The sequence below is a fragment of the Artemia franciscana genome, chromosome 18 (assembly GCF_032884065.1).
Source record: "Artemia franciscana chromosome 18, ASM3288406v1, whole genome shotgun sequence".
Taxonomy (NCBI): domain Eukaryota; kingdom Metazoa; phylum Arthropoda; class Branchiopoda; order Anostraca; family Artemiidae; genus Artemia; species Artemia franciscana.
The window spans coordinates 31,222,599-31,294,687 of NC_088880.1; the positions used below are offsets into that span (position 1 = coordinate 31,222,599).

The 72,089-nt window shown below is 36.4% G+C and overlaps 1 long non-coding RNA gene across 2 annotated transcripts; it reads right to left on the bottom strand.

The window, feature by feature from the left end:
- Window positions 1-2,325: 2,325 nt before the first annotated feature.
- Window positions 2,326-58,231, bottom strand: LOC136038455 (uncharacterized). 2 transcript variants are annotated; one of them, XR_010620211.1, is made up of 3 exons: window positions 57,920-58,231; window positions 29,532-29,703; window positions 2,326-2,725 (listed from the first exon to the last, which is right to left on the bottom strand). It is a non-coding gene; the product is annotated as an uncharacterized LOC136038455 (long non-coding RNA). The 2 variants fall into 2 exon arrangements; XR_010620210.1 differs by lacking the exon at window positions 57,920-58,231 and adding an exon at window positions 56,976-57,288.
- Window positions 58,232-72,089: the final 13,858 nt, after the last annotated feature.

The following is a 72,089-nucleotide window of genomic DNA, read 5'->3' on the forward strand; positions in this document are numbered from 1 at the left end:
TATCAGGTAGAGAGCCTTCCAGCTGTTCTCCAGAAGAAATCTGCTTTGCGGTCATATATGATTCCTTCTGTGCTGGCAGTCCTTTGATATCACTTTTGATAATCTTTGCTGCTGCTCTAATGAGCTTGATTTTCTCACTCTCTTCGTTATCGGTTTTGTCCAAGTAATAAAAATTCTGGAGTATTGCTGATGCTTTTTCTTTGAATGTCACCACGTCAGCCTTACCGTCAATAGTTGCAAATACTAGCTGGTCATAGAAATATTCCAGAAGCTCGCTCTTCAAGTACTTGTTACAGTACGGTTCAAGGTCTGTCCCATTCAAAATCTCTCCCATTTTAACAACAAGTTCACTGACTGTATACTGTTCTTCGTCATTTTCTTCGAAAAAAGTAGCCAGCTTCAAAAACGCCTGATATCTTTCATCGTGACCTGGCCTCCCCCTTTTTGGACGTTTTTTTATCTGGCTCAGTATCTTCGAGTATTCCAAAAAGTTCTTGCGTCGCAAATCTGGCTGGAAGGCTCTTATTTAATCGAAACATAGAAGAACAGGCTGCGTGATAAATGGCGTCAACTGCGTGCAGGTCTGACACTGCACATATTCGGCGGAAAACGTTATTTGACCAATCATCATCACGGCTTTTGCACACTGCCTTTATACTCTCTCTAAAGTCTTTAGTCCGAACCTTGTACCACTCGTGTCCTTTTCTGTGGGTAGTGTGGAGATTTATCCTTGTAGTGCAGAAAAAGCAACACTCTTGGAAGTTGAAACTTGGAGTCCGTGATCGGAGTACCACTTTTTCTGCTTCCGTCTTTCTTGCAAGGTTCGTCGTCTCTCATTCTCAATTTTCGACAGGTATATTTTGTTTGTGAAAGTCTTTCTGCAAGCAACATGGACTTGGTTCCCTGCCTCGACAGAGATGCTGGTACCGCTCGTTTTGCTAGCTTCATTGATCGCCGTAGCTCCTTTTTCTGCCAGTACCGACGATTCAGAGGTGTCTATTGAAAGTTCACAAAGGGGACATAAAACTGCGGTCTCAGCCATCTAAAAAAGAGAACTGGGAATAAGTGAGCTGTCGGTGAATGTTACAACGAAAACCCTCATTCTGAACCGAAAAATTCGTGCTCCTCTTCGAAAAATACCCCGTGATCGTGTGTCGCTTGATTTTTTTTTTTTTTTTTTTTTTTTACTTCATACAAAAACAAAAACAAAACATAAAAAGAATTCAATGACTAAACGTGATGTTTCTGTCTAATAAAAGAGCACAAAAACAATCGTTTCTTAAAAGGGAAACCATCAATAAATTACTTTTCTTTTCACGGTTCCTCATTCTCGGATTCTGGAAATATCTAAAAAATAGGCACAAAAAACGTGAAAAAAAAGGGAATTTCGCAACGGGATGGAGATTAGATTTTTGATATGTTGTAGAGCTCTCTTTTCTGAACACAATGATGCAAAAACAATTTCTGTACCAATTTTTCCTGGTTCGACCATTTTTTTCCGTATCTTTCCCCTACTATAAGAAAGGGAAAAGCCTACGCCTTTTACTTCTTTGGAATAGTAAGCGACGAAATTCATAGGAGTTACTGACGCAAGAACCTAGATAAAAAAAAAAAAAAAAATACAGGAAAACTCACGGGATAAGATATTGACACAAAAGTCCATATTTGTAGTTAGGAAAAATACTATATAACTTCCCTTTAATAGACACACGACAACTTGAATATTTGGTCTTTGTAAATGAACCTTTTCCGGTACTTTGGGACGGACCAGATTGCTTTGATTGTAAGTGACTATTATTGATGTTCGTCTGTCTATAAATCATTGTCATTGCAAATTAAAATTTGTGTTCCTAAAGCAAATATATATATATATATATATATATATATATATATATATATATATATATATATATATATATATATATATATATATATATATATATATATATATATATATATATATATATATATATATATATATACATACATATATATATATATATATATATATATATATATATATATATATATATATATATATATATATATATATATATATATATATATATATATTTATATATATATATATATATATATATATATATATATATATATATATATATAGCAAATATATATATATATATATATATATATATATATATATATATATATATATATATATATATATATATATATATATATATATATATATATATATATATATATATATATATATATATATATATATATATATATATAGCAAATATAGTTTGAACAAAGTTACACACTAGAAATTTCAGATAAAAATACAGAATTTATTCCCGAAACCATAGATGTATAAATTAAATCAAATTTAAACCCAAAAATTCAGAGGTTCATTAAAGTCACAAAAGTTCAACATAATTTTTGCATATACAATTTATAACGTTTGTAAATACAAAATAAATGCTAATTTCAAAAGTTCAATGGTTCATTAACGTCCCAAAAGATTATTTTCTCTGCAATCACAAAAAAGTTCATCGTCCGGGCTTGGAGACATGGCGGCCGGAGGGCAAACTTTAGCTGTATCCTCTTTTTTATCTTTGCATTTACATAATAAGCCGGTTTTATCTAATTGGCATGGATCAACAACCAAAGGATTGCACATAGGTTCTTTTATTCCAGCAGGGGGGAAGCATCGAAGGATATTTGTCACTTGTACTCCTGCCTGTTGTGTCACTGTAATCTGAAGAAAAAAAACATATTAATAACTTCTGTTAGATCTAGCTATAGAAGTAAAATGTCACTAAAGAAGCGAAAGAATCGACAAAAATTTATCGCGCAGAGAATGCAAATTGATTTTTTTAATTCAGTTTAAAACTGTCTAAAAGGTAGGGTTATTTCATCCCGAGAGTATACGAACACAGATAAAAATGAGAGAAGCAAAGCACATTTGGGATTACGTAATAAAAGTATCAAATGGATCTTCATTTTCAATTTATAAATAAAAAAAGTTGATAAGTTAAAGAAAATTAGTAAATAAAGTTCAGGTCATATAAACTCCATGTTTTTACTTTTATTTGTAATTTTTGGGAGAAAAAATATGTTTTCTACATTTTTGTTAATTTGAAATTGAGTTTAAAATGTTTTTTTAATGAATTAACAATTTTTGACATTTTAGTCTTTTTAAAACGAAGGCATCAGTGTTCTCCTCTAAGGCAAAAATTTATCCAATTTAAGATTGGAACGTAGGTCACCACGGCCACCGGGGCTTGTTGTCATTGCTGCAGTATCAAGTTTTTTACAACAGTAGGCTATTTGTTTTACACCTTTGTTGCGCCCAATCTTGTTTTATCCATACAAGAGGGGGCATCGAAAGTACATGAGCTTATAGACTGTGAGGTAGCCTAATTTCGCTAGATTAATTTCAGAGGTAGCCTAATAAAAGAGGGCTGACCACTTTATGTTACAAACTAGTAATAAAGTGAAAAAATACAAAACAGTTGGTTGAAACGAGTTTTAAAACCCATACAGCAGAATATGAAAAAAATATAGAACATAAAGTGTAGGCTCATACGAATTTCTTCGGCTAACTTAATGTCTATTCTGTATTCATTTGAAACCACATTTAAGAAATTAAATATTTTGCCTGTGAGGCTAGAAATAAGTTACTTAAGACAATGAATATGATTTTTTTTTAAAGGGAAAAACCTAGCGATATTTATTTAATTATTTATAACCCATCATACAATACAGAAGTATATAGAGACAGAGAATACAGATAAAACGACAAAAAAAAGAATATGAAAAAGAAAAAAAGAGACATCACAACTATCAGAACAATTGATAAAGAACATTTACAAAACACTGAACAACTTTTACATACATCCAACATTAGATATTACTGTATAAAAAGAGGATACCATGGATAAAACCCGTGTTTTTGATTGTGTTTTGAAATACGTTTTGATAGAGCTGTTGCTGGGTCGGTTATTTTATAGTTGCGGATTAATACTGAATTTCGGGTCCACCAGGATAAACGATGGTCAAATTTCGGTCTGGGGACTTGCTGAGGTCTTGAAGGGTAAAGAGAAGATCGATCATCCGAGGCAATAGCATCACTATTCGTTGCACTTAAGTTCTCAAGTCCAAGGCCAACCGACCCTAGGCGGGTCGCAATCCCAACGAACCCTAGGCCTGGGATCAGATTATCTAGAGGAGTCTAACTATTGAGTGTCTCTGGGGTGGGCGCCACCGACCTTTTGAGGTTAAGGCCACCCTTTGCGTGGAGGGTTTAGTTAGGAGATTCCTCCATATTCAATAGTACCAGATGGAACCAGATGGAAGGCCATGGCAAATATTCAGGAGACGTCCAAATCCTTGCAAGAGACCGGTCTAAATGGAGGGACCATGTAGCATCACTCTCGACACAGGAAGCATTTTGGCAGAAGCACTAAGTCAAGTAAGTTAAGTCAAAGGGGTAAATGAAGTAATTATCTTGCAAATTTGAAGCATACTGAGTGGAGTTTATGTTTATCTGTTTGTGAGAAAATATTTCAAAATGATGCTGTGTATAGAAAATGTAGTAGTGCTATTAAATTACATAGTTTAGCGAGGACTAGTCGGTTGAAACGTCTTTTATTTCGGACAACTGAAGCATAAGACACACCACATTCTTTTTTCAAGGCAGGGAATCAACAGAAGACGGGTTTGCTGTAGGGATGGGCCAATTGATAGACAAATATAAACAAGCTTTTCAACTGGCTGTCTTAAAGAACTTCCTAGTTGGATGGACGGTGTGGGACCCAAATTACCCCAATTAAATAGATGAATGTCAGTTTTCCCCGAGTTAAATTCCAGCCCCAATTTAGAATATTCACTCTCGAGTATGCTAAAGTTTTCTTCAATACGCTGTAATGACATGCTAGAGTTAAGGACATCATCTACATAACAGATAAGTTTCACGTTTGTAGCTGGATATAAGTTAGATATAAGTTACGATATAATTTAGTAAGTAAGACGGCACTAGACCCATAAGGTCCAAACTGGCGGTGCTGATCTCCGTTTAATGGCCCTTCAGCCAGGAAGTGTAACGGGGGGGCTAGGGGCCAACCATCCTATGCTTTCACATACCCTTCCTGCTTACCTTCCTCAGATTTCTCCATGTACCCATTTAGAGCTAGGTTAACTCCACTAGCATTTAGAGCTAGGTCAACAGGTAGGGAGTCACACCACTGACCCCCGTTCCAAACCAAATAACTGGTCATTTCTGAAATTAAACCCGTGACCCTTGGACAAAGAATTCTCACACCAGCGTGCAAACTACTTAGCAAGGACGGCCTTATAATGAGAAAATGCATTTTGATTGAGTATCTAGGACACCGTTGTTAGAAAGAGTAGGAGAAGTGATTGCACCTTGACGCGTACATTTATTAGCAGAAACAAAACTATTCAGATCATTTGGTGGGTTACTGGGCCAAGAAAGACTATTGTGTGGAGCACTTGAAAGATGAGAGGAATCAGAAACCGGTAAGTTAAATGGATGTGTAATTTTCATGCGTATCTTGATCCGGGAATAGAAATTTCTCAGGGTACGAATAATAGAGGAATGAACACCTTTTTTTGCCATATGATGGAGTATGGTTCCGTGTAACAATAAGTCAAATGCACGCCTAATTTTATGTTTTGCTAGAACGAGATACTCTTGGGTCAGTTTAGCCTCTAGTGGGACATTAGCAACAGCACTAAGGGCATCAATGCACCCTATTTTATTCTGAAAACCAAACGGGTATGGCGGAACACTACATTTTTCCTTTAATTCATCTATAAAGAGCAGCTCAAACAGTCTACAGAATTTAGTAGAGATTGTTATAGGCTTAAAGGTTGAACACTGAATGTTAGATTTGCCTTTCTTGGGGACAAGAGTGAGATCGCCGATGCAAAAAGATGACGGTAGCTTAAAGTGTCAAATATCATCTGCACGAGCAATCCTAGACTTGGCGTGAGCAAAGGGGCTCCATGGAAAACATGATATGCATTAATATTATCAATACCAGACGAAGATTTTCGTTTGAACTTGGAGACTGCTATTACTATGGCTTGCATTGTAACAACTTAGTGAGACTCCGAGTTTTTTTTTATTTTTTTACCAATCGGGAACTTGACTGTAGATGCATATTTTTCGAGTTGGAACCGCTGTTTTTTCGGCATATCTTAGAGCGAGGAATCTCAGCACAATAAAATCAAGAGTAATCTGCATCTCAGAATCATCACTAGGGCAAGATGTATGAAGAAGTTGGAAAGGAATGTGAAAATCTTAAAAAAAGAGTCAACAACTTCTTAATATAGGAGCAAATGTACTTCTTGATATACATCTTATTCCAGTCTATTTTTGAAAACTATTTAGGCTTGGGTTTATCTTATTGGTATATATTATAAATCTAGTTTAAAAGACGCTACTATGGGAAGGTGGTCTGATAATTGGTAATTCGATATTACGGTGACTACGGAAATCGGGTAATCTATCGAAGTAACTACATCGTCTAGATTTGATGTATGACAAGAAGTGTGAATATATGTGAAATTTTCAATTTTTGGCTGCACAATTAGTTCATCAGAAAAAATATCACAGAGAATAGAAGCACGAAGTGATGCTGCTGATTCAGAAAAATTAATATTAGAATTAAGGTCCCCGACAACAACAAGAGCGATATTAAGTTTTGGAATTTGTCTAGTATATGCATGCAAAATCTCACAGGCTTGTGCAAATAATGGTTCCGATTCATCATTTTTATAATTAGTGGATAAATACACATTTATCACTATTTATCACTATCACTACACAAGACCGAACCCTCATTGCTATAAAAACATCATTAGAACTAAACAAACTTGATTGGATAGTCGCTGAAACTAAAGTTGCCAGGCCTCCAGACGGAGGACCTTGGGAAGGAACACACTTTGCCGAAACGGAAAAAATACGGAAGTATGTACTCACATCCAATAAACTAGGCCTAGGACGTGCAATGAAATGTTCCTGAATACACATTAAATTATTATTCAGCAGCATACCTTCCATTACTTATATTTTATTTGCGAAATTATCATTTATGTTCTATGAAACAAATTTCACATCTCGGTACTGTTTTGTAGAGATTCCTGGTTGGTGCATTACAAATCCTTTTTTTTACTCTTTAGATTGAATGGACCCTTTACACTTTAACTGGTGTGACCAGAAATCTTACAAATTACATAGAGCATTGACTTAGAGCATTGATTCTCGCGGGATGAGATGTGTTTGACAGAACCGCATCTTGAATCAAGGGTGCCATTCTTACACTCCGCTGCTTTGTGACCGACTTGATGACAATTAAAACAATTTTTTGGAATGAAAATGAACGTGCAGGCAGTCTATCATAGCCTGTTTCGATAGATTCACTCAGGAATATCTGCAAATGAAGTTGCTGTTCGAAGTAAACTTTAAATGCCCTAGATCGAACACACTGAACTACTTTAGAGCAGTTAAGAACACGTGCCACGAGCTTGGACTCATCTATTTTGAAGGAATAATTTGAACGATTGCAATGAAAGATGGATATTTTACTGACGCTGTTATATTTTGCTGGGATTGTTTCAAACTTTCTGCGATAGAATTGTCAGCATTTTTGCTTTGTACAACAACCTTCCATTCGCTATCGAGAGCTTTATTTGTTCAAAATCTTTCGGAGTAGCCAGATATAGACTGTCTACAAATTACTTCCTCTGGTGAAGTTTGGTTGGGATAGTCAAGACTACAGCATAAGTGAGTGGTTTTACGTTACGCTGGAGTTGATTCGGAGGTGCGTGGGGGCTAGTAAAGCCAGACACTTGTTTTTGCCTGGATAAGCCCGTCAAGTTTTCGATTGAGTTCATTCACTTGCGAGACCACATAAGCAGCAGCCGCACTACCAATAACAGGTATAGCACTCGGCGAATAAATTACCCAATATTAGCATGACTCGTTTCTCTTTAGAAGCTATAGCAAACCATTTACGCAAATCTAAAACATTATCATCTTGCTTTTGATACTTGATTAATCTAGAATTGATCACAAGCTCACTGTGTGATACCTTTTTATTTTTTAAAAGATTGCTATGGGTGAAACAACTCACAGCCTTTCCGACATTTGTCTCGGCTCTTAATCCATCAAGCATTGACCTTTATACAAAATTTGGAACCGGGTTAAAAATAATCTTTTGTGAGCTAGACAGATTGGCACTTGGCTATCTAATTGCCAAAATTCAGTAAGCAAACAATATGTTTGTAAATGGTAAACAGCACCAGCCAGACAACTAAATGAACGCCATCTATAATAGCAGAAATTAGAAAGAATCTAATAATATCAACGCCGGGATAATTAGTTAGTTGTTTCAACAGACACCATAAACAAATGCAATTTTATGGGCGAATCTTAGTAAGAAAGGTCTAACCTAGCCCACTTAAGTATCCACAGATGCACTCTATCAGTCTATAAAACAAAATGAATGTAATCCAAATTAAACAATTTTCTCGCTGTTCATTATTCAGAAAAACTTACTAAACTGAAAATCCTAATTAAACCCCTATACAACAAAGGTGATAAGAGTGATCATGATGATACTTTTTCGACTGAGAGGTATTGCAGACAAATTTCTGAGAGAAAAGCTGTTCAGTTTTAGTAATGGCAGAGGATGTGTCGACCAAATTTCCACACGTATATTAAAAATTGTGAAGTGCCTGAGTCATCAAACTGCTTTAGTCCTTAGTTTTTCTGGTTCATAAGCAAGCGTTTGACTCAGATGATAGAAGAGCTTTAGTAACAATCTTATCCTTGTATCTTATTAAATAAAAAAACTAGGTTTTTAAACTGAATGTAAGGAGCGACATTAAAACTTAAAACGAACAGAAATTACTCCGTATATGAGATGGGTTGTCCCCTCCGCAATCCCTCGCTCTTTACACTAAAGCTTTTAATTGTTTTAAAAAGCAGAATTGTGGAAAAGAGTCAAACTTTAGCGTAAAGAGCGAGGGATTGCGGAGGGGATGATGATACGCTGAATGTGATGGTGTTATTTTTTTTAAGATTCTTTGACTTTTAGGGGGTGTTTCCCCCTATTTTCCAAAATAGCTCGTAACTTTTGATGACAAAGATTAGATTTGATGAAACTTATATATTTAGAATCAGCATGAAAATTTAATTCTTTTGATGTATCTTTTAGCATCAAAATTCCGTGTTTTAGAGTTCCGTTTATCATTGAGCCGGGTCGCTACTTACTACAGTTTGTTACCACGAACTGTTTGATACCAGACAAATATATTATACAGATTATTTATAACTCTATCGGGAGTTAAGTAGGCTTGTTTCCCATCCCCATTTATATGAATCATACTGATGGACTTTTTCCTGGATCACAGGAAGGGCAATGTGAGAAGATAGAATCAAGTGGGGTCGAAACGAATGGAGGTCGATGTTAAAAGTCGAATAGCCAAGATTCAAGGTGTTTTTCACATTAAAAAAAAAAAGTTTGAAAAAATAGGAAGATAAGTCTACGAACCATGATTGGAATTTTAAAAGCTAGAGTAATGACAGCGGTCAGATATTGGTTCTGAAGCACTGGTGTTCCAAAAACAAGAGGAAGATGTGCTAGATGTTTTCTAAAGATATTGGCCACGGATTGTTCAGGATACCTGGCTGACTGACCGTATTTTATGCAATGGGCTGTATAAAAGTATGGTTCAATTCCACTCTCTTGGACTATAATGAGAGAAAGGTTGAGATGACTATGGCACGTTCTGCGGGTCAAAGTTGACAGGTTCTCCAAGATTGTCACTTTCGGCCAACTGCCTAGGGTCGAAGCAAAATCAGTTCGTCCACGATATCGGTGAGATAATGTCAAAAAGCAAGATTTAAGCGAGATGGGAACTTCAGGAAGGCATTCATTAGATTAGGATAGAGGTGGACCCTGCGTACCTATTTCGGCCTCAGGCTTCTTCATTCTGCAATGAGTTGGTAGTAGTGGTGGAAGTAGTAGTTTACTTAACTCATCTAATTTGCTTAAAATTTCATGAAGTTATATGCAATGTTGTGTAGGTGCGGATTAGCTATAATAAATGAAAGTATGTAGATCATTTTATAGATAGGGGGGCATGTTAAATTAATCAAAACGAAATTTGCATATTAATTTTACTTTTCTTGACTACAAGGCTTTCTCAAAGTTTTAATTAGATGATTATGAGGAAAAGGGGATGGTAAGGTGGGCTAGTTGCTCTCTAATTGTTTGGTTACTTAAAAAGCCCACTAGAACTTTTAATTTAGATAACTTCGAAGACCACACTGCCTTTCCATGACGAAAGTAAAACAGTTCAAAATAGGGATGATACCTTTTTATTGACAGTGAATAGATATAAAATTATTTAACTGGATATTTCGAACACATACACAGTGTTCATCATCAGCAGTAAAACAGCTGATGTGTGCAGTAACACTGTCTGCAGTAACACAGAGTTCATCATCAGCAGTTTTACTGCTGATGATGAACACTGTGTATGTGTTCGAAATATCCAGTTAAATAATTTTATATCTATTCATTGTCAATAAAAAGGTATCATCCCTTTTTTGAACTGTTTTACTTTACCTTAGACCTTAGTTCCTCCAGAGCCATTGGTGGCGCATAGGGCGTCGACAAAGCCTTTCCATTCGTCTCGCATTGGTGCTGCAGCGATGACGTCTTCCCATTCAGGTATTAGTGAGGTACCGGCCGTCCTCAGATCTCGGTCATGTGTTCGTCTCAATGTATTTTTGGGGCGGCCTCTCTTTTTTCTACCGTCTGGCTTCCATTCATAGGTTGTTCGAGGAAGGCGGCTCTCTTCCATACGAAGAACATGTCCCAGGTATATCCACCGCCTTCTTTTCAGCAACTCAATGACTGGAGGTTGACCTGTTTTTCTGCGTATTTCTGCATTTGTAATTTTTTGTTGCCAACTTGTATTCAACATTCTTCTGAGGCTCATATTTTCAAATGCAAGGATCCTTTTTTCAAGCTGGGTGTTTATTTTCCAACATTCACTTGCGTAAAGGAGGATTGAGGGTACATTGCTATTGAAGAGTCGAAGCTTCAGTCGCATTGAATATTTATTACTTCTCCAAATAGGCTTCAATCTATTGAAGGCACCTGTAGCTTGTCCAATTCTACGTTTAATCTCGGTCGAGATCTCTCCATCACAATCAATCCAGCTACCCAGGTACTTGAACTCCTGGACTTGTTCTAGATCTTTGTTTTTGCAATGGAGAAAAAGTGGCGAGGTTGTGATGGCCATGCTCTTCGATTTGTCAATGTTTATCTTTAGCCCGACATTCTCTGCATTCTCGGTAATAGTGTCAAGCAGCTGCTGCAACCGTTCTTTAGACTCTTCGAGAAGAACAACGTCGTCCGCGAAGTCCAGATCAAACAGTTGTTTGTTGCTTACTTTTACCCCGTAGCCCGATGTGAATCTCAGGGCATAATCCATTATAATTATAAAGAGCATGGGGGAAAGTACACATCCTTGACGAACACCAGACATGATCTTGAAAAATCTGGTTGTACCGTTTTCGGTCTTTACGCAACATTCCGATTCTTCATAAAGCGCTATAATCATATCTACTATTTTCTCGGGAATTCCGTAGTATTTCAAGAGGTATTCAAGTTTTACTTTAGAACTTTTAATTTAATATACGAACGTTTTTATTAGTAAAAACATACATAACTTGCAAATTAACTCAAATAAAGAACATCCATGTCCGTATATTTTTATTATGTATATGAAGGGGTTCGCCCCCTCGTCAATACCTCGCTCTTTACACTAAATTTTGAATTTTGTTCCAATTCTTGAAAAATGACCCTTGAATCACAAAGGCCTCTTAATTAGAATAAATAGATCTTTTGAAATTACTAAAAGTACTTTAGCGTAAAAAAGCGATGTATTGAGGAGGAAATGAACCCCCTCATATACATAATAATATCTTTTCGTTTTAAGTTTTAATGTTGCTCCTTACTTTCAGTTGAAAAACTTATTTTTTATTTAATTTCTCATTGTTATTTTTTTAATAATGCTGGAAAATCCAGCGTCCCCTTCAAGGAAATTCTCTTCCCCTATGATAAATTTTTCCATAGAAACATCCTCCCATGTAACTCCCTCCCCTCGACCCCCCCACCACTGGAAAAAATCCCTCATGAAAACGTCAGTATACTTCCCAAAATCCAATACCATATGTAAACAATGGGCAAAGTTCATAACTTGCGGCCCTTTCTTCTAGGACTTCGGGTGATTAAGTCGTCCTCAAGTTATTAGATTTTTTGACTATGTTGAATAAAATTTCCGTCTCAAAATTTTGATCCGGTGACTTCTGGGAAAAATGAGCTTGGGAGGGGCCCTAGTTGCCTTCCAATTTTTTTTTTTGGTCACATAAAAAGGACACTAAAACTTTTAATGTCCGTTAGAATGAGCCATCTCAAGATATTTTAGGACAACTGTGACGATACGATCACCCCTGGTAAAAAAACAAATAAACTCGCATCCGTGATCTTTCTTCTGGAAAAAAATACAAAATTCAACGTTTTTGCAGATAGGAGCCTAAAACCTCTACAATAGGGTTCTCTGATACGCTGAATCAGATGGTGTGATTTTCGAAGGTGTTTCTGTTTCTTTTTGAAAATAAGACAAGTTTTCTCAGGTCCGTAACTTCTGATGGTTATGAATAAACTTGATGAAACTTATATATTTAAAATCAGCATAAAATTTAAATTCTTTTGATGTATATATCGGTATAAAAATTCCATTTTCTTAGAGTTTTGGATACTATTGAGCCGGGTTGCTGCTTACTATTGTTCATTACCACGAACTGTTGATTGGCTGTATGTTAACAATTAACAACATACATAAGTTATAGTTCTTGCCCCAGAAGATTGGGGATTTGCCGATCATCTAGGTGTATTTATTTGACTTTAAGGCTATTCTAAGCAAAATGACAATATCCCAAATTTGATCGTAAGCATTTGTGGGAAAAGGGTGTAAAAGAGGGAGGGCCAGTTACCCTTAGATTACTTATGTCTCTTAAAATGGCACCAAGAATTTCTTTTTCTGATCGAATGAGCCCTTCCCAAAGTTGAAACGACCAAACTCTCGCTAAAAATCTTATGTCTTAGCAATGGGCAGCTAGAATAACTCGTAGTCTTTGCCCCGAGGGCTGGGGGAGGGATATGAAACCCAGAATCAAGGTGACTTGACCTTAAGACTACCATGGCAAATATTTGGGAGTAAAAGGGAAAGGGAGGGAGGGATAATTATCCTCCGATCACTTTTTACTCTAAAAAAGAACTGGATCTTTCAATTTTAGATTGAATGAGATCCTTTCTAAGACATAATTACTGGACCTTTTAACGAAATGGATATCTCAAACTTTATATTGGATGTGGCTGATAAAATTATTAGGGATGAGGGTTAGATGCCCTTTGAATCATAAAAAGGGCACTAGAATTTTCAATTTCTCATCAGAAAGCTTCTTTCAAAGATTCTACAACAAATTCTTCTATACGAAGTGCTGATAAAACAAGAAAGAAAGATGCCCTCCTTGCTCATCACTTGACAGTGTGGTTCAAGTGACCGCGAAATTGTTCTTGAGTTTCAGTTATAGTTCTTAATGTAGTAGAATAATAAATCTATCTTTATTATATGAAGAGTATAGGCTTGAAAAAAGGATTGTCACACCCTGTTCACGCCGATAAGATATTATTAAAATTCTTTTATTGCCCTCCAAGGGTTAGGCCTTATTCCAAGAGGGTTGTACCCACTGCCTTCCAATATGCAACTAGTTGAACCAAGACCAAAATTTGGGAAAGTAGTGATTAGAAAAAAAAGATAATTAAGAGCATTTAGTTTTCAAAGTAAAGTTAGGGTAAGTAAAATTACTTGAATCCCCGCAAAGTGTGGGAAGCTCTTCTCCCTTTAGGTTTAATGAACATGTTCCATATCAATGATGAGCCCGTGCATTTTTGAAAAAAAATAATTAAGGAATTTGAATTATATTCTGCCATGTAATCAACAAAAAGTAACAGAGAATTAATGAGCCGGAAAAAAACTTTCGGTAATGAAGCAAAATTGTTCCAGTAATTCCAAATGGAAGAAAAAATGATAAAATTGGATTGGGAACGGGAATTAAAATGTCTAGTTAATATTTTGAGACTTTTACATGAATATTGAGCAACCAATCCCCGAACAAATCACCCCTAACCCTCCCCCGGTTATATATCCTCCTTGAAACTACACAAAATTTTGATATAGTTATTGGAGGAAATTTACTAAAGATAAAAAATTTCTGCCGAGAAAAACGATTCCTAATTCCTAGAGCAGGGCTTGTAATTATGAAAATTTTCAATTGTATTTAGACAAATTTCCAATTATCCCAAACTAGCAAATCATCTTTTGCCTTTGGAGGACCTGAAATTCAGAACAATATTTTTACACTGTCATCAATGGGGCTTCAAATAATCTAATCTTGGTTTTCAGACCTTTCTTCTTATTCTTCCAAACCTTTTTGAACTTCGAGGTAAAAAAATACCCTGCGCCTTTGCTATTCTACTGTTAAAATCTTTAATAATGATTCCTAAGTAAGTGGACCTATTCATTTGAAAGACAACGTCACCTTTCCAACTTCACTTATTAACAGCTCAAGTGACTTAGTCGACAATCTCCTTAACATTCCCCCAAATTCTAACCTCAAATTCTTAACCTTATTAGTAGTCTTTACAGAAGCACTAGTTGCGGTAGTAGTGGGAGTAGTACTGGTAGTAGAAGCAGCATTAGCAGCAGTAGTATCAGCATTAGTAGCGTACAAATATTGCCTGAATGGTTCATTAGTCATCCTCTTCCTTATTTCCTGTATCTCCCAACTAAATACCCTCAGTTATTCTTGAATTATTCCCTTTTGACAACCTGTACTCGCATAACGAATTTTATTAGTTTAACACCTTAACTAATAATGCTGCCAAGTAAGTAACGCAATCTATCTGATCTGCAACATCACCTCTTCATATTCACTTATTCCCACATGTAGTGACTCAGTTATCTCTTCCCCCAACATTTTCTTAAATGTTCTCCTCAATATCCTCAGTCTTAGTAGTAGTCACTGCAGAAGTAGTAGCTATAGCAGCAGTATCGTTTCAGAATTCAAAGTGAGAACATATAAAACCGGATATCTAATGAACATTATTAAATCATCTCCGACGAGTACACATCTCAGACAAAGGGTATTGTTTGCCCCAAGGCAGGGTTCTGCGTCAGTGAAATGTCAATTAGATTTTTACACTGTCCTGTTTTGAATTTGTTGAACGATCTATGAAAGTTGGAGTGAAATTCGACAAGATAGTGGAATCGTGTTGCGAATTTTTCAGTCACGATGATATTATTGTCCCCAAAAAGACATTGTATGAGGAGGTAGTACACGACGAGCGATGTATCAAGCATCTAAACGATGAATATAATGTCATGGATATTGGCACATTGCTGTACAAGTGTAGTAAGGCAAAGCAGCAGCTACTGAAGTTCCTTATTTATGAACCATGAGAATTCCCAGCGTCATCTGAATTAATTGAGGCTTGAATTACTTCTGCGGTTAACCAAATGTGACGAATGCAGGACAATTTTATGCGTTGTACATCTGATGTGGCTTCTCATCCCTGAGATGGGGTCCCTCAGGGATCCCTGAGATCCCTGAGATTTTTTATCTCATCCCTTCCCATTTTAATGAGAAGCCAGTGGCTGCACCCCCGTCCTATGCCGTAATAGTAAACAATCAACCGAAGTCCTTATCATCTCATAAAACACGTTAAAATGCAATCGAATCCGGGGTTGGCCTGGAGCAGTCCGGTGATACTGAGATCCACCAAGGAAAGTCTGAGCTTCGTGTCCTAGTTAACTGCTCAAATAAAGCTGAAGAAATTGCAAGTTCGTTGAAAAAAATCGACTCGGATATGTCAGTCAAGGTGAAGGCAAAAGAATTTGTGGGCCTTATTAAACTCGTTCCGGGGTATTCAAACCCTTGCTCAAAGATTTAGTAAAGAATTTTCAGAAAGCTGAATGCTGCGGGATAAGTTGAGGTTTTAAGCTATATTTTCCTGAATTACTCTACCAGGAACCCCGAAGCTTGGGTACGAAAGACTCCCAATCGAATTATATCGTGTTCTTCCGCGTAGATATTTTCAATGCCAATAAGCTGATGGTCACCTGGCAAAGAATTGTCCAAACTCTACGGTTTGCTCCCATTGTGTGGAGGAGGGGCATGATAGTCCGAAGGCTTCTCCCTGTCAAAAGAATATGAGATGTACCGTATGCAAATCAGATAGGCATCATTTTTACTCTGTCTATTGTCCAGAAAATAGAAAACAAAGCAATGGTTGTGGAACTTAAATGGTAAAGTTTAAGAGAAGCTACCACTGCTAGAAAAGATTTGAAGGAAATCGGATGTTTTGTGTCTACAAGAACATTTTTTATTTCAGGAGAAGCTTGGTCTTCTGAATATGTTGAATGGGTCGTTATTCAGTTCCCCAGCTAACCAACGAAAAGTGCGCGGCCGCCCTTCTGGAGGTATAGCTATTATCCGCAAACATCAGCCATAATTATGAAGAGTGCGGATTACTTTATTAGTATTCAGATGAGCGATCTCGTCGTGATTAAGATTTATTTGACTACAAATTCTGGAGATAAGTCTTCCGAAAGAAGGTTTCATACTGCAGTTCGACTTCTCGCTAAATGTGTCAAGCAGTCCCCTCGGAAGAAGTCTCGCTGTCTAATAATAGGGGACTTTAACTGTAATTTGGCGGATGAAAAGCGTTCTTACGCTCAACTCATCAAAAGTATGTTACCGGAATATTTTACCCTGTTGCGAAAAGACAAACTGTATTCGTACATTTCTACCAGTAATACTGTGACAAACTTGGATCACGTGCAATATTCCGCCAGCGCTAATTATGAAGTGACAGTTAGTTCGGAAGGTTTTTACAGCGACCACTTGCCCATTTCCGTAGCTGTTCCTATCCAGGGTCCCAATGTTCAACGTGATCATAAATAGTGAAACCGAAAATGTGGGAAAAACAGATCCCTCGCTGTTTCAGCGAGTTAGTGACGAGATTCTTGATAAAATAAGAGTACCATTTCACCTCCTCCAGGTAAATTCAAATAGTAGCGAGCCAGAGATCCGTCTTCAATTAATTATCTATTGTGACGAGATTATACATGCTGTGATATCTGGAGAGTCCATGGTCAAGAGTGTTAGAGTAAAAAGCGAAAAATTCGGTTGGTCTTCAAACCCTCTACTTCAAAAAGCGTGCTCTGACTCGAAATTCTGGCTGAGAATCTGGAACGAGTGTGGCAGGCCAAGATCCAGCGCTGTGAATTCGGTTCGTATATTTTCCAAGCGCAAATTCAACTGTGAACTAAGTCTGCACATGGCAGAGGTGAAAATTAATACTGCTAACAAAATCACTGAAAATACCAATTTGATATGGAAGCTACGTTCTAGTCCTTTTGGAGTTCCGAGATCTGGAATTATTCCTGTATCTGAGTGGGCTAGTCATTTTTCTGAGCAAGTAAAGTGCCCTAATAGTAACGCTCAAGTTGTCTTTGACAAAGAGATTGAAAGTATTATACAGACAAAGCTGAAAGCTGAAGTAAGAAAACTGAAGAAAAAATCATCATCTGGATACGATGGCCTTTACACCTGACATCTGGATTTGGGTAGTGTCTTGTTATTTGAGCATTTAGCTTTGTTATTTCAGATGATATTTTGTTCGGGGTTGTACCTGATAATCTTTGTATTGAGGTAATTATACCAATTTTAAAAAATGGTAAATCATGTTTTAGTTGTAATTCGTATTGTCCTATTACGGTGTCGAGCGTATGATCAAACATTTTTGAGCTATTGATTATTCATGATGTTCAAAGGATTTTTGTAAGATGTCCCTTTTCCAGTTTGGTTTTCAACGAGGGCTTGGGTGCTTCCAGGCACTGAGATCCCTTTGTGCGGTATTGATAGATTCTGTTTGGAAATGAGACATTTCGGTTGTTAGTGCGTATGATATTGCTAATGCATTGGGTTCATTGATTCATTCACAGGTGATATTGGACCTGATTAGGCGTGGGGTTAAAATTGATTTTGTCGGTTTGCTGTTTTATATGTATTGCCACCTAAAGGTAAGCCTGAAAATTGAGGTGTCAATCGTCCCAGTTGATATCCCTATGTATACAGGTATTAAACAGGTCTCAATTACGTCACCGATGGTGTATAATTGATAAATTAAACCAAAACTTACCAAGTTTGAAGTTTGGTTGTAATTCTACTTCAAAAAAGGACCACCAGCGTAGCTAAGAGTTCAACTGAGATTGACGTCCGCTCTTTCTTGGATTGACCAAAAATAATACCTGCATTTTAAAGTCCTTGTAGTATGCGATTTTTAAGTTCATGGTGAAGCACTGAGAGTTCAACGGGAAGGGAAGTCAGGAGGGCAGTTGAACTCTCAGCTACGCTGGTGCTCCTTTTTTAAAGTGGAATTACAGCCGAACTTCAAACATGGTAAGTTTTCGTTTAATTTATCAATTCTACTCCAAAGCTTAGCACCTTAGCTACGATTTCGAGTTCAACTGAGATTTTAAAGTCACCATGAACTATACCATCACTAACAATCAATAATAGCCAATTTGTAAAAAGAGGCTATTGTGTGAAAATTCAATTGTAGTAAGATGTTTAAAACACACAAAATAAACTGAATAAATTCCAAAGACAAATAGCTGTCGTCCACTTTCTATTGGTTTGTCGCAGAGCCTTGCTTTAAGGTGGGGATTGAAGTAGGACTAGTGCTAGGAGCACCACAAACAATGAGATTTTAACTGTAAGAAATAACAATTCTTATATCCATCTAGAAATAGATGACTCGGACTCAGCAATATGAAGCTGACAGTATGTATGAGAAAATGTGTCGTATTAATTTTGATATTGCGTCATTCTAATATATTGGACACAAGGACACAAGGAAAGGCCAAAAGTTTACCACTGATTTGTTGTTGTACGGTTTCGTTGTTTTTAACAGCACGTTAATTTGAAAAACAAAACTGAAACCGGGCCTAAATCTGAACCTTTTCATTAACTGATAAAATCAATAAAATTGCTAATTTGTGTGTTAGTATTTTTATTTGAAGATTATAAATATACTTAGCTGATAATCTAAAAAGATCGAATAAGCCTTTTACATCCCAAATACTAGAAAGCTTTAGAAGACAAGGCTGTCTATTAAAGGCACCTCTCACGAGCTTCTGTGATTTAATTACTACCAAATTGAAGACTTGGTAAAGTTGCCAATAAATCACTACTTGTAGCATTAATGTGCTATATCCAACACCAGAGTGAATAAGCTCCGTAAGGAAGGTCAAGGTCTCTAGCTTAAGCTACCTCTAAGGCTGGACCACATTTCTTCCACAAAAGTCGACCTTCTTTAATGTAGACCCTTTACTGGTGCCTTTTCGAATCCCGCCATTCATGCATGATAATATCGACTATGGAAGGAGAATATCCTTGGTAGTAAAGACCTTGCCGAAAATGACACAAACCACTAGGAGTACCGTTTTTGGCAATAGATGATGCAAGGTCAGTTTCTGTTACAAAGACAAAATAAAAATATCCTCTATTAGAAGTATGGGACTTTAACTAAAAGCCTAAATAGTAAGAGATATTAGACTTGTGTGGTCCAATTGGAAAGATCAAAATACCAGTTGCCTGATCTTTTTCTGCTTTCTGAAGGCTCTTCAGAAGCAAAATAAATGGGGGAGGGTGCATAGAAGAAATGTGTCTGAGGCTTCCAATTCAGTGCAATTACATTTACGAAAAACATTTTGGATCTGGTTCCCAAGAAATAAATGGTTCAATCTGAAAATTTAATTAGTTACAAACAAGTCAATGTCTATCGACTGGGATACAAAAGAGTTAATAATTTTAGATATTCAATTACCAGCTTTTTCATTATCAAATTTTCGTGATTCTTCATAAGTGATATTAGCCACTCCAGACATATGTTTTGCAGTTAACCACCCTTTACCCTGCAAAACCAGCTGCCAAACCTTATTTGCAAAATAATTATAAACTCAAATTTTGATCCTCTCTTTTTATTTATATAAGCTATTGCGGTTTTTTTGTCTGAACAAAGCCAGGCATGCATGCCTTTGCTATCCTGAATAAAGCTTTTTAATCCCAGATAAACAGCTTTTGTTTCTAAAACATTGATGTCAAATCTTTTTTTTTCTGAGGACAATTTAGGCCTACCTGTGGCCGTTTCATGGAATATTCATCCACAAATGTCCAGGCTAGCTCTGATGCATTACCCACAGCCTAGTGTTGTGCATTATCACACATACATTTTTGCTAACTGATCTAGGTTAAATTGCTTTAGAAGAATGATCGGAAATATCCAACTGCTATTGCAGTTCCAAGCTTACATCGGATGTTAAAGTTAGCTCGGCCGCAAAATTGCCCTGCGCATGTATTAGTGCTTGAGTGCTGAACGACTCCGCTTTCCGGTTAAAGACACAAATGTCTGCGATAGTTTGGACGGGGAGCCCCGTTCTGCCAGTAGCGATAACGGTATCCCCCCTCTTCTTGCAAATTTTGGTCTTCCAAATGATTCTTTCAAATCCACCACGGTTTTGGCTTTGGATGGTGTTTTGGGAACGTCCTTGCAAAAAAAAGAAACTCTGTCACTTTGAAACCAGGAGCACATAAAGCTGATGCTACCATGGGATCTGGGCTCATTTCGAATATTCATCGAATGAGGCCTTTTTAGACGGAGACCATAATCGGTGATGCCAAGCATGTGAACCTTATTTGTTAGGTTTTTGAGAACCCTTTCTTTGATATCGTGATTTTCAAGCTAAAGAATCGTATTTGCTGCATCTAAAACCCAAGACGTTGAGGGAGCAATAGGCCACTGCACTTGAAGTGCCCGTGATGAGAAAGTAGTCCAAATTTTTACGATTAACCTTGGGAATAACAATTTTATCGATATTCACAGGCCTAGTATGGCACTCGATTAAATACTTCAGCTTCCCTATTTCGAGAGGCCCCAGAGACAGCTCTGTGGCCTCTTCTTTTTTTTATCTTGAGACCTTCTTTGGCACCAGGGCCTTTTTAATTGTATCGTAATTTGACGTGCTTTATTTAAATCTTTTGCCTTTGTGCTTCTCCGGAGAAGCTTTCCATTGTCTGTCATTTCTTCGGTCATGGATTTCTTTTGGGGCATGCAGAGCCAGTTCTGGTGGTTCTAGAACCTATTATTGGGCTCCGAGAGCTAGATATTGCGTTCCTAGAACTAATTTCAGGGCTCTGAGAGCCATTTCAAGCACGACATTTAAACTTGGGGCTGCGAGAGGAATGATTTGTTCTTCGATCATTATCCACTGTTGGTAAGCTTGAAACCAGAACACCTTGAGCTTAGGCCGATTCTTGAATCGTAGTCGATTCTGGACTAAGAAGCTTTGAAACGACATCCCATACTTTTAGAATTTTTTGTTCCGGCAGGAAAATACGCATTGATTGCTAATCTAACATAAAACTAAAAATTCTGTTCGTTGACTTGAAGTAAGAACTACCTTTTCCAGTTGAGTGACAAACCCTCATTTCTGACAATGAATTCACTGTTTCATGAATATTGTTTTGACATCCTGAAAATAACCTTCCCAGAAAAGATTAATGATCCAAGTGAACAACAGACAAATACCCTTTATCAAAGTAGGGAGAAAACTGGTTTTGTGTGTTTTCGCCTGACAAATAATTTGGCATTAAAACCTAGCAATAATCTTCTTCAAATGAAGCCACTTCCAAACATCAAGATCAACAAGACTTGAATAATAAAAATTTACAAGGTCAACAGAGGTCAGGTTATATTTTTTGTCATTTAAAGAATTGCTGGCAAAAAGTTTCCATTTTAAAATGGCATTATTTTAACACTTTTATTTAACTCTTTAAGATTCAGAATAAACCGATAGCCCTTTTTCATTGGACCGTAAAAACGGGAGAAATACTAAGTATTTGCTTTATTCTGAACTCGGAACTTCAACAATAGCACCTTTATGCAATAAAATATCAAATTTATTCCTTATAGCGTGTAATTCTCCAAAAGTGAAACTTTTATTCTTGGTTTTCAAAACTTTCAATGGTGTTTTCTCAAATTCAACCTTATAACCTAAACGTACAATATTCAAAATATTCAAATCACTGGTTATTGACTACCTTTTTGAGAAAGCCTACTCATTCTCCTCATTTTAAAGTTATCAGCCGTATGTTATAATTGGCTAGTGAAATTTACAATAAAATCCTAAAAATTATTGGCAGGGTATGCTAAAAATTGCATACCAGCTATTTATGATCCTATTTCTAGAAAACTATTTCAGGGACCTGGTCCCAAACTCTGAATTTTGGGCCTTTTTTAAGGATCCTGGCCGTGTCTGAATGAGCGCGATATTGCCTTCTGCGCTACTCACGATCATAATCGTCCTCCATGAAATTGTCCAACAAGTCAATCTCAATCTTATCATAACACAGTAGAAGCAACTTAAATATTTATACTATGCATCACGAATACGCATTTGTTTGAGTGTTTATACCTTCAAAAACACTCACAGGGAATTTAAAAAAACATTATATTAATCAAACACATATTAATCAAACATTAAATATTAGTCGCGTCAATATTATTAAAATGACGGGTAAAATATGGAACAAAAGATTTGCGGTATCTCTCAGTACTATAGGCTGAGTAATTCAGTAACTGTGGACAATTCTTTTTTATTTGTCGGAGTCGAGTAACTGGTCCTTCAGTTGGGGGCTCTCAAGGTTGGGTAGTAGATGACAATGAGCTGGGGAATTCAAACAATTCAGTCCAAATCTATATGTTAAGCCATGTCTACGACTACCAAGTGAGTCCAAATTGAGTTGTTTCAGTGCATCCTCGTAAGTTGAGTAGTTTTCTCCAAGTATAACTTTCACAGCTCTTTTTGTATCGCCTCAAGTCTATCTGTTTGATCTTTTGTCAATCTCGGATGCCAAGCAGGTCATGCATACTCAAGAGAAGGTCTAACATAGCTGCAGTATACAGACTTTAAAACCTCAGTTGGCGTACCATATCTTTTTAGGTTGGAAAATGAATGTAAAAGCGAGGCGCCTTTTTTAGTCAGATAGTCAACGTGCGAATTCCATCTTAAACAATCGTCCAAAAGAATCCTTAGTTCACAATGCTGTATTAACTAAGAATAATCCTGAGCATAGAATTATTAAGTATTTTAACAGTTTTCTTTGTTGGCAGTATGGAATTATGAGAAGGGTGGTCGTTACCCTTTAGGAAGGAAAACGTCATATAAGAGCTCTTAGTTTCACTGACCGTCAGTTTTACCTTTCCTAATTCAGCTTTTAGATCATGATAAATTTTGATCAAATCAGACTGTTCAGTAGCCGGAGGGCTTAGTCGCAGTGATAAAACAGTTAAACCATCAGCAAATTTAAAACGCTCACGAATTGTTGTTAAAATACGGTAAAAAACAATAAGAATAGAAAGTGGGCCTAATTTAGTCCCTTGTGGGGAACCAAAAAAAAAAATTACAAATTCAGATGGCTCATGATCAGGAATTTGGACACACTGAGATCTTTCAAAAAGAAAACTAGCGAGCATTCGTACAACAAATGGACGGGCACCCATAGCCTTTGCTTCTTCCACAATTACATTATGATCAAGACTATCAGAAGCCTTAACTGCGTCTGCAAATGATGCATCAACATAGGCCCCATTATTTTCTAAGTGCTGAAGGATAATATCCAACAATGCAACCAAATAATGAACAGTACTATGCCCGGATCTAAATCCAAATTGTTGGGGGATCAATATTGTCATTTATATCCTCAAATAAACAATCAAAAATAAAACTTTCATATACTTTTGAGAGAGCTGGAGTTTTCGAAATCGGCCTCAGCTCGGTTATATCTTTAGGTGCCTTGCATTTGGGGATAGGCGTTACATACACCTGTTTAAAAATACATGGGAAAACACCATCAATAAAACACTGGTGAAAAATTGCCGTTAAAGGATTAGATAAAAGATCAGCATACTCAATAATCAATTTAATTGGTATCTCACTAGGATATCTAGATTTACGAGAATCAAGTGCCTTCAACTTTTTCGCAACTGACCAAATCTCTAGTATAGGGATATTTTAAACTGAATCATTCGGTGGTAATTATCTTAGTTGCGGATGAATTTTACAAATTGATGCAAAAAAGTCATTAATTTCACTAGGTAACAGGGGTTTACCATTGACATCTCTCACTTCAACTCTGGTTACTTTTTTGCAGATAATGTTCTGAACTAAGTCATGGAACCTCCTTGGGTTGGATTTATATATTTTTGCTTATTATTTTAGACCCATGCTGCTTACGTGAACATCTTATTTTATATACAATTAAATTTCTTACTCTTTTGAAATCTTTTACGGGTCCAGTTAAATGCAATTCGTTTCTCACTTTTATCAGATTCCAAATCTATGGTTTATCATTAGATTTCACACATATTTTTTTTTTTGTGGGAAAATTTCACAGTATTTTTCGGACAGTTCCTTACAGAATAAACTTGCCATTTTGTCACCGTCAGACAATGAGAGTATATCACGCCAGTCACGATCTGTGAGCCATTTCTTGTAGAGATTTACTAGTTCAGGTGTGAAAGGCCTGTACACCACACTATTTATTTGTCTATTTGGGATAAAATGATTGGGTGTCCAAGCAACACACAAGTAATCACTCAACCTAATGGGGGTAATGTCGCTGGAGTATTATAATATTCAGGACAGTTGCTAAAAATGAGATCCAACATACGGTTTCCTCATTGTGGGCACATTGACAACCTGCTTAAGTGATAGTGAATTACTTAGCCATTTGGCATCTAAGTCATTAAAGTCACCACACAATATGATACCAGCATTAGGATACAAGGATCGTACATTGTCAGTGCAATTCTGTAAGTAATTCACAAGGTCTTTACGATAGGGGCCATGGGGCGGATAGTAAAGAACACATATCACCAGTGATACCACTTCCTTGGGAAGCTTCTTAGGCCTGCACCACAACTATAATACTTCAAAACCATGCTTATTTTGTATATTACTGAAAGTGAGAACTCGATTTCTTATAGACGATCGACAAATAATACCATCATCACCACCACGTGTTACTGTAATATCATTGGGTGTCATTCTAAGCCCAATCCTTCAAATCCTTCAATCCTTCAGCATATCTTTCAAATGCCACAACATCTTCAGTCGTGGACCATGATTCACAGATACAAGCAATATCAACCAGTTCATTCTTCAAGCAAAGTTCAGCCTTTTCTAATTTGTTCATAAGTGACTGGACATTTGATAATAGTATTTTCGGAAATATGTAGGGATGAAAGAAGGGCTTTACACTGCGGTCTCGAATCTCCTTGCCAGCACATTGAATCGGTTCCAAGTTGGGATACTCGGAAGACATGGTTTGAGGGGTGGGTGAATCTTTATTTCTTTGAAATTCCAAACTGGTTGGTTGTTTGTACTGGATATATTGTCGGAAGGCTGGCAGATGTTGGTTCTTGCCAGTTTTTCCAAGGTTTCACGAGGAGTGGTTGGTGTGAGGGGGGAGGGATCTGCATTGGCTGATTTAAGACAGGTGGTTTGAGCTTCAAGCTCATAAGTGGGACTGTAAATTGTTGTCTTTGGCAACCATGTTTTAACAGAGGTGGAATTTTTCGCTCCCCATTTTTTGAACTTCACAATTCAGTATTGAAACGTGAGAGCGGACCAAGTGAGAGCAGACGTCTGTCTCAGTTGAACTCGAAAGCGTAGCTAAGGTGCTCCGCTTTGGAGTAAAATACTGATTTACTGTCTAACATACTGATTTTGTGTCATGTAAAAGTGACTAAGACGTCAGTATTATGTTATGCAGATGACTTGCTAAATTTGAATTGGTCAGTATCTAGTCTAGAGGAGAGCTTTAATGTGATTTCGAGTGAATTTAGAAAAAATCGGTTTTAATCTTAACACTGGAAAATCCCAAGTTCTTCTGTTTAATTTCCCGTCTGAGCTGGCTTCAACTTCAGTGAATCTTGGTGGAGCATCCGTTGCCCCATCCCAAGGGCTTATTTACCTAGGTCTCCTTATTGGAGATTCAATATCTTCAACAAGAAAGATATTGGTGGCTAGAACTGAAAAAAAAAATCCAGGCTGCTTATGCTTTTTTAGTGCTGTCGCAAACAAATACGACAAAAAAGCTCTTCGCGAAAACGTATAATGCTGTTGTTCTTCCCCAAGTTTTGTATTTAGCTCCGTTCACAGTCATTCTGAATGAAAGTGATAAGCAGGAAATTAGAAAGCTATTTTTTCGTTATGCAAAGTTTCTTCTGAGTGTTCCGATATGGTCATTTAACACAATTCTGGAACAAAATTACCGAGTTCTCGACCCGATCGTACAGCTGGAAAACTCATATGTAAAATTGTCGTCAAAAGAGGTTTGTCACCCTTGGAGTGGTTTACTATTTTGAAAAGTCTAGTTTATTGGATTTTTTTATTTTGTATATATTTTGTTCCTATTTTTGAATGTGTCTTTCTCTTTTTTTTTATACTCCATCGCCATGCCTTTGAGTTTTTGATGGATTATAAAATACATTCGTTCATTCATTCAATAGTAGTAGTTGTAGTAATAGCAATAGTAGTAGCATAGGCAGCGTGCAAATATGAACTTTTTGGTCAATTGATCGTCCCCTTCAAATTGTAGGTTTTACCGTTCACCCACGAGTTCAGAGGAATCGTTGGTTATTTGTCAATAATATGACACGGTATTCCAGCTTTCGACTAAAAGCGGTTAAGTCTATTAGGCATAGGTTTCACTTGTTCACCTGGGAATCCCTGGAATTTCAGTTCCAGATTTCGCAAAATAAGTACAGTGGACACTGTCCGTCACGCATCAATCAAAAACCAATCTATTTGTTTCAGCCCTTAGTTCTATGACTATCATTCAGTTCTATGACTATCAAATCATTTTTGAACAATTCTTATAACGGCTATGCCAGATTTGCATCTCACTCACCCGGACTATCTGTCTTGGCTTTCTCTACAATTGGCCAAGTCTTGATGCCCACAACTACTTGATTTTAATTCAAAACTTTATTTAGTACTTGATTTTAATTTATTTTCTTTAAGTCCTAAATTAATAAGCCTAGTCATTCTTGAGTTACACCCGGTTGAAACATGTATTCACATAGAGCATTTGATTTGATTTCAATACCCTCTTCAACATTCTTTGAAGGTTTCGCTTGAATACCATTGGTCTTTTTGGACACTAAGGATTAAAAATGCCCTCTTTCCCAATAACAAATACTATACGCAGACAAAAGGTGAATTGTATGATTTACAGCCCTGACCCCAAAGGATGCAGGGAGTTAACATCCCCAGTGAAATAATGACTTGATCTTTCAATTGTGTTCAAGAAAATGGCTTTGTCAAGATCTTTATTGGATCTGTTTGGGAAATTAACGGGGTTGGGAGAAAGGCAGATTAGAGGCAGATTAAGCCAAAAACGAAACAAAGAATAGAAAACAGGATTTTAACATTATTTGGGCCTATTAAGCTTAAAAGGGTGGTTCATCTGTGAGTTAAAGAAACTATAGTAGAAATTATCCGTTATTAGTCAACCCAAAAAACTTGGTCCTCCGTATTGTAATTCCAGTGGGCTCTCACTGTATGTATAGTTCATATAGTATAAACAATATCAGTTGCCCGATTGCAGGCAATTCCTGCCTATGAACATGGTCAGTTGTAAATCTTTGAATCATTTTTTTTTCTGGAACAGGGTAGGCTACTCTATGCCTACCTACTTTAGTTCTACCCTAGCCATGTATGATTGACCACTGATCGACATTTTCATTCACTTTCACCAAGTTGATTTTGATTCAAATCGGTGGCACCCCTCTACGACGGGGCTGATCTTCGTTTCATAATCTTTCAGCCTGGAAGTGCAATTTGGGGGGGGGGATACGAGGAAGGCTTATTAATCTCTGATCACTTTTGAAAATTAAGATGGACAAGGGAACTTCTAATTTCTAATCGAATAAGCTCCTACATAAGTTTCTACCACAACTTCCTCTATGGAAAATATCATGGTGAGAAAAATTTATGCGTACACTACGATAAACCCCCTATTTTGCGTCAAATGGGAGATTTCCTACCCAAGACATAAGACTTGACGGGTAGAAGATTATTTTAACAATATTAAGTCCAGAACCTCTACATGTGGACAAAGAGGGCCTTGAATCCTCCGTCCGTTTGAAAAAGCCAGGAATTATAAATCTGTTGTTATACAATGTGTGTTGTTATACAATTTTTTAGTCTTATATTCTGATAGGATTTGAAAAACCTTTGGTTTATGACCCAAATTTAAATCAAGGTAAAATTTTTCTGTTCTTACAGAAGATTTACAATAATTTTCCTATCAAAACTCTAGATTTCTCTTTAAAAAAGTGGAGAGTCACTAGCTATTTAGTTATTTAATCCTATCTAAGAAAAATTCCGAAATTGCAGCAGTCAAAAATAAAAACAGATTACTATCTGGATCTATCTGGACTATCTGGAAAACACACAGACATTGCAGGAATAAGGCTTTTGATCCATGTGCATTGCCCGTGTAACTAACAGTTGACCTGAGATATGTAAGAGAAATTACTTTACAGTAAAGCAGTTAGTCATAGATATAGCTTGTAGCTGATACTCAGGATAATCGTTTACAATTGCAGATACCTTATTTACTTCATTAGAAATGGTTAATTACTTCAACAGTAAATTGACATAAATTTATAAAGTATTTGCTTAATCTGATTTGATATAATGTAAAACCTTGCTATGAATATCAATGGACTATAGTAGTTCAGTCGTCTCTAAAACGTACCTTGCTTACAGCAAAAGCGTCTGGATTCAATTTTTGTCAGTGGCACTTTTTTAACGTAGATTTCTGTTCCATAAGTTAACAGACACTTACTGTAAGTGTTTGTTACTCTGACAAACTAATACAATTACCAACACACATAACTACCTTAATGCTTAGTTATGTTAGTTTTCAGAGCTACTGAGTCTTTTCTCATAAAACATCTTTCTCGGCAGTTGCTACAGCCTTGAATCTAGGTTAAGTTCGGTTACTTTCTTCATATTCTTGGTATTCTAGTTCTATTTATGTGTTTAATCAAAACCAGAATTTCGATTATGAAAACGGTACCAAGCGGCCAGTTGACTAATTTTTGTAAGTTTTTTGAAAATCGTGTTTAAAGGTGGAATTCCAAAACATATTATTCATTAGAATTTAGATTGGTAATTTTTTTTCTATCCATTATCCATCAATTACTGAAAAGATAAGAAATAGTCATGTTAACAAAACGATAACAGATACTTACAGTGGTAATGTCGGTTGTTACAGTAATAGTTGGTTTACTCAGGAAAAATCTTCCCTCTGCACCGGGTGGGGCCTTGATGCTAGGTTCGATTAGGTCATTCTCTTCGTAGTCCTTTTATTCACTCGCAGAATACGGAGCATGCGATGGAATATTGTCAAAGAGTTCAACTGGCCTAAAAAATTGTCTTTGAAAGGAAAATTCAAAAACTTTAAATTCACTTACAAAATCTGGAGCAGCGTGTTTTGATGTTTAAAATATTTATTGCTGAGAAGATAAAAATATATGTTAACAGCAAGCTACGTAAAATATATAGACAATAAAACAACCAAAGATGGTTAATTTCGAAAAACCATAAAAGTGCGTAGGAAAAAAAGAATGGCATAAGACGGTTTTGGATTGTTTTCTGAAGAGTCCAAGTAACATCAGCCAACATTAACAATCAGTCAGGAATTGTTTTTCTGCACAGTTTCTTGTTGTATTAGTGCAAAAGAATAAAAGTATCTAAAAACCTGGCCGTCTGTTCTTAATTTTAGTGCTGAAGATGACCAGAAAGGGAATACGAAGAGGATGATAGATTCTCTGTGTATACACGGTGTTTGTTGAATCACTACATATTAAAACCATTGAAGAGAAAAAAAAGAAAATAGTGTTATATGCACCCAAAGACAAATCTTTGTTGACCAGAGCCACCCTCCTCCTTTTTCAAGCAAAAGCAGTCAAAAGACTTAGATATTTGCCTTTCTATAAAGCATCAACGATTTATTAATAAACTATCAAATACTTTTCAAAACTAAAGTGAGGAGTGATATTAACCTTTAAAACACCTCCTCAAACCCCCACTGTTGTGACATAGTTCCACCTTCTCTCCCAATAGTTTAAAGTGATACTTCAAACCCTAAAGACATTGAACTGGAAAAAGAAGTATCTTCAAGCCGTATTGAAGCTTAATTATGAATAGCACGGGATTATACTCGTATATGCTTATTTTGTGTATTAATATCACTTCTATCTGCGTCTAAAGAAAATAACTTCTATTTAGTCACTTTTAGATAGTCTTTCAAATCACTCACGGATCTGAAAAAGATAAAAAAACAATCCCTGTTAAAGTATAAGGCACAGTTGAAACTTAAAGCGAATCAAAATTGCTGCTTCATGTTGCATGAAGCATAAATATGCAGCATATTTTTGAAAAACTGCTTCAATTAGACCGTCACGTCACGTATTTTTTTTTTTTACAGTTTTTAAATTCTAAAAATAAGTAGTTCACTAATAAAACAAAACTAGAATTGAAATAAAAAATCATCAAATTAAAGATAGGTTTGGTATTCTAGGTTGGTTGGTATAGGTTTGGAAAAAAATGTCATCCGACATTTTCACTTCTATAATAGCATCTAAATGCGTTTTTGGGCACCATATGGCACTATCTGATGGCACTATAACAACAAATTTGCAAAACCCAACTAGTTACTGAAATGGTTTTTCAAATGAGCCCTTAAAAAGCTTTCTATGATGTTTTTCTGCCACACTTACGGTGAGTATAAAAAAAAACGAAAAAAAGAACACACCAGTACTACTCATACAAAAAGATATTATCTTTTATTTTGAGGACTACAATCCTCTTCAGTAGGATTTTTTACAAAAGTAATTTTAGTAGTCTATCTTTCAAAAGGATTCCGCACCATTTTTCAGGAGGGCTTCAAGTTCTTTTTTCAAAACCCTAATAAATTCGTCTTTAAAAACCATTTCAAACAGTTCGTGGTAACGAACTGTAGTAAGGAGCGACTCGGCTCAATAGTCACCAAAACTCTAAAAAATAGAATTTTGATATCAATAACTACATCAAAAGAATCGCATTTTAATACTGATTTTAAATATATAAGTTTAATCAAGTTTAGTTTTACCCAATAAAAGTTACGACCCCGATAAAATTTGCCTTATTTTAGAAAATAGGGGAAAACAACCCCTAAAAGTCATAGAATTTTAACGAAAATCACACCATCAGATTCAGCGTATCAGAGAACCGTATTGTAGAAGTTTCAAGCTCCTATCTACAAAAATGTGGAATTTCGTATTTTTTTGCCAGAAGGCAGATCACGGATGCGTGTTTATTTGTTTGTTTGTTTGTTTGTTTTTTTCCCCAGGGGTGATCGTATCGACCCAGTGGTCCTAGAATCTTGTGAGAGGACTCATTCTAACGGAAATGAAAAGTTCTAGTGCCCTTTTTAAGTGAGCAAAAAAATTGGAGGGTACCTAGGCCCCCTCCCTCGCTAATTATTTTCCTAAAGTCACCGGATCAAAATTCTGAGATAGCCATTTTATTCCGCGTAGTCAAAAAAACCTTATAACTACGTTTTTGGGGACGATTTAATCCCCCACAGTCCCCGCGGGAGGGGCCTCAAGTTACAAACTTTGACCAGTGCTTACATATAGCAATGGTTATTTGGAAGTGTACAGACGTTTTCAGGGGGATTTTTAGGTCGGGGGGGGGGGGATTTGAGAAGAGAGATATATGTTGGGGGAACTTTCTTTGGAAGAATTTGGCATGGGGGAAGAAAGTTTTCATGAAGGGAGCCCCGGATTATTTTCCAGCATTATTTAAAAAAAACAATGAAAAAATAATTATGAAAAAGTTTTTCAACTGAAAGTAAGGAGAAGCATTAAAACTTAAAAGGAACAGAAATTATTACACATATGATGGGCTCACCTCCTCCTAATACCTCGCTCCTTACGCTAAAGTATTTTTAGTAATTTCAACTATTTATTCTACGGCTTTTGTGATTCAGGGGTCATTCTCAAGAAATTTGGACAAAATTTAATATTTAGTGTAAAGAGCAAGGTACTGACGAGGGGGTGAACTCCTTCATATACGTAATAAAAACATGAGAATACAGAAGTTCGTTACGTAAACTAATTTGTAAGTTACGTATATCTTTTACTAATAAAAACATTTGTAAAAAAATTAAAAGTATTAGTTGCCTTTCTAAGTAACCAAAAAATCGGAGGTCAACTAGGCCTCCCCCCCCGCTCCTTTTTTCTCAAAATCATTCGATCATAGCTATGAGAAAGCCATTTAGCAAAAAAAAAAAATATGCAAATTTCGTTTTAATTATTCATCTGCCGAGAGCCAAAATCAAAACATGCATTGATTCAAAAACATTCAGAAATTAAATAAAAAACAATTTTTTTAACGAAAAGTAAGGAGCGACATTAAAATTTAAAACGAAAAGAAATTTCTTTGTATATGACAGGGGGAGCTTCCTCATCAACTGTTCATCAACATCATTACTGTTTTAAAAAGTAGAGTTAAGAGAAAGAGTCAAACTTTAGCGAAAAGAGCGGGGCGTTGATGAGGAAGCATCCCCTTTCGCATACGAAGTAATCTCTGTTCGTTTTAAGTTTTAATGTTGCTCCTTACTTTCCGTTAAAAAATCTTGTTTTTTTTATTTAATTACTTTTAAGATTAATATAGATTACAGTCATCGTTCCCTTCCTAATATTAAGTAACAACTAATTTTCAGTAAGCACTTTTTCAATTTTGAAAATATTTTCAACTTTTGGTTGCTATGGGGCACTATTAGCTTCTCTCTGTGAAAAATTGAGCGAACTTGGCAAGGCAGTGTAGTCTAAGAAAATATTTGTTCCACTCTTAATTTCAGCCTCAGTTACGACCATAATATTATCTGAGCTAACAACACAATAATCCCCGCAATGCGGGCTACAAATCGTGTATACAAACAGTAATAAATAGATGGCCTTTATCCTTGATTGGTAGCTTGAGAAATGGCTAGGATCAATACAATTTCTTTAGAACTCAGACAACTAAGGTGATCGTATTCATTAAAAAAATAGTGGTGAATTAATTAAGATAAATTTGATACAATATTTAATTTGCAAATGAAAGAAATCGGTTGCAAAAGTGTTCCCGTCCCTTTTTTGTAAGTTAAGCAATTTTTTCAGACTCGTAGTTTTTATTGAGTAACTTTAAATATATCAGATCTCGCTTCTTTAAGATGAAAGGCAACACTAAGGGGCCTATAGTAAAGGCCATAAGGCTTCCTTGTATTTTTTTTTAAGAAGAACTTCATATGAAAAGGATGGTCGTATAACATTCGGAGGGGGTTCTTTCGATTGGAAATCGGAAGTTCTGATGCTCTTTTTAAAGTCACAATTAACAGAGGGCAACTAGCTCCCCACCACTGCCCTCTTTTCCCTTAATGCATCCAATCAAAATTTTGAGATAGCAATTTTGCTTCAAATAGTCAAAAAATCATATAACCATGCTTATAGGGTTCATGGGATCCTCCAGAGCCCAGAAAAAAAGGGTTTTAGGCTATGCCCCGAGGAGTCCTAAGCTTCTTATGAAAAGGATGGCCGTACAAACTTCGGATGAGACTTATTTGATTGGAAACGGAAATTTATAGTTCCCTTTTAAGAATAAAAATTCATCAGAGGGCAAACTGCACCCCACTGCCCTTTTCCCTCGAATGTATCCGTCTTCTGATATTAAGTTTAATAAGGACTTAAATTTTCCTGGAAAAACTTCTTTTCGGAAAATATTTTTTAATTAATTTCTTTTCGTTTTTGGTTCCCAGGTATTTACTTAACTATAGCCTATGTTTTAGAAAATAGATATTCATATTATTTTTATCATTCCAGAAAAGTACCTTTAGGAAATTTTTTTTTGAAAAAAACGTTTTTGGGAAAGTTTGTTTTTTTAATTAATTTCTGTTCCTTTTTGATTTCCACAGTTTTGCTAAATATAACGAATATAATCTCCAGTTTTTCTTGTCTCTAGCGTATAAATTAAAATATTCAACTAAATGCCAACAAAAATATGCCATCTAAATGCCGGAAAAACTATTCCTTATCCGCTAGAATTTTGGGCAGACTGCTTCTACACTTACCCTGAATTACGCAGTGGCTGGAAAAAAAGAAAATATTTGTTTAAACGGCCGCCTTTTTAAATAAAAACAGGCTGTTTCCGTTTTTCTGTAAAAGAAAAAGGAAAAAAAGAAACAGAGTTCCGTTTTTTCTCCGTTTCTCTTTTCATTTTTAATTATTGTTTTTTTTTCTTGTTTTTTTTACTGTTTGTTCAAAAAAGGAAACGTTGCCAACCCCAAATGTGCATGCTGTTTGTCAAAAAGGCGCATCCGCAATATCTCTAGGATGGCTGAGGGCAGCAAGCTGAAATTTTCAAGGTATGTTGAACTGTGTTTGAACCTTAAGGGAACACTTAAGGGGGGTTTTAAACTAAGTAAAAAGACACTCAATGCATCTCTGGTATCAACAGAGAATATATGCAATATCTTTTTAGCAGCAAAGGGTGAGAATATTCCATTATGAAATACTCTGTATATCTAGATTGTCAGAAAGGCGTGTTGAAAATTACCCAGGAGACAGCTGATGGCGTTTAGCTGAAAATTTCAGGGAATATTAAGGGGTATTGAAATAAATAAAAAGTCACTAATTAGAACTTTCAAATTTGAATTCAAGATTTTAATTTTTACGCTAGAGACATAAAAAAGTGGAGTAATATTCATTATATTTACCAAATCCAAAGCTTTGGCAATCAAAAAGGAGCAGAATTAAAAAAAAAAACTTTCCGAAAAATGTTTTTTTAAAGTAAACAAATGTAATTTTTTCATAAAGGTGCTTCTCTGAGAATAATGTAAGTAATGTGAATATCTGAATTTCTAAAATACAGGCTGTAGTTAAGTAAATATCTGGTAACGGAAAACGAAAAGAAATTAAATAAAAAATATTTCCCGAAAAGAAGTTTTTCACGAAATTTGAAGTCCTTATTAAACTTCAGATCAGCAGAAATGAATTCAAATAACAAATCAAACTCAGAACGACCAAAAATTACTATTACAGAATAAATTAGACACGAAACGAACGAAAATTAAATAAATAACCATCGCAAACAAATATACCGGTACTAACATTATTGAATAAATAAATCTTAAAACGAGTTAAACTTGAATCCAATTTGCAAATCAAGCTTAAAAAAAAACAACTAAAATTACTACAAAAAAGAGTTCAGCATAAGAGTTCGTCTTCCCTAAAGTGTATCTTGAGCAGTTTCGGAATGAACTAATGAAATTAAACTTAATAGTTGCTATTTTAATCGCTAAAAGCCCCTCAGCTCTACATTTTCATGGAAATTTTAGCTTTGTTTGGTATGTTGTACCAATTGCAATATAAAATATTTGTAATCTAACTCGTTTACAAACTGTATGAGTTCTTGAAAAGAACTAAGAAAATGAAACTGAAAATTCGATATATAGTTAAATTAATTTATAAAGGTTTAGCAGTTCAGTGTTTATTTCACTGTAATTTTATTAATATTTTCAATGTTGTATGTGCAAAATAAAGTAGTTTTAAGAAAATAATTTTTAGTAAAGCGCAAATGACACAATAGGCTTCATACCTTTTCAATTAGAGAAGGGAGCAGTAGTGAAACTCTTGTTTGCAGTAATTTTTGTTTGTGTTAAGCTTGATTTGCATATCCAATTCAATTTTTATTTGTTTTAAAATTTATTTAGTTATTCATAATAATAACAGTAGTATATTCGTTTACTATGATTTGTTAATTTAATTTCTCTTCGTGTTTCCGTTTCATTTATTCTCTAATAATAATTTGTGGTCGTTTTAAGTTTGAATTATTATAGAAGTTGATTTCGGCTGATCTTACGTTTATTTTTACCTATACTTTTCTTTTAAAAACCTCTTTTTGAAATTTTTTAAGTAGTTTCTGTTCATTTTTGATTACCAGATATTTAATTAACTAAGGTTTATTTAATGTGAGATTTGAAGTTACAAAGGAAATATTGTTCTGTAGTAAAAAGGCAGCTAAGCGGGACACTTTTTCTAGATTAGCCAAAAATAAAAAGTTATTCTAGATTGCCAAAGTAGTTTTCGAAGTAAAAGATTTTAGCGCTGCCTAAAATATTTTGTTTCTTTTAATACATATTTACATGTAACTATCTAAAATATTGGCGGTATATTTGCCTTTGGGTAATGCTAACTATGTGCTTTTGAAAGATTTTTTTGCCATTTACGACAAGTATCTACTAATATACCCGCATATATCTCTTACACAGCTTGGAGTAAAAAGTGGAGCAAGGTCAGTAGATACTAAGTCAGATCCTAATTAGTCCAGATCCTAAGTCAAAGTGTTGTTCAAGTTCTTATCTGAACTCTTTCCCTAATTCCCATGCCCTATAGTTTTCTATTTCATTTCATGTCTCTGTAGTCACTCCCATTATTCTTTCTGTACTCATTTAACCTCTGACCTGATTTTGAGGAGGATAAATTAACCATAAAGTTGAGACGAATTACAAATTTTAATACGAAACCCCTTTCATGTCGAAAATTCTTAATTCGAAAATTCGAACAAACAAAAGACACTCTGTGTATGAGTGTATCTTAAGAATTTATGCGCCTAATAAATTGGAATATTAGGTGTTGAAGGGGATGTTGAAAAAAAAAACAAAGGTGATATGTGCATATTCCTGCTATTGCCACTAAAACTACTGCTACTACACAAGCTAAGGGTATTGAGGTGAAGCTTTCAAGAAATATTTAGGCTGGTGTTGAAATAGATCAAAAGGTTGACAAAGCAATATCACAATAATGGCCTCCTCAACGCCTTACTCTTTACGCTAAAGATTAACTCTTTCTACTTTTTAATCTACTTTTCTACTTTTTTTAAAACAACAAAAAACTTCAGCGTAAAGAGCGGGGCTTTGAGGAGGGGACAGTCCCTTTCATATGGAGAATAATTTTTGTTTTTTTTAAGTTTGAATGTCAGTTCTTACTTTCAGTTTAAAAAAAAACTTGTTTTTTTTATGTCAATATAAAACGAAGAAAAATTAACTTTAAATAACATCTTCTGTAAAATGTGTTTTTCAGGGAAAAGTGAACATTTCTATTAAACCAAAAATGATCAAAAATAGAATCACATGATCTAGCAAGCGTAAAACTACCACAAATCAGCAATAATCAATAAACAAAACCAAAACGAACAGAAATTACAGTAAGTAATCGGTTCAACTCAAAACGAGCAGAAACATCAATAGGGCTCACAATCCCTATGCCTTTTCAAGTCCAGAACATAATTTGCATTTTGCTGAATTGTAATTGTTTTCATTTTTATAGCTTTAATAAACCAAAGTTATATGATTTTAAAGAATGAATATGACCATATGCATATTGAACCGACAATAAAAATTATTTTGAGTTTTTCCAGTAAAGCGCAAATTATGTTCTGGCCTTTCTAATTTTTCTGTGATTTTCTAAATGTTATTCTCTAAAATGTTACGTTCTCAGTCTTAGCCTTAATAGTAGCCTACTATTATCACAGTGGTTGCGGTGTTAACTGGAAATGTAGTTGAATGTTAGTGTTGCATTTTAAGTAATAGTAAGAGTATTAGCAGCAGTAGTAGACGGAGTTTAACATCGCCTGTAATTAAACAGCCAGTCCCAAGCCTGGAAAAAGGAGGAGGGTTCGGCGGTAGATTAGGAGCCTTCCTCTGGAAAAAGGATTTGCCATAGAGCCATCTAGTTTTGAGAGCCAACATGAAACTGAACATGCAACCTGCTGACGACTATGGACCGCCCCTGGACGCAATGACGACGAATTCGGACCGCCCTCAGATACGATTTTTGAAATTGAATTGTCCAATGAAACTTGGCTTTTGGAACGTGAGGACCATGGCCCAACTTTCAAAAACAGAACAAGTTGTTAAAGAGATGGACAGATATGGCCTCGTCATCCTTGCTCTGTTGGAAGTCCGTTTAAAAGGTGCAGACAGTCTAATCCTAGTAAAGGGATTCACAATCCTGCACAGTGGCACCGAAAAAAAGAGAGAAGCAGGTGTTGCCATAATGCTGTCCACATCTGCGTCCAGAGCTCTAATTAAACGGACACCCATAAATGAGAGGATCATCGAGGCACGGTTCAGAGGTTGACAAGCCAAACCAACAGTAGTTGCATGTTACACACCAACTAACGACGCGGATGATAGAACAAAAGAAGGTTTCTACAACACCCTACAAGCTGTCGCCAAAGATATCCCCAGCCATGATCTCGTTTGCTGTGATGGTGGCTTTAATGCTAAGGTGGGGAGCGACAAGTGCTACTGTCCTGAAGTTCTTGGCAGTCAAGGGCTTGGCAAATTCAACGAGAATGGATCACTGTTAGTTGACTTTGCTCTAACAAATGACTTCATCATTGGTGGAGCTCTTTTTCAACATAAAAACATCCACAAATACTCATGGAACTCACCGGATGGTCGAGCCCATAATCAGATTGACCATATCCTGATAAACAAAAAGTGGAAGTTGGAACTCCAGGATGTTAGGGCCCACATAGGAGCTAATGTCACCTCAGACTATGTCTTGATGATTACAAAACTGTCCCTCAAGCTGAAATCCACAGAAAAGTCAGAATCCAAAGAAAAGCCCACCTAAAATTCAGAATGATCTTTTCAAACGCAGCAGTTCGTGACACCTTTAGTATCCAGCTTACAAACAGGTTTGAGAGCTTGGCCCTAGATTTCAACAATGATGGCACTTTGGAGTCATTCTGGAACACACTAAAAGATGCCTATAACCAGACAGCACTAGAAATGCTTGGACACAAAAGAAAGACCCAAAGATGAATGTTTATCTGATAAGACATAGATCCTCATTGAAGAGCGTCGGAAAATAAAACAACGTCTTCTAAACGGTGGATATGACTGCGACAAAGTTTCGAGAAATCATTTATACCGACATCAAGACAAGCTAGTGAAGAAGAGCGCAAGGGGAGATAAACAGGACTTTCTAGAAGACAAGGCAGCTACGGCAGAAAAATCAGCCAAATGTGGCGATTCCAAAGCTGTGTACAAAGTTACCAATGAAATCATCGGGAAACGCCGTAACCTAAACGGACCAGTTAAAGATAAAATGGCAAAATGGTCACAGCCCCCAATGAAATCTCTGAAGTTTGGGTCGTTTATTTTGAGAAAGTCCTCTACAGACCTAGTCCTTCGAACACAGCAGACATCCTCACAAGACCTTTTCTGGACCTTCAAATCAATACAGAAGAATCATCGACCGAAGAAAAAGCTCAAGCCGCTCGCAAGATGAAGAATGGTATAGCACCAGAACACGAGAAGATATCAGCAGAAATGATCGAAACCTCTTTAGGTGCTTGCATAACGGTTTGAATCGCATTCTTTGCATGCATCTGGCAATCAGAGAAAGTCCCTGAAAAATGAGATAAAGCACACTCATCAAGCTTTTCAAGAAAGGAGATGCATCAAAGTGCAATAACTGGAGGGTAATCCGTCTCCTTTCTATCCTAGGGAAACTATTCTCACAGATAATCCTCCGCCGCATGCAAACAGCGCTAGATAAGCACTTGAGAGAAGAACAACATGGCTTCTACCCATCTCGCTCCTGGTCAGACCTTGTATGTGTCCTGCGCGTTGATTCAGGAATGTAACAAATGGAGGCAAAAAATGTACCTTGTCTTTGTGGATTTTGAAAAAGCCTTTGACTCAATTCACGGAGAGTCGGTGTGGTAAATCCTCCGACACTACGGCATCCAGATAAACTGGTATACCTGATCATTGCACTCTACAAAAACACGGAGTACTATATTCGGACCCATGACGGAAATACAATGTGTTTCAGTATCATTTTTGGGGTCAAACAGGGATATGTCCTCTATCCCCTGCTTTTTGTCCTTATTATCGATTATGTGATCCGAGATTGCACAGGGTTTGGGATCCAAATATGCTATAATAAACGAATAGCTGATCTTGATTTCGCCGACGACATCACCCTGATTGAGGCAAACAGGGAAAGGCTCCAGGAGCTTTTCGATGCCATACGAGAGAAAGCAAGTCTTTTGGGACTGAAGATTAGTTCTGACAAGACAAAAAGCATGGCGACGAGCAACTCACCACTTGGCATAAAGTGCAGAGACAATTCAGTAGAGCAGATAGTGGAATTTAGATACCTCGGAAGTACTGTCGAGCGAACTGGGCCAAGCGAAAAGGAGGTACAGTCTAGGATTGGACAACCTAGTGGAGTTTTTAATCAACTAAAGCAAGTTTGGCGATCGAAAAGTACTCCCTGAAACTGAAATTGAGGCTATTCAATAGTAACGTCTTCTCTACCCTCCTCTTTATCTGTGAATGCAGGAAACTGAATAAACAGCAAGAAAAGAGGATTCTCGCTTTTAAGAACAATTGTCTTCCCAGGACACTGAATATTAATTGGAGGGACCACATAGCTAACCAGACAGTTCGCTCTATCACGCATCAGCCCCTGGTAACAGATTTCATACACCAACGAAGATGGCGCCACTTGGGATATATTATCTGTATGGCGGAAGACAGACTCCCCAGAACGGTACTCGACTGGAAACCAGAGGGAACCCAAAGAAAAGGAAAGGCAAAAAATGCACTTCTTCCTACATACTAACGGAACCTGAAGTTTATCAGTTCGACACTCCAACCCCAATGGAAAGACGTATGGGCAGCAGCACATATGAAGAATGATTGGCGGCTCTTTCTGGATGTCCTGGATGCCTCTGGCGGCACAGGAGGAATTAAGGTCTAAGGTAAGTAGCAGCAGTATTAATAGCAGTAGTAGCATATATATCTTGCCTTTTGATCAGGTGAACATCCCTTTCATGATGCCCCAGAAGTTTCACCTTGGCAGGGTAACCTCCTTGTTTACGCCCATTTCATGTGAATACTCTAGGCCTAACAATTTCTTGTAATTGAAGGAGTAGTTCGAGTATCAGTAGTAGTACAGTATTAGTAGTTTAAGCAGTGATAGTAGTGTTAATAGTGACATGACTTATGTATGTCATATAATAATAATAATAATTTATTCCAGAAAAAGCCCATGGACCATAGGAAATTTACATAACAAAAACAAAAAACAAATTATCTAAAATAAATTAATACTATTTAAAGAAAACGCTCACGATGTGCCGCTGCAATCCTTACAAATCTTGCTATCCTTTTAATACTCAGGGAATCTGTCTCTTTCATTGTATCTACCATCCATATCTCATTAAGTTTTTCTTTACCATACATCTCTTGCTTCCGTTCATTCAATTCAACACATTCACACAAAAAATGTATCAAACTTTCATCCTGAGATCCACACATAGGACAAGCAATAGGTTATGCCTTCTCCCCTTTTCTCCCTTGATACTTTCTTTTCTCACCAATCAAAAATCCATTTCCCCTCCAATCCTAATAAGCCTTCAAATCCTTTCTACTTAACCCGACCTTCAAAAATACCTCCTCCCCCAACTACCCTTTATCTGTGGATAAAATTTTAACGACCCTGAACGATCCAGACTTGCCCACCATATCTGGATTTCTTGGTTCTTCAACCTCTTTTGTACCTCCCTTGTTATTACTTCCTCCATACCCATAATCCCCTTTCCTTCATTCAACCATTCCCCTAATCCACACTTATCAAAGGTAGCCTTAATCTCCGCTGGCCACCCTGCTTTAATTTTCTGTCTCAACGCCTCTAGTTGTGCTGCCTTTGCAACCGTAAATCTCTGCATACCCAGTATCCTAACCCAATATCTCACCATGGTCACTAGCCTCATAAATCGCAGCGATGCAAACCCGCAATCCCCCTGGATTACCAAATTACTAAACGAATCCCCTAGTCCTAACATCCTCTTATAAAATCTCATCATAACCATCTCAAGTTTCGGACCTTTCCGATAGCCCCAGACCTCTGCTCCATAATGCATCGCCGTCACTATCTTACTTGTCCAAATCCTCTTATGTACTCTGACATTTCTAGCCCGTCTAAGACTACTCTTCGTTATTTCACCGCTAATATACCTCCCTCTTGCGTTCGCTAGATCCAGATGCCCACTGAATTTCCCATTGCTAGTAAACTTTACCCCAAGATAAACAAATTCATTTTTCACTGGTATAGTTTCACCTTTAAAGGAAAAATTCACATGTTCACTTTTCATGGCTTTACGACCATCACCACTGTCTTTGATGTGTTCAAGATTAACTTCTTCTCTTCCAAACAAACCTCCGTAATCTCTAATAATAGTGGCAGTTTCTCCTTTGATTTAGCCAGGAATACGATGTCATCAGCAAATAGTAGTAAGCACAGTTTAAGCAAATCTATCGATATCATTGGTGCATTGCTCTTAACGAAAAACTCATGGGGATCATTTAAATAAAGGCTAAACAATTTCGGTGATAGCACACATCCCTGCTTTAGTCCCAATAAAGATAGCACTGGAGTTGAGCACTTTCCCGCCACTCTCACCACTAACTTCACGCACTCATACATTTCGCACAGCAACAATACAAAATAGTGAGGCAGTCCTAAAGATAACAGGTTTAACATCAACAGGTGCCTATCCACATTATCATATGCTCCTTTAGGTCTAAAAAAGCTGCAAATAACCTTCCCCCTTTTTCTTTCCTATACTTCTCTACCAAAATTCTCAAAGCAAAAATATGATCTATTGCACTATGGTTTTTTCTAAACCCTACCTGGAAAGGGGATAACAGTTCCTTTTCATCCAACCACTTCCCTAATCTTGATTCTATAACCTTTTAAAAAATCTTACTCATCACATTTCCCAAACTAATTATTCTATAATTATTATGGTCCTACCTATTACCTTTTTTAAAATTGGTATTACTACTGACAAATTCCCCTGATCAGGCCATTTCCTTTTTTCAGTCACAAAACTGAAAACTGCTGCTAAAACTGGTACTAGAACTGTTTTCCTTATTTTCCAAATCTTTGCTGGTATTCCATCCACCCCCGGCGCTGAAGATCCCTTCATTATTTGTAGGCTTGCCCATAGTTCCTCTACCTTGATCGGTCCTAAAAAGCCTTAAACCTCTTGTTTTAAGAGGAAACCATTCTGCTCCCATAACTCCTTTACTAAACTTCCTATACAGTCTCCATATTGCTCCCTTTTGCTAGTGTCCTACTCCAGGTATAATGTCCACGACTCAGCTGGAGGTATTTATTGGTCGTTGGCCTTGAATTCCCGCCTTACCTCTCTCCACAACTGTTTTGGGTCTTTTGACAAGTATTCCTCACTGATCTTTGTGCCCATAATCTCTTCTACTTGTTTTTTCTCTTTTTTATTAGCATCTTGTAGATCTTTCTCTCTGCTCGGTACTCCGATAGTTTTTTTTTTTATTTCCTGGTCATTTAGGGTTCCTTTCACTTTCCTGAGAAGTTGAATAAGGTTTACTTTCAACCTCCGATAATCCTCATCAAAGAATTTGTTTGTATTTCTCACCATCTCCTTCTTATTTGATACTCCACTGCATTTCTGATATACGTCCTCTGCTATTTCTTCCACGGCTTCTTTTAATTTCTCTTCTCCCAGTATATATATATGCATGATGCATATATGACCCATTTGTAAATTGATCTTCCCCTTTAAGTATTCTCTGAAAGTTCTAATTTGATACTTGATTCCGTTCTTGAGATACGCCCCTTTGACAATTTGAATGCACATAGTATGTTTCTATTTTGTTCAAACTGCCCCTTAGGATTCTGTCAAATTTTCAACTTCATATGCTTAGCCTTAATTGTGCTAGTATCATAGTAGTACTGGCGGTAGTAGGAACAGTAGTTGCAGTAATTGCGCATTATTATTGGTAGTAGTAACAATAGTAGCAGCAGTATTAATATCAGTATTAATATTTTGCCTTTTTGTCAACTGAATATTCCAATCGTGATAACCTGAAATTTCCTCTTGATTCGATAAATTATTCTTAGAATGTTGCTCATATGCCAGTATCAGCAATCTGTATGTGCATAATATCCTATGATTTAATTCAACGTTTCCTCGTATGTTTATTTCAATATCCCCAACCTTAGTAGAACCCGCAACAAAAGTAGTAGCGTTAGTGACAGTAGTGGTAGCAGGAGTGGCAGTGATGGTAGCAATAGATGCAGCAGCAGCAGTAGTAGTAATAGCGTGCCAATGTTTCCTTTTGGTCAATTGATCAACTCCCTAGTCAATTCTAGAAAATTTAGAAGTAATATATTCAGTCATTCCTGAGTTACGCCCTTTCAACAACCAATGTACAGATAATATGCTTGAATTTCGTTCAACATCCCCCCAATATTCCATTAAGATTCACCTTAATGCCCTTCGTATTTTGGGAATTAGTAGTCAAACATGCATATCTTTCCTCATTAACATGTGCTGTCTGTAAAAAATGAACAAAATGCCTAAATTAAAGCCCTTACTCTCGGGCCTCGAGGGGGAAGGGTGATATCCCCAAATACATAATTATTCAACCATTCAACAATGCTGAAAAAAAGATGTCTCAAAACTTTGTTTGGCTATTTGTTTTTGGGAAATAAATGGCTTGGGGGGGGGTCTGGTTGCTATCAAATCACTTTTGGCTCCTAAAAAGGGCACTATAACTTCAAATTTCAAACCATATGAGTTCTATCTGAAATTTATGCGATGAAAATTTTCATAAGAAACTCACATGCCCCCACGACATAACTTACAACCCTTTTCCAGAGCTAGGGGGCTTTGCCAACCCTATAGGCATTGTTATTTGTTCTTCGGACTATTTAATTTTAAAATGGATATATCATAATTTCATTCGAACTGTTTCATGAGAAAAAGGGTAGTTAGGGGGAGGGCATAGTTGACATCCATCATATTTGACTGTGATAGAGGAACTAGAACTTCCAATGTTCAACCAAATTTGACTCCTCTAAAGCTTATGCAGTCATCCCTTTAATAAATTTCGATCAGTTGCATTTTGAGACAATACGACGTGTGTGTGTGTTGGGGGGGGGGGTAGCTGTGCTCCAATTACTGTTACGCTTCAAAAAGGCACTAGAAATTCTGATTACCAGTCCAATGAGCCACCTCCGAAGTTTATACGACCACCTTTTTAATAAAATAAAATCTTATGTGCCCCGGGGCAAAACATACAACCCATTCCCTGAGGGCTGATGGGTAGGGGTCATCCTCAAAAGCATAATTTTTTGGAACTTTAACTACACTTCAAAAAAAATAGATATCTAAAAGTTTTATTTGGATGTGTTAGGGGAAATGATGGGCATTGGGAATTGGCTACCCTACAATAACCTTTGAATATTAAAAAGGGCTCCAGCTCTTTCAATTTATAATCGAACAAGTATTTTTTAAAGTTTCTACGACAACTGTTTTTATACGAAGTGCCGTGGACTAAAACAAACAAACAAACAAAAACAAATAAAAATAAATATTACATTGTGGTAACATTGTTCTTTATTTAGGCATTGTCATTACGCTGCCTATGATGGAATTGAAGGGGAGGGCGGGTAAAATTTAAGCTCGAAAATGTGAGTTACAGAAGAATCGAAGAGTATTTTGGCCCCAAACTTCGGAAGAGCCCCAGCCCAAGAGGCAATTTAGAGAGTTGCTTTTGAAAACTACTGCATCTTAACATCTAGAATATACTGGTTAAAATTTAACTAAGAGGAACTTAAAAATTTAAATTTATATAGGTTAAAAATGGAAGGAAAAGTCTCAGCTAAAGAAGAATTAAACAGCATGTTGGGTCCAATTTTCCAAAGATCCCATGCCTTAGAGAGGGTTATAGAGACTCTCCGTTTAAAAATAAGACCGATTCTTAAAATACTAAAAACAGTTGGGTAAAATTTGAAAAATAGAAAGATTAAAATAGTTGCTATAGGGTACGATATAAGCCAAAAAATGTGAGTTGAAAAACAGCGATTGAAGGTTATAATAGCTCCAAATCTCCGGAAAGATTTGGCCCAAGATGGAAATATAGAAACTTTCCCTTAAAAAAGACCAAATCTCAAAATACAAAAAATAATTGATTAAAATTCAATAAAATGGTAATAGAAAGCATTAAATATCTTTATATAGGGTAAAATGTAAGCTATAAAATATGAGTTAAAAAGAACTGAATGGTACGATGGCCCCAAACATCAGAACAGCCCAGGCTCAAGCGAGGGATATAGAGAGTTCCCCTTTAAAAACCATAAAATAATCTGTTAAAAGACCAAGCAAACAGAGACACCATGAAAAGCGGCCCTGGATGCAATTGTGTCGAACAAGTAAGGTTTAGAGTGAAGAGGGTGTTTATGACATGCCAAGATTGACACCCTGGAAAGCGACCCAGGATGCAATTTTGCCAAAAAAGTAAGATTGAAACTGAAAAGGGATCTTACGCCGTGTAGAGAGTAGCGCCTTGAAAAGTGGCCCAGAATGTATCTTGCCGAAAAAGTAAGGTTGAGAGTGAAAAAGGAGTTTACACCATGTAGAGAGTAGCCCCTTGATAAGCGGCCCAGAATGCAATCTTGCGGAGAAAGTAAGGTTGAGAGTGAAAAAGGAGTTTACACCGTGTAGAGAGTAGCACCTAGATAAGTGGCCCAGAATACAATCTTGCCGAAAAAGTAAGGTTGAGAGTGAAAAAGGAGTTTACACCATGTAGAGAGTAGCACCTTGATAAGTGGCCCAGAATGCAATCTTACCGAAAAAGTAAGATAGAGAGTGAAAAGGGATTCTACGCCATGTAGAGAGTAAGCCCCTTGATAAGTGGCCCAGAATGCAATCTTGCCGAAAAAGTAAGGTTGAGAGTGAAAAAGGAGTTTACACCATGTAGAGAGTAGCCCCTTGATAAGCGGCCCAGAATGCAATCTTGCGGAGAAAGTAAGGTTGAGATTGAAAAAGGAGTTTACACCGTGTAGAGAGTAGCACCTTGATAAGTGGCCCAGAATGCAATCTTGCCGAAAAAGTAAGGTTGAGAGTGAAAAAGGAGTTTACACCATGTAGAGAGTAGCCCCTTGATAAGCGGCCCAGAATGCAATCTTGCGGAGAAAGTAAGGTTGAGAGTGAAAAAGGAGTTTACACCGTGTAGAGAGTAGCACCTTGATAAGTGGCCCAGAATGCAATCTTGCCGAAAAAGTAAGGTTGAGAGTGAAAAAGGAGTTTACACCATGTAGAGAGTAGCACCTTGATAAGTGGCCCAGAATGCAATTTTACCGAAAAAGTAAGATAGAGAGTGAAAAGGGATTCTACACCATGTAGAGAGTAGCCCCATGGAAAGTAGCCCAGAATTCAATCTTGCCGAAAAAGTAAGGTTGAGAGTGAAAAAGGAGTTTACACCATGTAGAGAGTAGCCCCTTGATAAGCGGCCCAGAATGCAATCTTGCGGAGAAAGTAAGGTTGAGAGTGAAAAAGGAGTTTACACCGTGTAGAGAGTAGCACCTAGATAAGTGGCCCAGAATGCAATCTTGCCGAAAAAGTAAGGTTGAGAGTGAAAAAGGAGTTTACACCATGTAGAGAGTAGCACCTTGATAAGTGGCCCAGAATGCAATCTTACCGAAAAAGTAAGATAGAGAGTGAAAAGGGATTCTACGCCATGTAGAGAGTAGCCCCTTGATAAGTGGCCCAGAATGCAATCTTGCCGAAAAAGTAAGGTTGAGAGTGAAAAAGGAGTTTACACCATGTAGAGAGTAGCCCCTTGATAAGCGGCCCAGAATGAAATCTTGCGGAGAAAGTAAGGTTGAGAGTGAAAAAGGAGTTTACACCGTGTAGACAGTAGCACCTTGATAAGTGGCCCAGAATGCAATCTTGCCGAAAAAGTAAGGTTGAGTGTGAAAAAGGAGTTTACACCATGTAGAGAGTAGCCCCTTGATAAGCGGCCCAGAATGCAATCTTGCGGAGAAAGTAAGGTTGAGAGTGAAAAAGGAGTTTACACCGTGTAGAGAGTAGCACCTTGATAAGTGGCCCAGAATGCAATCTTGCCGAAAAAGTAAGATTGAGAGTGAAAAGGGATCTTACGCCATGTAGAGGGTAGCCCCTTGATAAGTGGCCCAGAATACAATCTTGCCGAAAAAGTAAGGTTGAGAGTGAAAAAGGAGTTTACACTATGTAGAGAGTAGGACCTTGATAAGTGGCCCAGAATGCAATCTTGCCGAAAAAGTAAGATTGAAACTGAAAAGGGATCTTACGCCGTGTAGAGTTTAGCGCCTTGAAAAGTGGCCCAGAATGTATCTTGCCGAAAAAGTAAGGTTGAGAGTGAAAAAGGAGTTTACACCATGTAGAGAGTAGCCCCATGATAAGCGGCCCAGAATGCAATCTTGCGGAGAAAGTAAGGTTGAGAGTGAAAAAGGAGTTTACACCGTGTAGAGAGTAGCACCTAGATAAGTGGCCCAGAATGCAATCTTGCCGAAAAAGTAAGGTTGAGAGTGAAAAAGGAGTTTACACCATGTAGAGAGTAGCACCTTGATAAGTGGCCCAGAATGCAATCTTACCGAAAAAGTAAGATAGAGAGTGAAAAGGGATTCTACGCCATGTAGAGAGTAGCCCCTTGATAAGTGGCCCAGAATGCAATCTTGCCGAAAAAGTAAGGTTGAGAGTGAAAAAGGAGTTTACACCATGTAGAGAGTAGCCCCTTGATAAGCGGCCCAGAATGCAATCTTGCGGAGAAAGTAAGGTTGAGAGTGAAAAAGGAGTTTACACCGTGTAGAGAGTAGCACCTTGATAAGTGGCCCAGAATGCAATCTTGCCGAAAAAGTAAGGTTGAGAGTGAAAAAGGAGTTTACACCATGTAGAGAGTAGCCCCTTGATAAGCGGCCCAGAATGCAATCTTGCGGAGAAAGTAAGGTTGAGAGTGAAAAAGGAGTTTACACCGTGTAGAGAGTAGCACCTTGATAAGTGGCCCAGAATGCAATCTTGCCGAAAAAGTAAGATTGAGAGTGAAAAGGGATCTTACGCCATGTAGAGAGTAGCCCCTTGATAAGTGGCCCAGAATACAATCTTGCCGAAAAAGTAAGGTTGAGAGTGAAAAAGGAGTTTACACCATGTAGAGAGTAGCACCTTGATAAGTGGCCCAGAATGCAATTTTACCGAAAAAGTAAGATAGAGAGTGAAAAGGGATTCTACACCATGTAGAGAGTAGCCCCATGGAAAGTAGCCCAGAATTCAATCTTGCCGAAAAAGTAAGGTTGAGAGTGAAAAAGGAGTTTACACCATGTAGAGAGTAGCCCCTTGATAAGCGGCCCAGAATGCAATCTTGCGGAGAAAGTAAGGTTGAGAGTGAAAAAGGAGTTTACACCGTGTAGAGAGTAGCACCTAGATAAGTGGCCCAGAATGCAATCTTGCCGAAAAAGTAAGGTTGAGAGTGAAAAAGGAGTTTACACCATGTAGAGAGTAGCACCTTGATAAGTGGCCCAGAATGCAATCTTACCGAAAAAGTAAGATAGAGAGTGAAAAGGGATTCTACGCCATGTAGAGAGTAGCCCCTTGATAAGTGGCCCAGAATGCAATCTTGCCGAAAAAGTAAGGCTGAGAGTGAAAAAGGAGTTTACACCATGTAGAGAGTAGCCCCTTGATAAGCGGCCCAGAATGAAATCTTGCGGAGAAAGTAAGGTTGAGAGTGAAAAAGGAGTTTACACCGTGTAGACAGTAGCACCTTGATAAGTGGCCCAGAATGCAATCTTGCCGAAAAAGTAAGGTTGAGTGTGAAAAAGGAGTTTACACCATGTAGAGAGTAGCCCCTTGATAAGCGGCCCAGAATGCAATCTTTCGGAGAAAGTAAGGTTGAGAGTGAAAAAGGAGTTTACACCGTGTAGAGAGTAGCACCTTGTTAAGTGGCCCAGAATGCAATCTTGCCGAAAAAGTAAGATTGAGAGTGAAAAGGGATCTTACGCCATGTAGAGGGTAGCCCCTTGATAAGTGGCCCAGAATACAATCTTGCCGAAAAAGTAAGGTTGAGAGTGAAAAAGGAGTTTACACTATGTAGAGAGTAGCACCTTGATAAGTGGCCCAGAATGCAATTTTACCGAAAAAGTAAGATAGAGAGTGAAAAGGGATTCTACGCCATATAGAGAGTAGCCCCATGGAAAGTAGCCCAGAATTCAATCTTGCCGAAAAAGTAAGGTTGAGAGTGAAAAAGGAGTTTACACCATGTAGAGAGTAGCCCCTTGATAAGTGGCCCATAATGCAATCTTGCCAAAAAAGTAAGAATGAGAGTGAAAAGGGATCTTACGCCATGTAGAGAGTCGCCCCTCAAAAGTGGCCCAGAATGCAATCTTGCCAAAAAAGTAAGATTGAGAGTGAAAAGGGATTCTATGCCATGTAGAGAGCAGCCCCATGGAAAGTGGCTCAGAATTCAATCGTGCCGAAAAAGTAAGGTTGAGAGTGAAAAAGGATTTTACACCATGCAGAGAGTAACTTCTTGAATTGTGGCCTGGGATGAAATTTTACTCGTAATATCTATCTTGCTATAGCCAAACTGCTAGTGTTGATAGAGCCAAAAAGTGGGATATACTTTTTAGTACATACATGTTTATTAATAAACGAATTTATTATTAGAGCGCTTTGGAAATTGGCACTCCGAAAAGCACATGAAGATTTGCTAGATGTTTTCCAGAAGAATTGCCTACGGATTGTTCCTAGTACCCGGCTGACTGACCGTATTTCAAACATGAGGCTATACGAAAAATGGGGTTCAATCCCACTTTTTAGGGCTATAATGAAAGAAAGGTCGAGATGGCTAGGACATGTTCGGTGGATGAAGGATGACAGATTGCCGACGATTGTCCTTTTCGGCCAACCGTCTAGGGACAAGGGGGAAACAGGTCGTCCTCGTCTGGGATGGAAGGATATCAGAAAGAAAGATTTAAAGGAAATGGGACCTTCCTGGAAGGTTGCAAAGAGGGAGACTTTGAATAGATTGGGATGGAGGAGGAGCGTGCGTTTTGGCCTTAAGCAGCTCAGTGCCGCGGTGAGTTGTTAGTAGCAGTAGCAGTAGAAGTATTCTTAGGCCATTAGCCTGTATGCTCAGAAATTGTCTGTTTAGGGGGTTTTGGCTCTCAGATTAATGATGGAGCCTTTTATGGCCTATTACAATGTGTTTTAAACCATTATTGCTCCAATGCAATGCCGCTGCATTTCCCATTGCTCTTATACTATGTGCTATAAGCCCTCATACACGCTAATGCAATGCCACCGTCTTTCCCATTGCTCCAATGAAATTTTTATAAACTCTCCTATGCTCTAATGCAGTTTCACAGTATGCCCCATATCTCTCAATGCAATGACGCAGTATGCTACAGAGGACTTTGTTGTGACTATTATTAGACTGCTTTATTCTTAGGCCAGTAATATACACGCTTAAAAATGGTCTGTCTAGAGGGTTTTGGCTCTCAAATTAATGCTTAAAAACCCTCGTATGCTCTAATGCAAAGTGTTACAAACGCCCATCGCTGTATTGCGATGCCTTTGTATTTCCAATTGCTATAACGCAGTGTGTTATAATTTCTTTTATGCCTCAATGTAATGTCGCAGTATGCCCCATATCTCTCAACGCAATCCTGCAGTACACCACATAAAAATTTGCTGTGATTATTATTAGAACGCTTTATTCTTAGACCTGAAATATACACGCTTATATGTTGTCGGTATAGGTTTTATTCCATAAAATCACGAGCAAATTGCGAGTTTGAAAAACAAGGACGTGTGTATCTATGTTGACTCCCAGGCAAATGAGGTTAAACGTCAGGAGACAAATATTTGCATGAGTTTATTTTTACATGCAAGAAAAAAGGCGTATGGGATATGGAAATGAGAAAATAAGTGGTAATTTCTCCTAGAAACAAGATCCAGACACACTATGAGCCGATTAACTTCCTGAAAACCCCGTCGAAAAGGCACTCCAAAACGTGATTGTAACTGCTGGATAGGGAAATACGATGTAAAGCAATTAAAGCAAATCCGCTCATAATGTTTCTTTTTTTAATAGTTTCTACTTCTTTTTAAATTTTTAATTAGCAAAAACAAATCCTTTCATGTAAAAAATTTCAGATTTCTAGAAAAATCAAGGATTTAACTATCAAAGCTTTTCAAGTAAGGCCTTTCCACTTCGTATTTTTTCATTTTTTACAATCTTCTCCTCTTTATATATCGTAATAGAGAGCTCTCCTCCTACAAGTCCTTCTATTTACTAAATACAATGTTTTGCACTTATGTTTTCTTTCAAGACCTATTCCAGTTATTTCAGTTTCTGTTTTGGGGGAATTTTAAAATAATCGACATGTTATTTTTAGAAGAAACTGATAAATTCTCTGAAATATTTATCAAATGTACTAAATAACAACTCAAACTTATAACCTTTGGAAGAAATTATCCTAAAATTTTCTGAGCATCAACACCAAATACCATTAACTAGAAAATGTTATAAACACTACATTTTACTGGACTGCGCATTTCTTTAGCTGTTCAAAAATCACAAATCTAGCATAAAGAGACTTCAAAACCAACATAAAACAGGGTCAAAAGTTCATGAAATACCGTAGCCTATTACAAAAAGTAATTTAAAAACTCATTATGGTAAAATTCAACCCTCTAAACTCAGTAAAAACATGAGAAAAAGTCATCACATTGAAAACTGACACCTTAAAAGGGTTAAAATTTAATAAACCTCCATAGCTTGCTGAAGAAAGTAATCTAAAATGTTCATTTAGAGAATTTCAATCCTGTCATCTAAATACAGAATGGTAAACAAGAGAGAATCGGCAAATACTAACGAAAACGCGATAGACACCACAGTTTATCAAAGAAGAAATATTCCAAATTGATTGATCAAAATCAATAGATCAAAAGACAAAAATCAATAAAATAGAGTACCTTATTAAGAAAGTACCCTGAAAAATCGGTATGGCAAACTCAATCTTTTCGAATAAATAAACGACAACGAAGGTGAGAAAGTCACCATATATAGACAAAAACACTAGTTCCACTGCTATTTCTCACTCCTCACGTATCTTCAATAATTAGCAGACCACATAAAACTTGAAAAATAGCAGACCAAAGGGTCAAAATGGTAAAGCTATTTCAAATCGTTATATTTCTCTTTTTCTATTTATATATAATTTTTCATTATATTTAAACATGCGCACAGATCTACAATTTATTTAGACATTCAAGAGTGATATTATAGAGACCATGACGACTCCAACATCTTATAAGATCAAAAGTTACGAATAATTCCAATCCATAGGAAGAGTACCACCCATTTTCGTCCAACCAAAATTCTGTATTAAGAAACTTATTACAAACTAGTTTAGCGAAACCACTTTTCGTTGAAAATTTGCATGAAAAATATTCAAATATGGCTAACATTTCAATTGGTAAACATTAAACTGAAATAGCAGGGCACTGCGAATCAAGTTACATTTATTCATATATACAATTAAAAAGTATAACATTCCAAGTTTGTTGGGCCGGTACTACAAATCATATCAAACAGTTCGTGGTAACGAACTGTATCTAAGGAGCGACCCGGCTCAATAGTAACCAAAACTCTAAAAAATGGAATTTTGATACCAATACCTACATCAAAAGAATCGCATTTTAATACTGATTTTAAATACATAAGTTTCATCAAGTTTAGTCTTACCCATCAAAAGTTACGAGCCTGAGAAAATTTGCGTTATTTTAGAAAATAGGGGGAAACGCCCCCTAGAAGATATAGAATCTTAACGAAAATCACACCATCAGATTAAGCGTATCAGAGAACACTACTGTAGAAGTTTCAAGCTCATATCTACAAAAATGTGGAATTTTGTATTTTTTGACAGAAGGCAGATCATGGATGCGTGTTTATTTGTTTTTTTGTTGTTTTTTTCCCAGTGGTGATCGTATCGACCCAGTTGTCCTAGAATGTTGCAAGAGGGCTCAATCTAACGGAAATGAAAAGTTCTAGTGCCCTTTTTAAGTGACCAAAAAAATTGGAGGGCACCTAGACCCCCTCCCACGCCAATTATTTTACCAAAGTCAACGGATCAAAATTCTGAGATAGCCATTTTATTCAACGTAGTCGAAAAACCTTATAACTATGTCTTTGGGGACGACTTACTCCCCCACAGTCCCCACAAGAGGGAGAGGAGGAGGGGCAACAAGTTACAAACTTTGACCTGTGCTTACATATAGTAATGGTTGTTGGGAAGTGTACAGGTGTTTTCAGGAGGATTTCTTTGGTTGGGGGAGGGGTTGAGAAGAGGAGGATATGCTGGGTGAACTTTCCATCGATAATTTGTCATGGGGGAAGAAAATCACCATGAAGGGAGCGCAGGATTTACTAGCATTATGTAAAAAAAACAATGAAAAAATAAATATGAAATAAGTTCTTTCCGCTGGAAGTAAGGAACAGCATTAAAACTTAAAACAAACAGAAATTATTACCCATATGAGGGACTCACCTCCTCCTAATACCTCGCTCTTTACGCTAAAGCATTTTTAGTAATTTCAAATATTTATTCTACGGCTTTTGTGATTCTGGGGTCATTCTTAATGAATTGGGACAAAATTTAAGCTTTAGTGTAAAGAGCGAGGATCTGACTAGGGGGCGAACCCCCTCATATATGTAAAAAAAATATGAGAATACAAAAGTTCTTTACGTAAGCTAATTTATAAGTTACGTAAATCTTTTACTAATAAAAATATTCGTAAAAAATTAAAAGTTCTAGTTGCCTTTTTAATTAACCAAAAAATCGGAGGGCAACTAGGCTTCCTCCCCCGCTCTTTCTTTCTCAAAATCATTCGATCAAAATTATGAGAAAGCCATTTAGCCAAAAAAAAAAAAATGCAAATTTCGTTTTAATTATTCCTCTGCGGAGAGCCAAAATGAAAACATGCATTGATTCAAAAACGTTCAGAAATTAAATAAAAAAACAAGTTTTTTTTAACTGAAAGTAAGGAGCGACATTAAGACTTAAAACGAACAGAAATTACTTTGTATATGAAAGAGGCTACTTCCTCATCAACGCCCGCTCTTTACGCTAAAGTTTTTTACTGTTTTAAAAAGAAGAATTGAGAGAAAGAGTGAAACTTTAGCGTAAAGAGCGGGGCGTTGATGAGGAAGCAGCCTCTTTCATATACGAAGTAATTTCTGTTCGTTTTAAGTTTTAATGTCGCTCCTTACTTTCAGTTAAAAAAACTTGTTTTTTTTTATTTAATTTTTATTAGGCGCGGACATGATTTGAAAACCAATTAGGACTAAATTTTAAAAAGTAACTTTTTCAACTTAAAGTGAGAAGCAACAAAACAAGTTAAATAGTTAAAAAGTTAAAATAAACAGAATTTATTCCGTATATATGAGTTGGATTGCCCTTCCTTAACTTCTAGCTCAATAATGTAAATATTTTTGATCAGGCTGCTCCTTTACCCTCCTTAGCCCTTAACCCAAACTCCTAAAGAACGACTGCTGAAACAAAAGGGCCGTTAAATAAGAATAAGGGGCTTTTTTTAAAAAGGACTAAGAAACTTTAGTGGAACGAGGTATAGGTCAGGGAGGGACAGCTGCCCCACCCCCTTATACACCGTAAAATTTATGTTTTTAGTAAGCGTTGCTTTTGTACCATACTTTCAGATAAAAATTGTTTTTTTTTTGTGATGTATTTAATGTTTGCAAGTCAGAACCGAGAGTATAACGAATCGACATGAAGGTGGAAAGCAACAGCAGGATTTACTAAAGATTTAAAAGAGTTAACGAAAAGTTATTACACCCTTATACTAAAGAAATACTGTTACAAGTAAATGGTTTAATATGTTATAACAGTTTTTTTAATTGAAAAAATTTGAGGTTTTTCTTTTAAACTAAAATAAAAATACAAGTGATCATAAATTAAAAATTTCGTCCTTGAATAGCTTTAAAATGGGTTTTGACACCTTTTAAATTAAAAATTAGAGAAGAATTACTTCTAGGACTCAAAAACTTTCAGCATGAAAACTCCAATTTTTTGCAAGAAGTTTAGGCTCTAGTTCAAAATGTCTAAAAATTTGGTTTGATTTAGACTTTTATTGTTAAGGTAAATCGACAGATAAGTCGATGTTCCTGAGAAAGTTTAAAATTAAAACTTTTCTTCACTAGACAGTTATTTCAGACAATTTTTAAATTATTTAGTGGCCTGGGCGGCACTTGACTTTTTACTAGTTTGCTGCTATTGCTGTGGTATTGTTTTGTGCTTTAGTGGTGTTCTTTTATTTCATTGAAAAGATTCTCATATTTATTTCGGAGTTGTGTCGTACTAATTCCAATCTCAGTAACATAGCAAATTATATCTTCAGTTAATTTATGTAAAATATATCAATAAGCATTTACACCTAAGTAAGCTGATACAAGAGTGGCAGCATAAAGATGTAGTTCTCCTAATTCTTGAATTAATGAGCTGAATAAAACCTTATTCCATTTGTTCACCTTTTCACCTTTTCACACAATTTGTTCACCAAAGATGTTCACAGATGTTCACCTTTTCACACAATTGCCGATAAAATGGACATTTCTCCGCACATTTCTTTGCCCTCGTCTTTACCAATTAATACAAACCTCCACAAAATTAAAATAGACCAGTAAGGGTTAAAAAAGTTGGTCAAACATGATATATTGAGCTGCAAAAGGGAAGGGTATTACGTGGACCTTTGCAGAGTTACCCTTATGTAGAAAATTTCTTGCTTTTGGATTTTCACTCCAGAATAATTGCCTCTTTTTTCTCTGACAAGCTGGAATTTCTCTAGCCAAAAGCTGAAAACAGGTTGGATTTACCGTTTCTGTAATTGTTGTAGTATGGGAAGTAAAAATGATTTTTGTGTTGCGTCTAAATGGATTACCCAGTAGGAATCTTTCCTGCACTGGAAAATATCCTTCTGTTAGAACAAGGAATAAAAGTGGAAGAAAAACACATGCCGAACGTAACCTGAAAAAAGTAAGAATTAATATTCACTAGTTTGACTCTTTCTCTCAACTCTACTTTTTAAAACAGTAAAAAACTTTAGCGTAAAGAGCGGAACGTTGATGAGGAAGCAGCCCCTTTCATATACGAAGTAATTTCTGTTCATTTTAAGATTTAATGTCGCTCCTTACTTTCAGATAAAAAAAACTTGTTTTTTTATTTAATTTTTGAACGTTTTTGAAACAATGCATGTTTTGATTTTGGCTCTCCACAGAGGAATAGTTTAAACGAAATTTGTATATTTATCTATTTTTGGCTAAATGACTTTCTCATAGTTTTGATCGAATGATTTTGAGAAATAAAGGAGTGGGGGAGAAAGCCTAGTTGCCCTCCTATTTTTTGAAAACTTAAAAAGGCAACTAAATCTTCTAGTTTTTTACGAATGTTTTTATTAGTAAAAGATATACAAGTTCAAGTTCAAGTTCTATTTATTTTCATAAAATAACAATAACAAAAACAATATCCCAAAGGGCTCAATGGCCCGTTATTTGAGAAACGGCATAAAAAAAAAAAAAAGAATCATAAAACCTGTCATAAACATACTAACCAACATCTAAATATAAATATATAAGGAAAAGAAATCAACTCACCGGCAGTCCCCACGAAACAGCGACCCTCACATCACTCGACAATAAAATACAAATTAACATTCTCGCGTCATGGAGGATACAACACCAACAAAACAACAAACCAAAAGAGAAAAAAAAACATAAGAAACAATTAATAAGAAGCCTTCAATAAGACTCCTTTCATCTGTCTCTGAAAGGAGTCAAGTGTTCGTGACTGCCGGATCTCAGCAGGAACCAAGTTCCAAGCACGCCTCACAGTCACAGCCAGGCCGAAGTCTGAACAAACCGAGGGACTAGCTGGAATCATCACATCCTCCCGGTTACGAACCATATACAAATTTACTTCCCCTACTAGTTTAAGCAGTCCCGAAAAACAAAAAGGGAGATCTCTCTGGAAGTATTGATATGCCAACGAAGATAGAGATAAAACATAAATATCTTTATTTTTTAGGAGGTCAAGAGGAGTGTGTGTAGCCGACTGGAGAATTCTTGCCGCTTTCTCATAAAGATTGTGAATAGGAGCAAGTACCGTGGGAAATGTGGACATCCACACAGACGAACAGTAACACATATAAGGGTGAATCAGAGAGAAGTATAAAAGACGGAGGATAGGGAAAGGAAATAAACGCTTTAATTTTTGGATGATCCCAAGTCCACGGGAAATTTTCACTCGTGAATTTATACGTTTTATACGTAACTTATAAATTAGCTTACGTAACCAAATTTTGTATTCTCATGTTTTTATTACATACATGGGGGAGTTCCCCCTCGTCAGTATCTCGCTCTTTACACTAAAACTTAAATTTTGTCCCAATTCATTAAAGAATAACCCCTGAATCACAAAAGCCGTAAAATAAATAGTTGAAATTTCTAAAAATACTTTAGCGTAAAGAGCGAAGTATTAGGAGGAGGTGAGCCCCTCACATTCGTAATAATTTCTGTTTGTTTTAAGTTTCAATGCTGCTCCTTACTTCCTGTTGAAAAAACTTTTTCATATTTATTTTTTCATTGTTTTTTTTTTTAAATTAATGCTCGAAAATCCTGCGCTCCCTTCATGGAAATTTTCTTCCCTCGTGACAAATTCCTCGATGGAAAGTTCCCCCAACATATCCCCCTCTTCTCAACCCCTCCCCCAACCAAAAAATCCCACTGAAAACGTCTGTACACTTCCCAATAACCATTACTATATGTAAGCATTGGTCAAAGTTTGTAACTTGTAGCCCCTCCCACGGGGACTGTGGGGGAGTAAGTGGTCCCCAAAGACATAGTTATAAGGTTTTTCGACTACATTGAATAAAATGGCTATCTCAGAATTTTGATCCGTTGACTTTGGGAAAATAATTAGCGTGGGAGGGGGCCTAGGTGTCCTCCAGTTTTTTGGTCACTTAAAAAGGGCACTAGAACTTTTTATTTCCGTTAGAATGAGCCATCTCGCAACATTCTAGGACCACTGAGTTGATATGATCACCCCTGGGAAAAAAAAACAAAAAAAAAAAAAAAACAGAAAAACAAACAAACAAATAAACACGCATCCGTGATCTGCCTTCTGGCAAAAAATACAAAATTCTACATTTTTGTAGATAGGAGCTTGAAACTTCTACAATAGGGTTCTCTGATACGTTGAATCTGATGGTGTGATTAGGGGGTGTTTCCTCCTATTTTCTAAAATAAGGCAAATATACTCAGGCTCATAACTTTTTATAGGTAAGACTAAACTTGATCAAACTTATATATTTAAAATCAGTATTAAAATGCAATTCTTTTGATGTAGCTACTGGTATCAAAATTCCATTTTAAAGAGTTTTGGTTACTATTGAGCCGGGTCGCTCCTTACTACAGTTCGTTACCACCAACTGTTTGAAATAAACGTTAACAAGTTTTTTCTGGGGGGGGCTGGACCATTTAGGGAGGGCAATGAATCAGCTCTCATGAATTTTAGAATACAATATTATTAGTAGTTTTTTTGCGGGGGCTGGAGGGATCGGGCCATGGAGGTAGGGCCAAGGGTCAGCTCCCATTTTTTTAAATAAAATATCATTGATAAGTTTTTCTTTGAGGGGAGGGTCGGGTCATGAAAAGAGGGTAAGGGGTTAGCTTCAATGATTTTTAGATTAAGATATCGTTAATAGTTTTCTTAGGGGAGGGGCTCAGGCCATTGAAGGCAAAGGGCCAGCCTCCATAAGTTTTGGAATAAGTTTGGGATTAGTCGATGGAGGAAGGGCCAAGGGACAGTTCCCATGATTTTCGGACTAAAATTTCGTTAATAGTTTTCATAGGGGAGGGGTTCTGACTATGGAGGGCGAAGGGTAAGCTCCCATAAGTTTTGGAATGAAATATTGTTAGTTCATTCATTGTTATTAGTTTTGAATAAGTTTGGAATCAGTCAATACAGGAATTGCCAGGGTTCAGTTCCCATGATTTTTAGACTAGAATATCGTCATAATTCTTTGGAGAGGAGTCCAGGCCATGGAGGGTCAAGGGTCATCTCCCATAAGTTTTGGAGTAAAACATTATTAATACATATGTTTTTTTAGGGAGTATAGAGGAAGAGTCAGGGTTCAGTTCCCATGATATTTTGGCTGAAATATTGTAGACATTCTTTGAGCAGGGGGGAAGTCAAGCAATTCAACCATGAAGGGAGGGTCAGGGGCCAGCTTCCATGAGTTTTGAAATAAAATATCACTAATAGGTTTTTTGTAAGTGGTGGTAGGGTCGGGCTTATCTGACCTTTAGTGATTTTCAAAATATTCGCATAAATACCTTATATATCCCCCAGGACATAACTTACAACAATTTCCCCTAGGCTCTAGGGGGTTGTGTTGACCCTGGAGTTTTTGTTATCTGATATTTAAACTTACTTTAAAAAAGTGGCTATCTCAAAAGTGATTGGATGGAATTGGGGAAAAGAATGTAGGGAGAGGGGGCTAGTTACCCTTCAGTTCCGCTTGACATTTATAACGGGAACTAGAACTTTCAAACCAAATTAGCCCCCTCCAAAGTTCATATAACCGATTTTTCCATATAAACTTTATACACCCCGGGGCATAGTTTACAGAACTTGCCCCCGGGTTCCAGGCACCGGGCCCTGGGAGTTTTTGTTATATGACGTTTGGTCTATTTTGGACAAAATGACTATCTCAAAAATTTATTGAGCGCATTTAGGGAAAAGAGGACTGGTAGGGGGGAAGACTAGTTCCCATCCGGTCAGTTTTGACTCTTAAAAAGGGAACATGAACTTACAATTTCTAATCATTTGATCCCCCTCTAAAGTTTATATGCCCCCATTTTTATTAGAACCTCATATGCCCAAGGGGCATGAGTTACAACGTTTTCCCTGGGCTCTGGGTGGTTATGTTGACCCTGAAGTTCTTACTATCTGATTGTTTGACTATTTCGAACAAAATTACTATCTTAAAATTTAGATCAGATGCATTTAGGAAAAAGAGAGTGTGCAAGATGATATCTTACAACCACTTTTTACTCTTAATAAGGAATTACAGCTTTAAATATCCAATTAAATGAGCCCTTTCTGAAGTTTTTGCGACCACCGATGCCCCCGAGGAACAACTTACAACACTTGTCCCAGTGCTCTGAAGGGTTCAATCGACCCTTAAGAGTTTTTTATTTGGTTTTTGATCTATTTTGAACCAAATGGTTATCATAATTTTGATCAGATACACTTGGGGTAAAAGACCTTGGGGAAGGGGGCTAGCTGCTCTCCAATCAATTTTGACTCTGAAAAAAGGCACTAGAGTTTCCGATTTCCAATCGGATAAGCTGCCTCTGAAGTTAATACGATCATTCTTTCTATAAAAACAATATGAGCTTCCGGGGCATAACTTGCAACGCGTACCCCCATATATGCCTGGGTGATTGTGTCGACCCCAGGGTTTCAAATTTTATCGGATAAATTTGAAGAATATATATATATATATATATATATATATATATATATATATATATATATATATATATATGTATATATATATATGTATATATATATATATATATATATATATATATATATATATATATATATATATATATATATATATATATATATATATATATATATATATATATATATATATATATACAGGAGTTAAGCAGGGTTGCGTTCAATCTCCATCTATATGTATCATTTTGTTACACTTTATCCTAAGTGTCACAGCAAAGGTAATGAGAGAACAAAGCATCAAATGGGGGAGTAAAACTCTCCTTTGGTAAGGTCATACTTATGATCTAAGCATCCTAAATAAGATTGTTGGCAAAATGAATGAAAACATAGATGTTTTGCAAGACCAGTTTGCAAGAATAGATTTGGGAGTTAATGTTAAAAAGGCAAAGATACCAAGGCTGGGAACAGGTGGACTTTGAAGAGGTGATGCTGGGAAACAAGAAGGTTAATCATTTGGACCTTATCACTTGCCTATGCAGTATCAAACAGTTCGTGGCAACGAGCTGTAGTAAGGAGCGACCCGGCTCAATAGTAACCGAAACTCTAAAAAATGGAATTTTGATACGAATAGTTACATCAAACGAATCGCATTTTAATACTGATTTTAAATATATACGTTTCATCTTCATCTTTCAAGATCAGTTATACCCATCAAAAGTTACGAGCCTGAGAAACTTTTCCTCATTTTAGAACATAGGAGGAAACACCCCCTAAAAGTCATACAATCTTAACGAAAAAGACACCATCAGATTCAGCGTATCAGAGAACCTTATTGTAGAAGTTTCAAGCTCCTATCAACAAAAATGTGGAATTTCGCATTTGGGCCAGGAGACAGATCACGGATCCGTGTTTATTTGTTTTTTTTTTTCACCATGGGTGATCATATCGTTTGAGTGGTCCTAGAATGTCGCGAGAGGGCTCATTCTAACAGAAATTAAAAGTTCTAGTGTCCTTTTTAAGTGACCAAAAAAATTGGAGGGCACCAAGGCCCCCTCCCACGCTCATTTTTCCCAAAAGTCACCGGATCAAAATTCTGAGAATAATTATGTCCTTAGGGACGACTTACTCCCCCGCAGTCCCCGTGGGAGGGGCTGCAAGTTTCAAACTTTGACCTTTGTTTACATATAGTAATGGTTGCTGAGAAGTGTACAGACGTTTTCAGGGGGATTTTTTGGTTTAGGGGGGAAATTTGAGGGGGGCTACGTGGGAGGACGTTTCCAAGGAGAAGCTTCTCATGGGGGAAGAGAATTTCAATGAAGGGGGCGCAGGCTTTTCTAGCATTATTTAAAAAAAACAATGAAAAAATAAATATGAAAAGTTTTTTCTACTGAAAGTAAGGAGCAGCATTAAAACTTAAAACGAACAAAAATTATTGCACATATGAGGGGTTTACCTCCTCGTTATATCTCACTCTTTACGCTAAAGTATTTTGAGTAATTTCAACTATTTATTCTACGGCCTTTGTGATTCAGAGGTCATTCTTAAGGAATTGGGACAATATTTAAGCTTTAGTGTAAAGAGCGAGGCATCGACGAGGGTTAAACCCCCTCATATACACAATAAAAACATACGAATATAGAAGTTCTTTACGTAAGTTAATTTGTAAGTTACGTATATTTTTTACCAATGAAAACGTCTGTAAAAAATTAAAAGTTCTAGTTGTTTTTTAAAGTAATCAAAAAATTGGGGGGCAACTAGGCCTCCTCCCTCCCACCTTTTTTCTCAAAATCTTTCGATTAATTGCAATTAATTAATATGCAAATTTCTTTTTAATTAATTATGTGCGGAGAGTCAAGATCAAAACATGCATTGATTCAAAAACGTCCAGAAATTTAATAAAAAAAACAAGTTTTTTAAATGAAAGTAAGGAGCAACATTAAAACTTAAAACGAACAGAAATTACTCCGTATATGAAAGGGGCTTTTCCTCCTCAACGCCCCGATCTTTACTCTAAAGTTTCTTACTGTTTTAAAAACAGAGTTAAGAGGAAGAGTCAAACTTTAGCGTAACGAGCGGGGCGTTGATGAGGAAAAGCCTCTTTCATATACGGAGTAATTTCTGTTCCTTTTAAGTTTTAATGTTGCTCCTTACTTTCATCTAAAAAACTTGTTTTTTTATATATTTAATTATTAGTAAGGACAGTGGTTGTAGTGAAGATGTTAAAATTAAAATAGTGAAGGCCCAGAGTATTTTGTACACTTGAAAAAAGTTTGAAAGAATAGAAAGTTGTGTCTGCAAACCATGATTAGATCATTTGGCATTTAAAGAAATGACGTTTGTCAAGCCTGACCCTGAAGCGTGGGCGTTCTAAAAACAGAAGAGGACTAGCTATATATTTTCCGGAGAAATTGTCTGCAGTTATTTTTAGATACCCGACAGAGTGACCAAATATCTCGAATTGTAAGTTGTAAAAAAAATAAGGTACGCTCCCACTATCTAGGAATATAAAGAGAGAAAGGATGAGATGGCTAAGACAAATTCTGCGGATGAAAGGTGACAGATTGCCAAAGATCTTCCATGTCGGTCTGCCGTTTTGGCCCCAACTGATAAGGGGTCGTCTTTGAATGGGGGATTTTCAATCATGGCGTTGCGCCTTCTATATGATTATATAAAAAGCCTGTCTTTATTGAGACTGATAATGATCATTTTTAACCAATACTGTTTTTCCAGCAAAGCCTAAAAAATCACGATTAACCACTAAAGAGCTTGATTTTTTTCAGGTAATTTCTGGATAAAAAATACGTTAATATTTTTTAAATTTTCTTTTAGCATTTCAAAATGAAAGAAATCAAATTATTGGCAATTCATTGTTTCTTTTGGTTCCTCTAATCTCTGAAGAAAGGGTTGTAGGTTAACCAACTCACTTTGTCAATTTTTGGCATATAACCTAGTGTTTGTTATTGGGAAATATTCAGACATTTTTCAGGATACTATTTTCAGAGGGGGTGGGTATGATTCTCCGGGCGCTATTTTTCCATGGGAGGAAAGTTCTTGGGAGGAGGAAGATTTTTCGGGGAATCTTCGATAAACCATCATAAATTAACAAAAGAAATTCAACTGGAATTAAGAAGCAACTTTAAAATTAAAACCAACATATATTATTCTGTTTTTAGCCTCCCCCCTCTGGGACAAACGGGGGACAAACGTGGGGAAGGAGGCCTAGTTGCCCTGCAATTTTTCGGTTACACAAAAAGGCAACTATAAATTTTAATTTTTTACGAATGTTTTTATTAGTTACCCTAGTTAATACCTCGCGCTTTACACTAAATCGTAAGTTTTGTCCCAATTCTTTAAGAATGACCCCTGAATCAGAAAGGCCGTAGAATAAATAGTTGAAATTACTAAAAATACTATAGCATAAAGAGCGAGGTATTTATCTCCTCCTAAATACCTCGCTCTTTATGCTAAAATATTTTTAGAGCCCCTCATATGCGTAATCTCTGTTCGTTTTAAGTTTCAATGCTGCTCCATACTTTCAATTGGAGAAACTTTTCCATGTTTATCTTTTCATTTTTTTTAGTAATTTTAGAAAATCCTGCGCCATTTTCATTGAATTTTTGTTCCCCCATGACATATTTCTCCAAGGAAAGATCCTCCCACATAGCCCCTTCCCCTTAACCCTACCCCCAAAACCAAAGAAATACCCCTGAAAACGTCTGTACACTTCCCAATAACCATTACTATATGTAAACACTGGTCGAAGTTTGTAACTTGCAGCCCTTGCCCCAGGGACTGTGGGGGAGTAAGTCATTCCCAAAGACATAGTTATTATGTTTTTTGACTATGCGGAACAAAATGGCTATCTCAAAATTTTGATCCGTTGAAATTGGAGAAAAAATGAGCATGGGAGTGGGCCTAGGTGCGTTAAGATTCTATGACTTTTAGGGGATGTTCCCCTTATTGTCCAAAATAAGGCAAATTTTCTCAGGCTCCTAACTTTTGATGACAAAGACTAAATTTGATGAAACTTATATATTTAAAATCAGCATGAAAATCCAATTCATTTGATGTATATTTTAGCATCAAAATTCCGTTTTTTAGAGTTTCGTTTACTATTGAGCCGGGTCGCTCCTTACTACAGTTCGTTTCCACGAACTGTTTGATACTTCCAAAACGGTTGTTGGTACGTAGTAAGCTGAAACCTTCCGCGTGTGTTGAAGGGGATCTAAAAGAAACCAAAGATGGCATGCGCATACTGCTACCAATGCAGCTACAACTATTGCTACTGCGCAAGCTATGGGTATTTAGGTTAAGCTTTTATGGAATTCTTATGCAGACGTTGAACCAAATCAAAACAAACTATAAGCATGCGGACTTTCAAAAATGTGACAAAACAATATCTGATGAACAACCTATATTATTATTTACATCTCTAAGTGTAAGTTGTGGGGTATTTTGAACTAGCCAGAAGGTACTATATGTATACTTTTAGTTAACACAACAGTTACTATAACTAATGGCGCTATGGGTATTAAGATGAAACATTTAGGGAACCTTTAGGAATATCAAATTAAACGAAAAAACTATATCCATGCAGGTTTTCAAAAGGGAATATAACCAATATTATAGGCAGCACCACTTTATAATGTTTAGAAATATTTTTTAAGCTTTTAAAGGAGCTAATTTATTTCAAAATAAAAAGTTGGACAAAACAAAAAATTAGAGGACAAGCAGCCCTTCTGTGAAGCCATGCTAATATCACAAGTTCGTAAGAAATATCATACGTGGCATATTTCTATAATAGCCGAAAATATAATTGACATTTTTAAAGGAAATAATTTGATTCAAAATTAAAAGTTCTTTTTAAGAGTAAAAAGAGATTGAAGGGCAAGCAGCGCTTATTCTTTTTCTAAATGCATCCAGTAGGTTTAAATGTTGCTTTATATATATATATATATATATATATATATATATATATATATATATATATATATATATATATATATATATATCGTGTTTATTTTGGCCAATAAGACACCTGAGCAATGTATCAAGAACGACTGGGGTGTTAAGTTGAAAATTTTACTGATACTATCATTACTACTTCTGTTCTTACAATTTAAATAAATTAAGTGTAAGTGAATCCAGGTTGTCAAAGAGAATATATAGAATCTTTTGGGAATGATATTTGGTTTTATTTTTCAGGTTAGCTTCAGCAGCTACAAAATAAAATTTAAAATTACTGTTTGTGTCAGCATCTAAAATTGTTGAAAAAGTTCCTCCAACATACAAATAGCCACCCATATAACGGATTTTTATAGAAATAAATTGAAAAGATATAGAACATTATGATTTCCATAAAAAAAACTATGTCAATAAAAAACAAACTTAAATTAATTTAAAAAACTTTTGCCACGTAACAAGTTTTCAAAAGAAAGGTAAAGAGCTCCATTAAGTCAAGAAAGAGAAAAAAATCAAGTCAAATAATATTCCAAGCGTAAAACTACCACAAATCACTATTTATAAATAAATGAAAGTCAAAACAAATATTTTGTAATGTAGTATTCTTTCTATTTTGTAAGAAATTATTCGAACATCGGGTAGCGAAAATTTCAGCAAAAAAAGACTCAAAAAGTGATACGATGGCAACTAGACCCGTCCCACCAACCCTCTTTTCACTAAATGTGTTCAATCGAGTTTCTTATATAGCCATTTTTTTTTCCGAAATAGACCAAATATCATATAACAAAACCTTAAGGGATAGTGCAGCTCCCTAGAACCCGGAACAAGCGTTATAAATTATGCTCTGGGGGTATATAAGGTTTTTATAGAAAGGATGGTCGTGCAAGCTTCGAAAGGGGTTCATTTGATAATAAATTAGAATTTTTAGTGCCATTAAAAGGATAAAAACTAACAGGAGGGTAAGTAAAACTAACAGGAGGGTAAGTAACCCCGCCCCTCAAGGCCCTTTTCCCCCAACTCCCTCCGATCAAAATTTTGAGACAGCCATTTTGTTTAAAATAGTCCAACGATCAGATAACAAAATCTTCAGTGTCAATACATCCTCCCCAAAGCCTGCAGCTTGGGGAAGAGCTGCAGCTTACGCACCGGGGCATAGAAGGTATTAATGGGGAAGATGGTCGAATAAGATTAAAAGGGGACTCAAATGATGAAATTAAAAGTTCTAGTTCTATTTGTAAGATTCAAAAGTAAGCAGATGGAGACTAACCCCTTCCACCAACCCGCTTTTCCTCAAATACGTCTGATCAAATTTTTGATATAGTCCTTTTGTTACAAACAGACCGAAAATCATATAATAAATACTCCGGTGTTTACACATCCCCCTAGAGCCTTGGGGCCAGTATTGTATGATATGCCCTGGGAGCATATAAGATTTTTGTACGAGGGTCTTAGGATAGTTCAAAGATAAGATAAAACCGATCCCATCCTCACTAAAAAAGGATATTATTAACGATATTTGTTCTGACTTAAGGGAGCTGATCCCTAGCCCTTCCTGCCTGACCCCCCAAAAAACAAATTTTTATCGATATTTTATTCCGAATATTATGAGAGCACACCCCTTCCCCTCCTTAGCCCGATCTTCCTCACCCTCAAAAACCTTATCAATGATAAATAATTGGAGCTGCCCCTGCCCCTCCCTACCTGTTCTCCCCTAAAAATGAAAAAAAAATTACCGATGTTTTATTCCAAGAATTATGAAAGCGCTATCCCCTTCCCCTCCCCAGCCCAATATTTCTCCCCCTCAAAAACCATATCAATGATAAATCATTGGAGTTTACATATGGCCCAACCTCTATGGTTTGAAACCCTTCCCTGCCAAAAAAAACTATTCACGGTAATTTATTCCGAAAGTCATGGGACCTGACCCTCGGCCCTTCTTCCATAGCTCTCCCTCCCCTCCCTGTGTTTAATTAGAAATTGAGTGACCTTGTCCCTAGCCCTCCTTTATGGCCCAACCTTTTCCCAAAAAAACTTCGTAACCATATCTTATTTTAAAAATCATGAGAGCTTACCCCTGGGCCACTCTCCATGATCCTATCCCTCTCCCTCCCCCAAAGAAAAAACAACTTATTAACTATATTTTTCTCCAGAAACCAAGGAAGCTAATCTTTGGCCCTCCCTCAAGGACCCAACCCGTTACCCAACCCAAAAAAAATTATTAACGGTAGTCTCTTCCAAAAATCATGGGAGTTTAGTTTGATTTTATTAGCTCTTTCAAAAACCGTTCAAGACACCTAAAGTTTTCATTACAAACGAGAGTTTAACTGCTTTCTGTTTTTTTTTTTTTTTTTCAACGGTACAAGCATAATGCCTACTGCGTATTAGACGCTTTACTAAAACAAATTCTATTACAAATGTTTTCTTTTGTACTTATTACAACATTGAAAATAAAATGAAAACGCAACGAAGCCAGGCCATGATTTACCAATAGGCCCACTAAGCCCTGTGGCTTTCATTATCCACAAAGTTCTTGGGATTTCCCTAAAAATATTGTAAACGCAGAGCGGTAAAATCGTTTGGGCCTAGAAGCATCAAAGCTTTTAGTCCTGTCCTGAGTGAAATAAAATCTTGAGCTTATGAGCTTTTAGCAATTAATATTATTATGAATCAAACATTCAGTTTTTTTATTAGTTCTTTCCAAGATAATTAAAAACGCATAGTCTTATTTTGGAATTTACTTTAAAACAAAAAACTATTTCGGAATCGGGAATTGGAAGAACTCGAAACTTTGGCTATAAAAAATGAACAGGAATTAATTGAAAACAACTTTCCGAAAAATAAGTTTTTAAAGAAAAGTATAGGCCATATTAAACTTAGGATCAGAAGGAAAAAAAGCCTACAATAACCCGAACCCAGAACGACCACAAATTACTATTAACGAATAAATGAGACCAAAAAGAAATGAAATTAAATAAACAATCATGGCGAAAACAATAAAACAGTTACTAATATAAATAAATAAATAAATTTTAAAACAAGTAAAGCTTAAATTGAATATGCAAATAAAGCTTTAAATCAATAAAATCTTTGGCTATTAAGTATAAAGAAAACCCATACCGGACATAAATTATATAAACAATCATAGCAAAACAACCCTACAACAGGAACTAAAATAAGTGAATAAACAAATCTGAAAATGAGTAAAACTTAAATTGAATATGCGAATCAAACTTAAAAAAAACTTCACTACAAAAAAGTGTTTGAATACTGCTTCCTTTCCTAAATTTAAACGTCCGAAACCTACAGCGTTATTGGCGCTCTACTAATAATCATACACGTCTTGAGCAGTCTCGGAAAGACCTAATAAAGTCAAACTAAACATTTGACTATTCAATAATGTTACTTGTTGAAAGCTCATCAGTTCAAGATTTTATTTCACACTTACTGTAATTTCTATTTTCATTTTCAATGCTGTAATAACTAGAAAATAAAATATTTGTTTATAATTCGTGTTCAGCGAATTACCAGTGACACAGTAGCTTTTAGACTTTAAAAAAAAAAGTTTTTTTAAATGAAAGTAAGGAGGAACATTAAAACTTAGAACGAACAAAAATTACTCCGTATATGAAAGGGGCTTTTCCTCCTCAACGCCCCGCTCTTTACGCTAAAGTTTGGCTCTTTCTCATAACTCTACATTTTAAAACAGTAAAAAACTTTAGCGTAAAGAGCGGGGCGTTGAGGAGAAAAAGCCCCTTTCATATACGGAGTATTTTTTGTTCGTTTTAAGTTTTAATGTCGCTCCTTACTTTCATTTAAAAAAAAACTTGTTTTTTGTGGTTTAATTTCTGGACGTTTTTTAATTAATATATTTTTTTTTATCTTGGCTTTCCACGCATAAACAATTAAAACGAAATTTGCATATTAATTTTTTTTTTGGGGGGGGGGGGCTAAATGGCTTTTTCATAGTTTTAATCGGAAGATTATGAAAAAAAAGGAGCTAGAGAGGAGGCCTAGTTGCCAACCAACTTTTTGATTACTTAAAAAGGCAACTTTAACTTTTAATTTTTTACGAACATTTTCATAAGAAAAAAATATACGTAACTTACGAATTAACTTACGTAGCGAACTTCTATATTCGTATGTTTTTATTGTGTATATGAGGGGGCTCACCCCTCGTCGATACCTCGCTCTTTACACTAAGGCTTAAATTTTGTCCCAATTCCTTAATAATGACCCCTGAATCACAAAGACCGTAGAATAAATAGTTGAAATTACTAAAAATACTTTAGCGTAAAGAGCGAGGTTTTACGAGGAGGTAAACCCCTCATATGCGTAATAATTTCTGTTCGTTTTAAGTTTTAATGCTGCTCCTCACTTTCAGCAGAAAAAACTTTTCATATTTATTTTTTCATTGTTTTTTTAAATAATGCTAGAAAATCCTGCGCCCCCTCCATTGAAAGTCTCTTCCCCAATAAAAAGTTCCTCCATTGAAAGATCTTCCCTCGTAACCCCCTTTCAACTCTCCCCCCAAACCAAAAAAATCCCCCTGAAAACGTCTGTACACTTCCCAGTAACCATTACTATATGAAAACACAGTTCAAAGTTTGTAACTTGCAGCCCCTCCCACGGCGACTGCGGGGGAGTAAGTCGTCCCCAAAGACACAGTTATTAGGTTATTTGACTATGGTGAATAAAATGGCTATCTCAGAATTTTAATCCGGTGACTTTGGGGAAAAATTAGCGTGGGAGGGGGCCTAGGTGCTCTTCAATTTTTTTGGTCACTTAAAAAGGGCACTAGAACTTTTAACTTCCGTTAGAATGAGCCCTGTTGCGACATTCTAGGACGACTGAGTCGATACGATGACCCCTGAGAAAAAAAACAAACAAAGAAACAAATAAACACGCATCCGTGATTTTTCTTCTGGCAAAAATGCTAAATTCCACAATTTCAAACAGTTCGTGGTAACGAACTGTAGTAAGGAGCGACCCGGCTTAATAGTAACCAAAACTCTAAAAAATTGAATTTTGATATCAATAGCTACACCAAAAGAATCGCATTTTAATGCTGATTTTAAATATATAAGTTTCATCAAGTTTAGTCTTACCCATCAAAAGTTGCGAGCCTGAGAAAATTTGCCTTATTTAAGAAAATAGGGGAAACACCCCCTGAAAGTCATATAATCTTAACGAAAATCACACCATCAGATTCAGCGTATCAGAGAACCCTACTGTAGAAGTTTCAAGCTCCTATCTACAAAAATGTGGAGTTTTGTATTTTTTGCCAGAAGACAAATCACGGGGCATCTAGGCCCCCTCCCACGCTCATTTTTT